The 72089-nt window shown below is 42.0% G+C and overlaps 2 protein-coding genes across 2 annotated transcripts; both read right to left on the reverse strand.

Moving 5' to 3' along the window:
* Positions 1-1558: 1558 nt before the first annotated feature.
* Positions 1559-36386, reverse strand: TXLNB (taxilin beta). The gene is made up of 10 exons (XM_015623057.3): positions 36219-36386; positions 31022-31438; positions 29016-29107; positions 25081-25251; positions 19345-19539; positions 17567-17686; positions 12396-12470; positions 7171-7263; positions 5929-6024; positions 1559-4827 (listed from the first exon to the last, which is right to left on the reverse strand). The coding sequence occupies exons 2-10, from the start codon at positions 31422-31424 to the stop codon at positions 4024-4026; spliced, it is 2049 nt and encodes a 682-aa protein (XP_015478543.1). The 5' UTR covers positions 31425-31438; positions 36219-36386; the 3' UTR covers positions 1559-4023.
* A 16577-nt stretch (positions 36387-52963) lies between these two features.
* On the reverse strand, positions 52964-55904 carry CITED2 (Cbp/p300 interacting transactivator with Glu/Asp rich carboxy-terminal domain 2). Its single transcript, XM_015621937.2, has 2 exons — positions 55626-55904; positions 52964-54985 (listed from the first exon to the last, which is right to left on the reverse strand). The coding sequence occupies exon 2, from the start codon at positions 54976-54978 to the stop codon at positions 54256-54258; it is 723 nt and encodes a 240-aa protein (XP_015477423.1). The 5' UTR covers positions 54979-54985; positions 55626-55904; the 3' UTR covers positions 52964-54255.
* Between the last annotated feature and the right edge of the window lie 16185 nt (positions 55905-72089).

Here is a 72089-nt window from a genome sequence, read left to right on the forward strand (position 1 = left end):
CACAGGGGGACAAGCTGTAACTCATGTTTCTGCCAGAGATGGCATTTTATTTTTATTTCTCTGGAAACTGGTGGGAAGCACATGGGAAGAGATGGCATGATGACTAGCAGCGCTTGACCCTTGGGACTTAAGGTTCTTTTCTGTGTGGGATTGACTGTGACACTGTGTGTTCAGTTTGCAACTTTGTTTTTCAGAACCTGAACTAGCTGGCAGTGTGCAGGCTGAAGCTTTCTGGTGTCAGCTTTCTATGTTTTATGCTTTCTATGGTGTCAGCCATAGGGCACCTGGACCACCTAAACTGAGAAATCAGAAATTCCAGAAACCAAATGAATCTCAGCAAATGCTGATTTAAAAAAAAACAAAAAAAGGGAAAAAAAAGGCAAGAAAAAAAAAAAACGCTATTGCTTCTTAATAAGGAAGAAATGGCTACCATCATCACCTCTCCTCACCCCCAAATCTGTGCCTGATTGTAAGGGAATAATTGTGTGGAAAAAAAGCAAGACTGAAGGAGGCAACCATGGAACACACCAGGACTGATGAGACTGCCAGATTAGTAGAATGATGATGATAACAATGAACACTGGGGTGGCAGGTCTCACTTACTGCCTCCAAATGAGTGTTGAAACCTACAGAAATGTGGGTTTCTGTGCCTTGAGAGCAGAGGCATCTGAGGGAAGTGCAGCAGAGCTGTTGTGCAGATGGCCATCCCAAAGGCTTTTCACAAGGATGCTATGCATAGTCAATTTTTTTACTGGGTACCAGTGGAAAAAAAGAGCAAGGGAGGCCAGGAATTAATGTTGAAGAAGAATGAGAGAATGTAGGTTAGCACACAGAAATCTGTGATGGTGATGGTTATTTAATCTTCCAATCTGATGCAGTGGATGATGAAGAGGTGCTTGGTTAAATTTTACAGATTATCCACTTCTACTGAGGGTACTCCAACTTTCCACAGTTCTACAGGCCATGAGATTACACATAAAGTATCTCCATAGTTCGACTCTAAATGCTCTATGCAGCCTGGGATCAGACAGAATTTTCCCTACAATTCTCATCTCCTGTAAACACGTCAAGCCAAATCCTGAAACTAAAAGCTATGGAGGTCACTCTCCTGTGCTTTCAGTGTTGTATGTGTGCATACACTGAAAATGAGGAGGAAATTGCTGGGATAACAGGCAGTTGGTACATGGTATTAAAGAAGAGAAGCAACAGGTGTGTGAGAGAAAATCATAGTAATAGGAGCTGCAAGTACATGAGTGCAGTGTTAGAATTTCAAGGGCAAAAATGAGGAAGGTGGAATAGAGTGGGAGTAATTTTCCCAGAAGGCTGTGTATTTATTCATGAGGAATGATGCTGTAAGAATAAATCATAACCATGTAGGAAGTTTTTATCTGCAGGATTCTTGTCTCCCTGCTTGCTGAAGTTGGAAGGTATGAGACATCAATTACATAATTAAAGATGTGACCATAGTGATTATGCAAAGTGGAACCAATCTAAAGTTGCAAGGCCATTATTATTGCATTGAATATTTGAATGTAAAAGAAAACATCAACAACTGAAGGCTATTTGAAGACAAAGAAGGGTGTATTTAAAGAAAAATAAGTTGGTATCATGCAGGTGGTTACTAAAGTGGCAACATAATAAAACAAAAATTAAAATGCCCAAAACATTAACAAGTATGTAAATAGCATTAATTTTAAAAGTCACCCTACTAACAAACAAAACTTGTAATGGAAACTATATTTCTACCAACTTAACTCAATGGAAACAAAAAAAAAGTGTATCAGGTGAGAATAACTTTTTATCTTAGGATACAGATTTGTTAAAGATTAATGTTTTCACAGGCACATAACTAGCTTGGTTTTCAGAGATGGCCATTCACTTAGGGCTTTGAATCAGAATATTTGATGGGATTCATGTTGCCTAATTTAGATACCTAACAATAGGCGCATTAAATTTGAATTAGTTATCTCGGGCTGGCTCTAGAATCTGAAGAGAAAGATCATCTTCAGAGAGAAAGTAATTCCTTCTGACTTGATGCCAGTCTTATCATGGGATAACTTATCCTCAAAAGATGTTTTTTCTTCTCCACTGCTAATAAAAGGAGCTTAAGATAACTAAAAACTCAAATTATCTACTTTCACATGATTAAAGACATGAGATAAATCCTGTAGGTCTTGTTATCTAACATAAGGCATTCACATTTGAAAACTGTTGTCATAATAGCTACAGGCCATATCCAAACACACTTGGAGTTTATGCTCTGTATACTCCAAGGGGTAGCCCTTGAAAAGGCTAGACGAAGCAGTTCACAGACATATTTACCCAGGGTACAGACCATATTGGCAGTAAGCAAAGATTCAAAGATTCATTTTTGCAGGGTGGCATGCTGGAAGGACTCTGTGGCCACTGTTTCCCACAGTGTGTCAAAGATGACATCTTCCCTCTTGGTTCACCTGTATTTCAACTTTGGCTTGAATGAGTCACTTTGTCTTCAGGGTCTTCATGGGATTTGTCTATAAACATGGGTTTCCTTGATTGTAAGATTTCCCTTTCCAACCTCTAAACATCTTGTTTAATTGGCCTTTTCAAATTCTTAAGCTATCCAGCTCAGACGCTGAATGGCCAGGATGGAATTCAGAGGAAGGAGGTGAGAAACAAGGAATGTGCCCAGAGGATTGTTTTAACCTTCTTTCAAAAAGCCTGCTTACTCTCCTTGCTTGAGACTGTAGAGCTGTGCAGGTAGGTACCCTCTCTTGCCTCCTTCCTTCTTTATCTCCGTTCTTGGCACCAGAATAACCAGTTTCTGACAAGGTGACGTTATTAAGCAATAGCTGTTGGCAGGCAGAAGGGAAGAGCCAGTTAGACAAGAAAGGGGATGAGAATGTAGCCAGTCCCTGGAGGTGTCTGTGAGAGGTATTCCTGCTTTCCTGGTTCTTCTTTGCTTCTGGCTTATTGACTTGTGCTCTGCTTCCAGAATGGGGTGACAGGCAAGTGTCCTCATCCTTCTGGGAGCATTAGCACATGCAGCAGTGCCAGGAGGAAGCTGTGGTTCATGTGGCTGTAACTGGGAGGGACAGCACCATCCAGAAGCATGATCACAGGATTGTTCTGTGTTCTTCTGGAATACATCCTGGTACCTTCCACTCTGCTTTCTGCTCCTTGCCTAGAAACTGGGATCTACAACCAACTTCTGAGCTTCTCACCTCATTTGTGAACTGGAAACAAGCATGATCCCCACTGCCAGCCTTGTGATTTCAAATAGTGTGACAATGTAGCATATTTCTGTTGGATGTAGAAAGAGACTTTCCACCCCTACCTTGGGAACTGCCATCAGTTTGGAAATTGCTCTTGTTTTCAGTTATTTTATGTGAATCTAGAAAAGATCTTTTCCCTTTCCCTCTAATTCCATTCTAGAACACTGAGCAGAAAAGACCAATGGAAGGTAAGGCTGAAAGCTTGTGGGTATTTGGGGCACAGTGCTGAGCGGTCATTTCCTTGCCCAAAAAATTCACCTCTAGTTGTTGCACCACTCCTTGGATATGGCTGACCACATTTATGGTTTCACTATTTTACTTTATAATTATAGATTCCTTCCACCTCATTTATAAAAATCACTGTTTGTCCAAGTAGGCCATCTTTTATGCAATGTCAAAATAAATAGAATTAATTACGAGTCTTTAAATATATGCATGAGAATTGCAATGGTTTTTGAAACATGGAAGTGCAACAGTAAAATTATTTTCCTGAATGAGATGATTCATCATGCCTGGGAAAAAAAAATCCTGTGATTTCATTGTATTTTCATGTCATTAAGGAAATATTATACTTCAAGGAGATGAAGGGCTGCAAAATTTGCAGACCCATTATTACTGGATAGTGGTAGCAAAGAGAAGTGCATTTCATTTGCATACATGAGTGTGTTTTAGGAACCAATTTTTTTTTCTTAAAAAAACAAACATATCCATTTAGAGGACAAAGCAGAGCTCTGGTTTGCAGAAGACAAGCCTGGACACACGGTTGTCTTCAATCCACTGCTTCCATGTCTGTGTCCCCTGTTTGCTCCGCAGACTGACCCTGGACAGATCTATCTGCTGGGTCATTGGCACATTCTGCAGCTTTTGGTGGGCACTGAATGGGTACTGGTGTATTCCCAAGGGAAATGGGTGTGTTTTGTGTGGGTGTTGGCACATTTTCGGGGCTTGCTGGCATGTTTTCAGTGGGTATTGGCATATTCCCAGTGGGTACAAGCACACTCTCGGGAGGCACTGGCACACTTTCTGTGGCTGTTGGCGCCCTGTCTGGAAGTGAGGGTGTGCTTTTGGTGGGCTTTGACACATTCTCAGTGGGCGCTGTCATACTTTCAGTGGGTGCTGGAGTGTGTTCAGTGGGTGTTGGTGTGCTCATGCTGGGCTGCTCACAGTGATTCCCAGCCTCTGAATGTGGAATGAGAGGAGTGGGGGGTTCTGGCACCAGGACAGCATTACTTGTTTGAGTGTCACAGGTCTCTGGATTGCTGCTGTTGCTTGGGAGGGACTCCTCTGCCTTGTGGGACACCCTGAAAGCTTCTGCCAGCTGCTTCAGCATCCGCTTGTCACTCTCATGCAGCTCAATGCTTGCCTGCTCAGAGGGGGAAGGAGTCATTTCAGTATCATCTTCTTCGTCTTCTTCTTCTTCTAAAATGCCATTTCCATTCACCTCTTCTGGGAACTGTGCTTGCTTTATTTTTTTGTACAATTCATTCCTCTCCTCCTGCAGAGCACGGCAAAGGTTCTCTAGTCTCTGGATTTTCAGCATGAAGCACTCATATTCCTTGGACCTCATGGCTTTCTGTGGTCAAAGACATCAGGCAAAGGTACAGGCTCAATCTGAGTGCATGCAATTCATTAGTGAAACTGGCAATTAGGAAATTACTTGAGATCTAAGCAGCCAGCAGCAGAGGATGCTGCTGGGTGGCTGACTTTCACCAACTGCTCTTCAATAACTATGGTCTTTTGGACCAAAGCTTCAAGAGGAAATTCATCCCTGTAACTACAGTGTGTTAACATTCTGGATACATATTCAGATCAATTTCACTCAAATATATATGCCAGAATACCTGCTGATGATCTGGAGAGATGGAAATGCATAGTGGATGTCCATATGGATAAGCAACCAAAAGCCTACTTGGACTTTTGGTTGGTGTGGGTGTGAATTTGGAAGAAAACAAACTGCTTTATATTTTTTGTTTATCTAGATTCTGTTCTGTGAGAGCATCCTGAATTGGAACATTTTCTACACCCAGTGAGTAAAGAAGAGCTAGAGAAATCCATAAAAACAGAAACAGCAATAGTACAGAGCTATAAAGCTGACCAGAAAGATTTGGTCCAAGTTCAGCATATGTTTGGGGTGAAACTTCAGGCAGCCTCTTATCATCTTTGAATGAGTTCCAATGTTTGAATGAACTTCCTTTGCAATGCCCCTGGGACAGTACATTTAAAAGTCTGGTGAGACACAGTACTTGCTTTTGACTCTTAGAGTTTGACTACACAGGAAGTTAATGAAAGGCATGATTTTAAAGTTCATTAGCTAGAACACATTAATTCCCTGAGTGGATGCTCTTATGCAGAAAGTAGCATGAAGTGAAGTAATGCCAATTTGCTTCTATGGGAGAGCATTAAGAATCACCCATTTTTAGAGCACTTAAAATTCAGAGTTACATAATTCAGTTTCTCATGGATGTTGTGGATGCCTGCACAATCTAAAAGCCCTACCAGCTGGGATTGTCTTTTTCTCTAAAAACATTCAATTATCAAGGTAGCTTGAAAGAAAGACCCTTAGATTCAAGAAGACATTTCTCTCTGACTTCTGGGATTTTCAGCTTATCTCGCCTCCTAGTTAAAGCTTTACATGGGAAAAAGGATGCATCTTGAGATGGGATAGACTGCTCACCTCTTCAATCATGTCCAGTAACGCTCTGTTACAGTTCTCAAACCTGGATTTCCATGTAGCAGTATCTTTTTCCAACTTCTTCATTTTCTTTGTCATCTATAGAATCAGGAAAAAAAGCTGAATCACAACAGATATTCCACACTGAAGATGAAATTAGAACAGTCCCTTTATTTGAGTCTTTGGCCCTACTCATAACCCTGCTACCATTGGCTGTAGTGCCTGTGCTGAGTAATAATTGATGCTGAGGGATGGATTTCATTTGAAGTAGCTGCTATATCACTTTCAGCCTCTAGTCTGTAGTCCCAAAAGCAGGACCAGTTGATAATAGCCAACTTCCAGCATACAAACTACCACAAAAACAAAAGGCAAAGAAATGGTGGAATCTGTTTGTCTCTTTGCCAGACTGCAGTGTTAGACTTCTGGGAAGTTAAAGCTCTTCTGAGCCCTCGAGGCCAGGGAAGTTCCCCCTGGACTAGTCACCCCTCTATACTTCATCTAGAACACACCACTAGTTAAATAGCACCATTTTTCTTGCTGGTTTTCTGCAGGCAGAACTCTCTGTGAAGAATTATAAGATGAGGGTTTTGAGTCTTGGCGGCAGAGCAGAACATTGTTTTATGAAAGCAGGTACAATATGTAGATGTGTTTGGTTTTAAACTCATTCAGGAAATAATTACAGGAAATGAGAAGGAAATTTATTTATTTTAAAATAAATTCTTTAAAATTTATTATTATTTTGTTTGTTATTTAAACAGTCTCTTAGACTGTTTCCACATGGTGCAAAGGGGTTGGTGGGCTTCAGCTCTGCCTACACACTCCAGTGGAAAGATGTGAAGCCTATGTCAAACTCTACCAGTGTCAGTCACCCAAAGGTTCTGGGCACTCCTTGGAACATGGTCTGATAAATGTGATCCCAGACTCCCTCTCTGGTATGTCTTAGGGATCTGTACCCAACCACCACATTGAATTTTAGGTGAAATATTTATTCTTCCAGGCATTTTAAGTTTTAGCTGAAATGGAGAGCTTTCTACTCTCCTTTCTGCTGTTCAGCTTGCAGAGCTGAAATCTAACCTGTTGTTGGTCATGGCTGAGTGTGTCCTAAATCTTATTTGAATGTTGATTAAATTATTTTTCAAAATGTGCAGAGATGGCCTCATCTCAGGTAGAATTATTAGAGTGAGAAATTCCAAAATCTAAAAGGAAAGTATCAACTACGGAGTTCAGGCATGAGCTCCTACTCACTTTTTCCATCTCCTGTTTGAATGTGGCAAACACTTCATTGCTTTTGGCCAATGTTTTCTGAAATTCTTCAAACCTCTCAGAGTAGAGAGTGATCTGCATTAACAGAGAAAAAGAACCTTCAGTAATTTCAGAACATCCAGGATGGTGAACTTCTCCTTTGGTAGAAGATAATAAAATAAGTATTGTGTTTGGACATGGAAATTAGCTTCTGTTTGGAGACCATGAAGCACAAACATCAGGGAAAAGAAACTCTATGGATCTTTTTCTGGTTGCAAACTATTATGATTCCTCCATTGCAGAAAGAAAACTGAGTAAGAATAGAAAGAGCCAGACATGTGATTTTAAAAATACCTGGGAGTTACGGATTCCCTATTCTCCTGAATGTTGCAGCTGTGGTGTCCTGAAGAAAAGTAATTCTGTAGATATCAAGACTTCTGAAAACATTTCCCTTGGTCTGATCCCTGGCCCATCTCCATAGGCAAGAACTAACCTGAGCTGGTTCAGCCACTGATGCTGTGCAGGACCATTCCGTGTGATCAACTCAAGGTGAGAGCCAGTGCAAACAGAGCTGTGTCTGAGCTCTAAGCCTTGCTTCACCATATAGATGTCACCAAACCCCAGCTTTGACCTGAGGTTTCAGCCCTGACAGAGCAGGTCAATACTGCCTGGCTGCCTGGCTGTTTGCCTGTCTTGTGGATTACTCAGAGTACTCCTCCAGGCAAGCTGGGACCTGGGTGCTACCCTGGCTATGATGCTTTTGATGTCCAAGTGAGCTGGGGGAGAGGTATCCCCACACCACACTGCAGTCACGGTTTCCCCTCTTCCTTCTTTCCACCTGGTGGCTCAGGCTGTGGCCAGGAGCTGCACAAAGAGTGCTTGATGTGCTTCACTGGACTCCTCTGTTGAGAGCAGGGTCACTGCTCGCTTTCTATGTTACCTGGCAGGTAAGCAAAGCCCACCCTTCACTTTCACACTGCCGTGATTCTGCACTGAATTCCTTCAAGATGCATCCCTGCACCACAGCTTGAGCAAGCTGAGAGGGCACCTTGTCAGCTCTGTTTTGGACTGCAGATGTAGGCAAGGCCAACAAAGACAGAGCAAGCCATCCCCAGCCAGCCTCTTCTACCACTTTCACTTCACTCTGTGAAGCAGAGTGGAAGAAAGTTCTGTTGCGATGTGCCAGCATTTCAGACTACCAGGGCTCTGTATTTTGTGATCAGTTTATACCCGGCAGCCATTTGAAAGTTTATCTGTGGCTGTATTTTGTCATTATTGCAGTATTTTGTATCTAAAATCAAATGGTTTTGGGGGAACAAATGTTTGGAAGATCTGAGGTTGTTTTTTCTGTAAGGTTCTGAGGTTTTGGATTTTTCTGGATGGTTTTGGTTTTGTTGTTGTTTTGTTTGTTTAATGTTGTTTGTTTGTTGTTTTTTTCCCCTTTGGAAAAGAAGAACAGCTCCAGCTTGTTCCATTCCTGCTGGTGCCAGAACATCCCCAGCAGTGTTTAGGTCATCAGACATTTCATCTGTCCAGTCTGGCAGCTCTTAGGAAAAGCAATGGTGTCACATATGGTGGCTGAGGCAGGGTGGGTGCAGAGCACAGGGAGGGTCAAGAGCAGCCTGCAGTATTCCAGTGTGTGGGATTTCTGGTTTCCCCCTCTCTCCACATCAGCAGAGAGCTGGATAAAGGATTATCTAGGAGCTTTTCTTTAGTGTGGTACCAGCCAACTTGCCCCCTCCCCTGATACTACTGTGAAGTTACTGAGGAAAAGGAGATTTAGAAGAAGTTGCTAATAGTGGGGTGGGTTTCATTCTGATTTGGAAACCAGGCACGGTTATATTATGTATCATGTTTGTTCAAGGTAGTTGTTATGGTGCCCCTTGCCACAGCCACAGATGCAGGGTTCCAGCCAAGTATGACCTGGGCTGTAAGGGCCTTGGAGGCTGAGGAGGGTACAGGCAGCAGCTCTTCCCCATGGAGCTGGATGAAGACATGGGAGGTTTACCTGTACAGAGCACTCCATGGTGCCAATATCAGAGCTAGCTGACATGAATCTTGCATGTCTGTATTCATATAAGGCTATAGCCAGAGCTGTGACCTAGGCACAAACAAAAACTCAGAGGGATTTGTTTTAGCAGGACAAGTTCCACAGCCTCGGTGGGACACTGGTACCAAGTGTGTCAATGGAACATTGGCATTTGGAAGAGATATCACAGCTCTAGGGAGAAATGCCTGAACATGCTAAAGCCAGGTGACGGAGCAGTGGTGGGAGCCAGAGAACTGAGGCTCCTAGCCCAGATCTGCTTTAAAAAAGCTCACCTTGATTCTGTCTCTGCTTTCCTTCCAAAATTGAGTATCGTTTAATTAGGTCAAAAATATTTCACATTTGAACAGGGCAAGCTCTGACCTCAGCTGGGGCCCTAAGCAGCACCATAGCACTAAGAATAGCTTCTGCAGTTTAAAATGAATAATAAATGAATGTTTTCATAGTGTCTGGGAATGGGCTGTGAGAGATGTCACTCACTTGGAGCATGCACTTGTGCTCCAAGGTCAGGGAGACAAGGATCCCCTTGCCATATCCAGCAGGACTGTGTGGGCAGTGGGGGCAGAGGCAGCACTGCTGTGAGTGCAAGGCCTTGGGGGAAGGGAACTGGGGGCTCCTCAGCATTGCCATGCTGAGAGGGTGCTACGATGGGGACACCCCTTTGGCCTTGTTATATTCTAGGTTGCTATGGCTTAGTGGTTGCACTGTGCTGGCTACCAAAAATTAAAGGTCTTGGCTGGCTTCTTAATTTTTATTTTGTTTCAATGTGTGGAGCTAAAATAGTCTGCCTAAACATCATGCCTGGGAAGCACCACCACAGTTTTGGTGTCCCTTCTCAGCTGGTGCCAGATCCTTGTCACCATTTGGAGTGCCAGATTTGTCTGTCTCTGGCACATTGTGCCATCCAGAGATAGGCTGGCATGAACATGATGTCCCCAGCTCCTTCAAGGAAGAAGTGGGTGTTCATCACCTCCTCTAAAACAGAGTGATATCTCACTGTGAAGGTTATATTATGGCTTCTCCCTATCTCACTGACCCAACATCTTCTCATAAATTTCCATGCAGCTGTTCCTCTGTTGATCATAGAAAGACTTGTGTTAGAAGAGACCCCAAAGACCATCTCTGCCATGGGCAGGTTGCTCAAAGTCCCATCCAACCTGTCTTGGAACACTTCCAGGGATGGGGCATAATATCTATTTATTGCTTTGTGTTGTTTGCATCAAGGTGCTCTTTATACTCTTTCTGTTCTGCACTTGCACAACACCTTGCATGATAGCATCTGGTCCATGAGGGACGTCCTTTGATGCTACCACACTGGAAATAATAAAAATTCACAAAAATAATATCAACAATGTTATTATCCCCAGTAATTCCGAATGAAGGCTGATATATAAGTGACAGAGCTCTCACACTTGAGCAACAGACTTAACTGCATGTTTCATTTCAGAAAGTAAATCACCTAATTTTTGTCTGCACAAGTCTGCAAGGGGCACATGTATTCTCAGTGCCTTTACAGACTTGTTTGACTGGTGTTTTCTAAAAACACCTTTTCTGTTTCAAATGTTCTAGTTTTTATCAATACCTCCAGCTTCATTAAACTGGCTATGGAGGTCTGCCTGAATAATTTTTTTTTTTCATCTGGTTAAACATAAGAGTTTCATTAAAACCACTCTGAGAAAATTAGGAGTGGGTTTGCAGCCAGGACAGACTCAGAGACTTTTGAGGTTTGATTGCAGAACCTGTGAAACTGTTGTCAGCAGCAGTTTATATGATGTTCTTCACTGGCTTATCTCAGCCTCTGAAAAAACATGTGAAAAACTAAACCCCTCTTAGCATGTTTCCAGGTTTTCAGTTTAACACTGTCTTTTCTTGATGGCTCAACAGGTAGCAATAAAATTAGACCATCTGCAAGAAAAAAGCTGAGACAACTTGCCTGTATGATTAGCTATGAGCAAGGCTAGGCACCTCCTGATGGGTGAGGAGATTGGCAGCTGCAAGAGGAGCCGACAGACTGACACCACCCCCCCCCCCAAGGTTCTTCTTGGGGACAATCTCACAGACAGATCAAAGAATCTACATAATTATTTCTTAAATCTAGAAAAATCTACTGATACTCTCTTTTTTTGATGTCATCTAGTGTTCTCACTCATTGATTCAAAGTCTCACTCGACTATTCAATGTGATTATTGCATTGCTCACAAAGTGTAGTATATTCTGCCTACTTCCTGGTTTTACTGCCTTTCCCTCCAGCTTGACTCCTGGTGTCATTTTGGTGAGTAATTTTATTTTATTGAAAGTTTCAAATTACAGTTAAGCACTGAAATCCTAGACTCCCCTCTCTGTAAGGCTTTAGCAGACAGAATTCTTGTTAGTGAAAATGCTGCCTTTGCACTCCAGTCCAGAAAAGCATATGGGGTGCAAAAGCAGCATTTTCATGAACAGGAATTCTGTCTAGAAAGGCAGCAGTTCCAGTTTGGTAAACTTGTTTCCTAATATGTATGTACTTCAGTGCTTTGCTGTATTAGAAATCTGCCTGAAGGGTAGTTACGGCAAATAATGAAGGCACACACATTGTTCTGTGGTTGAGCACTGCAAACACCCATAAATCAGCACTGTAGAATGATTAGGGTCAGAAGGGACCTTTAAAGATCATGAGTCCAATCCTCCTGCCTTAGGCAGGGACACCTTCCACTGACCAGATTGCTTCAAACCCCATCCAGCCAGTCTTGAGCACTACCAGGGATGGGGCATCCACAACTTCTCTGGGCAGCCTTTTCCAGTGTCTCACCATCTTCACAGCAAAGCATTTCTTCCTCATATGTGAAAGAAGCCCCCCCTCTTTCACTTTAAAACTGTTACCCATTATCCTATCACATTCCCTGGCAAAAAAAATCTCTCTCCATCTTTATAAACCTATTTTAAATACCAAAAATTTGGAAAAGGGCCTTCTCTTCTCATCTTTAGACTAAACAAGCCACATGCCAGAGTATGATTTGCAGTATGGGCATTACCTTACAGTTGGCTCGAAAATAACCTGCTTCATTTGCAATAGTCTATGGGATATAGAATGAGGCTAGAAGGAATACACAGAAAGTAGTTTGCATACTTTACCTGGGATGTGCCTCATGGGTTAAAAACAGGCAAACAAAGGCACACCATGCAATCACCTCTCCTACGTCACCTGTGCCTGTAGGACAGTCTCTTGCTCCTTTAACATTTTGGCCTGGAGCTTCCATTCTGCAGCTTGGTTCAGGAGCTGTGTTTTAGGCAACAGAGAGAAAATTGTTAGGTCCCTAGATTATCAGTTGGAAATCCTCATCCTCCAGCTACTTATGTTACTGTGATAAGGAGTGATCTAACTTTCACGTGAATATAGCTAGAGCAGTTAGGTAAGACAGACAATTTAGTGTTACCCTGAGACATGGGACGGGCTATTTGCTTTCCAAAGGCATATTTGGGTAGGAGTTCAAAACCTATTTGGAATTAAGTGTGCAGTACAGTGGGCTATAAATAGTGTGGTATTTAACCACATCTTCACCAGACCTTTAGAGAATGGTTATACTTTCTGGCCAATTCATTTCAGCACAGCTCCAGCCAAATTCCTGCTCTCCAGTGAATGGCAAACCCTTTTGCAGTAATGACCATGAGTTAGTGTGTGGGTACGGTCACAGTCAGATCTGCATTAAAAAAATCTGTGAGTTTTCAGAAAGCCAATGCATAGTAAATGTCATACATTTACTCCTGTGTGTTATCTTTGGGTGCTGTTTGCACTGACAAGTGGAGAATTCCAGCTCAGGGTGATAAATATCTCAGGTTCAGTAGGCAGCCCACTAGGAGCTTGACTGCAGTTTCTTTCCTGGCTTCTCCTGAGAAGGTGTGCTTCCCTGCTCCAAGTTGTTTGGCAAAATCACATTCTGACGTCCAGATCTGATGTCCAGATAAAACAGGTGGAGGATTGGTCAAGGCTGAATGAATTGTAGGAATGAGGTGTGCAGAGACCTTTCCTAGCTACAGTTCTGAGTAAGCACTTCCAAAGTACACAGTAATATTTTAGCAATTGGTTTAATCTGAAAGCAGGAAACATTTACCAGAGTGTTAAAGGAATGTCCATGTCATCTACCAAACATTTATAAAGTGTTTTATTAGTCAGGCCAAATATATTTTAGAAAAAGAATGCTAATGATAGCTTGAGAAATGAGACATAAAGAAGTTATTTTGCCACAGGATTTTGCTCTGTTGGATTAAATTGTACTTAAATTGTACTGTAAATTGTATTTAAAATAGCACAGCTGGGCTCTGAAAATATATTGAAATTAAAGGGACTGTGTACGTCAGTGGATCATATACTGGAAGTGAAACGTGAGTAGAAGCACATGCAGAAAATATATTTGATCCCCAGTAAAAATTTTTATTCTAACCATTTTATTGGAAATAAAACATGTAAACTATGCAAATACCACCTGGAAAAAGAGCTGAGGATGAACCCCAAAATGCTGACTGCCTCCAGCTGTTTGTGGCACAGAGACTATCTGAATTAGACTTTCTACATATATAAACAAACATATATTAGCTCCAGAAAAATATTTCTTCCATCAATTCAGCCTTTTGATTTGGACCTACTGAATTTTTTGCCATCTAAAGTTTCCTAGACAGGAATGTTTTACAGCTCAATTATGAAGAAATTCTGTGTTGTACTTGTTTTATACCTGCCTCTTAATATTCCTTTTGAGAATTTAATTTGTTGTTTGGTTCTATGGAATAAATCAAGTTCTTGAATTCAGATCTCGTTGATTAAAATTTCAAATAGGTTGTGTCATGGCCAGTAAAAAGAGCTGGTATAGCTTAAATGAGCATCAGTTTGTGCATTTATTTTCTCAGAAGAGGGTATGCTTAACATATGCAAAAAAGGGTTTTTTTAAAGTTTGGATGAAATCTGGATTTTTAAGTTTCACCTTTCTTTGATATCTACTCTTTTAGAGTGTTTTTTAGAATTTATAGTGTTTGAATGATTTAATTAAAAGTGCTCTGAAAGCCTTCTGAGCTACCCAGTCCCTAGGCCAGTCATTACTTCTAAGAACTGGACTTTTATCTGTAGTGCTTTAATCTCAGCTAGGGTTACCCCTATACCCAGTGTGACTGGAATAAAGAAAAGGTCCCACCTCCTGCAACATGTCTTTGGCCATAGCATAACAAATGGACAGAGAAGGCAAAGAAAAGTTGCTTCTTTTGCCTCTTAATGAAATCCCTCTTATTGACCCACATAACTTCTGCAGTGAGTAAAAATCCAAGCGTTAATAAACTCTTCTGTAATGGAAGCCACTGTGAGGCTTGCTCAAATTAGCACACATTCTTATGCAGCCTGAGGTCATCTGCAAACACCAATCTGGGAGAAAATGAATCAGAACTGATACATTTATTAATAGACTATAAAGTGGTAACAAGGAGGCTGAAGTATCAAGAAATGAATAAATATTGCATGTGGTGTTTACAGAGCAGCACTTTAGTGAAGCGTGGTGATGATACACTATTATTAGAGCTATGATAGCTGCTGGAGGCCCAGACAGTCACAGGGGCTGGCTTAATGAAAATTAAGCTTCTCTTTTTGCTGTCAGACTCTGTAAATTCCAATTATGTAGAAATGTGACCAATACCTTGCAGTCATATACTTGAAAGCCATAGATGCTTTAAACTGCAATTAATTACTCATCAAAGTTTGTATTACAAGTGCTAAAAATGTTTGGTATGGGGAGAAGAAGTACAAGTAGTGCCCACCCGTTGTGGCATGGTGGTAAAATTGCATCCTTAGATCAAGCTTAGGTCTCTTTGAGGAAGCCACATATTATGAACCATTGCTGCTTCAGTAGGGAATTGCATTCTTTGATGCATGTGTAGAGTGAACTGTGCAAGCAATGAGACAACCTCCTTCTGAGGTGTACAGACTCTGCAAGAGGGAACATCTCTCATTGTCTGAGGTAAAGAAGTTTTGCTTAGGGGCAAAAATTCCCACATGAAGAAGTGCATGGGAAAGCATCATAATGAGCCCTCAAAGAGTAATCAAATAGGTAAAAGAATACAATAATTTTCATTTAAGAACACCTGCAAAATCCTGCAGCAAAGGTCATACACAGGGATGAGAAAATTCTATGGAGAGAAAGGTTCTGAAAACTGTTCTAACTTTGCACATTAGCGAGCTGGAGAGTGTTACAGCTAAGTGAGAGAACTCCATCACAAGCACCTTGATTTAATACATACATGTATATACATTACTCCCACAGACACTATCACAATAGCTGGGTGGGTGGGAATAAGAGCACATCAATAGGACGGAGGTGGGAGCCAAGTGTAGGCCAGCTCTCTGGGTGCTGGGCTACCTGTGAGGAATTGTGACATACCTAATTATGCCTTGACTCATTGCATGGCTTTTGGCCTTAATTTCTGTAGCTAAATCTATATTGCTTTGAGGTGATGTTAACCATACATCACCAGCCTGCCTCAAGGACAGGATTTTTAAGCATTCATTTGGACAAGGGAAAAATATTCTTTGTACAAAGTACATACCATTATACACCCACTGTGTAAAGGTTTTGTAGCTTGTTTTCAAACCTGTTATTTCTTACACACAACAAAGCCCAAAAGAAAATCTTCTACTCCCAAGTGGTAACTTTCAGTGCTTTAAAAGAAATGCAAATACCAAGACTGTGCATACCAGTTCTGGAAAATACACACAAAGAAGTTTTGAGTAAAACAGGGACAAGTCATAGGTGACAAGCAGCCCCAAAACTCATGCTTTGAGAGGTGCAGCATGAGAGGTAATTGACACAAGGATCTAAATGCCAGTTTTCCACAGAGCCAATGACTGGTATTATTCATCTTCTGTTTTGTTTTGTATTTTTTTTTTTCTTCTCAGCATTTGAAATCTGGTGTTCATTATCAGAACTCCCAGTGACATCAGTAAAGTAAACACATATTTGCCATTGTAAGTGATTTCTTGGACATCTGGAGTTTTCTGGAGTTTAAATCTGCCAAGAATCAATGGTCATGAATGAAATATTGGAGTTTGGCTTTATGTAGGTTTCAGAGTGAAGGGGAATAAGTCAGCTGGACTACAAGTTTTCATGCAGTGATATGCAGATCAGCACAGAAAAGCCTCAGATCCTTTTCACCCTCACTCTTTAGCTGGGAGTAAAGCTGAGCAGGAGTGGGTGTTCCAGCTGCAAGATCATTGCAGAGAAAGAGGATAAATGCTCTCATGGGCTGTTTTTGGTAAGAGGTGTATGCTGTTTTCCCCTTGTGTTCTAACCACAAGTCTTAGAGCCCCATATTTTCATCTGTTTTGAGTTGAGTATTTTAAAATACCCGTTAGAGCCATGCCAGTGCTAATACATCTGTTTCCAGATATGCGGAAGGGATAAATGTCCTCTCTTTATAGTAATCTCTCATGCTGCTCCTGAGTTAGCTGGAGGACTGGTGAAAATGAAAGCTTTCTTCCAGCTAATGAGAGCCTGTCATGCCCTCTGAGATCTGCTGCCTCCACTGAGAAGAGGGACCACGTGCCTGCGTTGAACTCCGATCCTTTGTAGATGTGAGGATTGCTGTGAAAATACCAGGCAGTCTGGGAAAATTAATTTTAGTCTGATTGAGTCACAAAATGTGTGAGACTACAGATGGAGGAGCGTACTTCTCCCATCCCAGCTGTGCCTGCACAGGACATCCCTCCTGGAGCTGCTTTTCCTTGTCCCCCTGCTAGAGATGTCCCCTCCTCCAGAAAGGGAGGAAGAGCAGACAAAGCTGCTAAACAGACCCAGACCCTGGCTGCCTGAAAGAGGCACTGGCAACCAGTGTACAGAGTGTAATAGAGAAGGGGAGGCTTTGTAAGAGCAAGTGGCTCCTGTGGATTCCTCCACTGGCAAAAGTGGATCCATGGCAGGATGCCTGGGGAGCCTTGGAACCTGGGGGAATAGCAGCCTTCAGCCATTTCACTTCAATTCTTGATCTCCTCTCTGGTGGTTTAGATGTGTGCATTTATTATGTGGGGAGATGGAGTATCAAATACCAGAGACAACTGAAAACTAATGGCATCACCTGACCCAACATCACGATGTACCAACTGCACAGTAACAGTGAGTTAGCTGAAGCCATCTGGGCTCTAACCCACTGCTCTGCAGTGTGCTCCTAAAACTGAAAATGCCAATGAAAGCAGCCTTTCAGAGGCTGTTCCTTTGCATTGATGGTAGCTATAAAAACTTCTCTGCTACTGTACCCCAGATTGGACCTGAATATATTAGTGAAATAGCATGCAGGGGTTTTTTTTGGCCTAAAGCTAGATAAAAGACAAATTAGAAGGATAGGTACATATTCCTTTTCTTTCTGATGTCGCTCCTCAGCTTCCTTCATCATTTCCTGAGACTGTTCCAACTTGGCATCCACCAGCTTCTGTTGAAGTTCTCTGTGCTTAAATATTTTATCAAGGTGCTGTGAAAAAAAATAAATTTTGCTGAATGTGCAGGTTTAATTATCTACATAGACCTTCATGCTTGTACATGTACAGCTATTTACTGGAACACTTGAAAGACAAAATCATTGCAAAACAAGAAGACACTCAACTATTGCAATTACTAAAAAATTACAGTTCTGATAAGAACAAACTGTGCCAGAATTAGCATGGGAAGGGAAAGTGGTGTACATTATAATTTTTGATTTATTGTAAGAAAAAAAAAGCCTTAGCATCTTTGCCAGTTCTGTGGTCTACATATAAAGTAATCAATATAATCTAGTATGACTGAAGATCAAATAATTGCTCATCAATAATAAATATGCTAGGGACACACTTTTTTTTAATTGTTAAATGGCCAGTGGATCTAAGCCACAGTGTGGATGACAGTGTAGACACATTGCACCTGCAGTACTTTGGAGCACGTGCACAGCCCATGACATGCTCTGTGTAAATACAAGCCCAGTGCATCCCCTTTGGTCTGGCCACACGTGCACAACAGAGAGCCTGGGTGACAGGACATGAGTGGGGATCTGGAGACAAGACCAAACAAACTAGAGGCGTCCCCTAGCCTGTAAAATATCTGCCTCCAAGGTGACTTTCAGGAGCTGAATGTTGCTGATAGCCTTCTTCACTCTTAATTCACTTAGATAAAATTCATAGGAGCAATTATTCTGAGTGCGTCCCTCTGGTTTACATTTCCTTCTCATAGACACCACAAGAGAGGAGTGTACATTTCCTTCATTCAGTATAGGACTTCATACATGATTCAGCAGATTTGGAAAAAGCAGGTATTGTATCAGTCATTCCAGATTGTAAAGACAGATAACTTATGTTTAATTCAGTATGATAATGCTGTCTGATTGCACTGAGGCTCACCGTAAATGTATTTAGAAACTATAAAAAGACCCATTGTGATATTTGTTGATGTTTGTCATAAAATAAAAAAAAAAATAATGGTAGTCTGGGATTTTACTGGAGGATTTTTTTCTGGTCAAAATTTTCTGGCCAATTCCAATGTATACAGAAAGAATAATTTCCCATCTGTCTACTATCTGCTGGATCTCAGTGAGCATTGTGCCTGCAAAAAAAGGAATCTATTTCAATTCAAGGTGTCACCTTTATCTGCCATCCTAATTTTCTGCTTTTGGGAAAGGGTCAAATAGTTTACATCAGAGCCCTTCTCAGCAATCTACTTCTGGAGAGAACAAAATATGTTTGTTGTCACCCGCAGAACAGGCTGTCTAAAGAAATGGGAGCTGGGATGTACTCAGTGGGAGCTTAGTGGGAGGGAGGAGAGGCATGCAGGGGGAGGTCCCCAGGGATTTAGGGGAGCTGTGACAGGGTTGGGGCAGTTTAGCAGACAGCTGGCACGTCTCGCTGCTCGGGTGCCCCAGCCCCTCTCCCCAGAGCGTCAAGGCTGCCGGGGCAGGGCGCTGTCCCACGCAATTCCATACCCGCTGAGACCGGAATGTGCTGCAGGCACAGTGCTCCTCAGATGGCAAAACACGGTGGGGGCTACTCTCATTATCCCTGTGAGACACCCGAATGATGGCCAGGCTGCTGGCTGTGCTTCCTGCTTCCCCTGGGACAGCTGGGTGTGCTGCCCTGCCCAGCCAGCAGTCAGGGCACTGCTCACCTCTTCCCGCAGCTCATACTGGTCAATGATGCTCTTCAGCTTCTCTGCCAGCTCCGTGTTCTCCTGGCACAGCTTCATGTTCCTCTCACTTTGCTGCTCGATCTGAGCCTGGATTTCACTCAGTGTGCCCTGGAAGTGATTAGTTATTTCTTTCCTCTTCTCATCTTCCTCCCGTGCCCTCTGGATTGTTTCCTCCTGTTGTGGAATGGAAGAGAACACAGTAAGTGAGAGGCATAATAAACAGTTCCAGAAAAAATACTGTTTTAGAGTAGCATAAGGCTTCCCTTTGAAGGATTATATGTGCTTGCATTCCTCTTTGGAGATTTTCTTGCTTTCATCTGCTCCAGCATTAGGCGTGATTCTAAATTTACAAAGCAAATTACACAGTGGACTTGAAAAAATTAGGGAACTAAGAATTTGCATTTATAAAGATGGATGTAGAGCAGAGCTTCAGGTCAAAGCAAGCCTGAAGGAGAGGACATACATGAATGTCATGATTCATGATACTGCATCACAGCTTTTGCTTCGGAAAAAGATATTTAGTGGAAGCAGTCAAAAGCACTTTTGTCAAAATCCTCTTTGACTAAATTAAAAAATCAGCCTTTACAATGCCTCGATTTCACAAGGAATCTTCATGTCAAATTCATGGCCTTTGGGATTTAAATTTTTAAGAGAAATCCATCACTTGCTAAAGAATCCCTTCCAATTCCTCAATTTTCCTTCCCTAACTTTTAACTGACATGAACATTTGCTCTAATTTACTAGCTAGTGAGTACAAGGAAAGCTTGTATGTTGTTTCCTACAGAATCAAAGCAGACATTCAGATTTAATTTTCTTCCCATTATTGAAGTTCTGTTTTAGATTTGTTTATATAAAAGACAATGCAGAAAGAATCTGGATTCATTGCTTTGGATCCAGAAATACAGACTATTTTTTTGCCTTCCTCATTTTCTTCCAGGGCAGTTTGCCCTTCTGGGGAACGTAATCCTAATGTAGGATGGCTAGGACCATATCTGCTGTAGTTACAAATCAATCCAGGACCACGTTAAAAACTTACTCCACAGCACACAAATGGCATACTCTAATAAGGCTCCAACTAGCATAGTAATTTGCATTAAAAATCTCTGGTAACACTGCATATGGATATTTTCTAGAAATATATTTGAATAAAGCCTTAGCTGACTCTAACAAGGTATAATTTGTGTCACGAATGTGGCATAGCAGGTGTTGATTCAGGCCCTGCTCATGAAGTAAGGTGAATACCAAATGACCCAATTTCTGCTTAGCATGCACAACACGAGCCTGATCTAGGACAGCTGCTGTTCAAGGTAGGGCATGTTTGTCCTTTTGTGGTCCAGGGAGCGATAGGGATGGCAATGCCTTGGATGATGGGAGGAAAGCAATGGAGCCATTAATAATACCCTGGTGCACAGAAATCACCACAGAGCCCTGCAGTGCTCTGCAGTTCACACAAGAACCTGTGTGTGTATTCATAAACAGAGTAATACAAAGTGTGACTTTCCTCAAGGGACTCTCCCTCCTAGGAGGAAGTAAGAATTTCATGTGGAGCTGGGCAAATGACTTGGGGGTTGGGTCCTGGTTCAGTACCAGGTGTGGAAATTGGACACACAGAAAATTTGCAGCAAGATGAAAAAGAAGCTCTCCAATATTTTTTTTCTCAGCTGGTGAGAATGATTTTGAAACATTTTGCTTGACCAGCAACTGAGCTGTTCATAAGTATTTTTTGTTCAAATCCTTTTAGCAGAAGAATGCACTTTCAAAGTAGAGTTAAAAATGCTGCTCAGAAGGTGTTTTAAATCTACCGCTTTAGCATTTCCAAAAGGAAACATTTAATTTTCTTTTGAAAGGGCATATTTACAAACAATGTCATCCTTTGTATTTTTATTTTAAACGTTTTCCAAATTTGACTTGAATTCCTAGGTAGTTTTGATTACGAATTCCACTTTATCTCTAAGAACTGATTAAAAAACCCCTCATTCCTCTTAGTTCTCCATTCCATATGTGCAGCCCTGAGCAGGCAAAAGAGTGAACAAGTGCTTCACTTGGAGAAGTCAATGATAAACTTGCACATCTGAAGTCCTCTTTCTATGGCTTCAAAATATCCTTCCTCAAAAACATTTTATTGTTATAACACAGGTAGCATTATAATGTTGCTACCATGATTTAAATATCTCCAGAGTAATAAGTCCATATGACTATAAAGCAAAAAAGGTGGACTGTGCATATGTCACACCAAACAGTTCTGTTACAAGGTGAAACAAGACATCCTGAGACTACCAATCATGCAAATTTTAAAAACCCAACCCTCTGTATTTGTGTTACTCAGAGGATCTTATTTCCTGCTCTTCTGAGGTAGAAAATTGATACAATACAGAGCACAGAGACAATACAAAGATTTGTGGTTAAAGACATTGAGCCAGCAAGCATTTATTTGAAGGATGCTCTGTATCTGTTCTGCTTTACAGAAAAATATACTTGAGAAGGATATTTTCTTGGGGGCTGGTATGTGTCCTGGGGAGCTCCTCAGAAGCTTTCATTTGTTAAATCCTTGAGATCCCAGTCACAGATTAAGGATGGGTGGGGGTGAGGGGAACTGGCTGAGCAGGACAACAGTGTGGCTACAGCACTGAGCAGAGACTAGCCATAAACTATTCTCTTTTCTCTGCCCTTTGGGAACCTTTGCATTCCATGTTTACCCTTTCAAACATATGTTTTTGTCCTAGTGCAATATTGCTTTTGCTCTCATGTTTTGCTGCCAAGAATGTAGGAATGCATTGAGTAAAACCTTGTTAAAATTAAGACAGGATATTTTACAGTTTGGGATTTAGCACAGGAATGCGAGATCATTTGTGAACAGAAGAGTGTGATTGATACTGGAATTTTTCTCGTGCATCTCTGGGACAGTTCCAGAAGACTATTGGTCTGCTGAAGCCATATCAGCTAAGATAATATGAACAAGGAATCCTTTTTTCAATGAACTGTGCTCTTCATTCCCAGGCACCACAATCTGAGCCAGTTTGGAGCTGAGCCCATAACTGAGGCTGTTGACTTTTGTGACATTTGTATGAAAGTCATTGCTTAATGCCTGGTGGCAGGAAGGATGAGGGACCTGAGATGTTCGTGTCATTACAAGATGCTAAGTAGCTACCAGACTGTCAGATAATTGGCAGAACATGAACTCCATGCAGAGAAATGAGTTGCTGTTGCTCTGAGCAGAGCTGCTCTCTATTGCTGTGGGAACACATTTCACTATTTCACCAACCTTTATTCTGCTTTTCTTGGAGGGAGAATGAAACATCTGTGTAACTGCAAGGAAATCATCAGAATAGCTGGACTGCACGTGAGAATTTGAGGCTGGTATCCAATAATAACCAGAAATTTTTCTTCTCTGACCTGCCCTGTGGATTTTCAATGCAGCTCTGCATTGCATATTCATCACCACTTGGCTACATGGATCTGCAGTTAATGGGAATTCCACACACCAGATGAGTGAAGATGACATTTACATGATGTGATGTGCATATAATGTACCACATGGTAAGTCAGAGGGGGTTTCTGATCTGGGCAGGCCAGGTTTCTCCTTTGCTATTGAAATGACACAATCTCCTGGCCTCTATTTTCCATGTTTTGAAACATAATAAGAACCGTTCATTCCAAGTATTAAAAAATTATTAATCTCTGTCCTGCTAAAACCAAAATAAAAATGTTTAAGCATAAGATTTTAAAAATAACGTTTGATGGATTTTCTGGTTTTGAGCCCTCTCAGTACAGTCATAAGTGAAAGAAAATTGCACTCATTTAAATAAATAGAACATGAGTTTCTGGACATTCACAGATTTCCAGGAGCTAAAGCACAAAGGCAAGTATTCTAGGAACTATACTTAAATTCTTAGAGAAACAAAACTGGATAAAGATCATGAATGTCTTTATTTATTACTTTATTTCTCATGCATTCTGCAAGTGTACTTTGTCTTACTGTCTCATTTAATTTTGGGGTTTTTTTCTGCGCTGATAGCATGGGAACCAGAGGAAAGATAGTATTCTGGGTGTTTTAAAAGGTTTCCGAATTTCTAGAAAGAAGTGATGAAAATTTGAACACTTCTTCCTAATACCAGATCATCTCAGGTATCTTCCCTGGCTCACCTGGCAAAGATACAGGATAAAAATAAGAACTAAGTCTGAAATTTTTAGGTTTATTTGGAGAATCTAGTCACAAAGTAAAGCAGTCCAACAGGTGTTGGAAAGAGACTTTCCTAATTGTGAAGATGAAATGTGTAAGGAAATATTTATATACAAAGAGAATGGGAAAATCATGCTCTCTAGCAGTAAGATTAATAAGCATAAAGTAGCTGGGAAACTGTGTGAGGAATTCAACAACATTTGTTCCAAATATGTTTTCCAAATATTTTCCAAAAGAATTAGCTTTTCTAAATGCCCTAGTCTTCACTGATTTTTTCCACTGATATGATTTAGGAATATCAGTTAAGGCTATGCAAAGCACTGTACACTGTATCTTTAATTCACTTTAAAACTGGCTTGTATTTCTTTTGAAATATTTTACCCACAGATGGCCTGGTAAATCACTGTGGATCAATATTAAGAGTAACCCAGGTCTAATACAAATGACAGGCACAAAATTTAATTTTCACTACCAGTTCTGTGAAACTATAACTGAACATAGAGAGATTTTCTTCTAGCTTCCCTATCTGTTAAATGCTTTTATCTTTCTAGTAGGAAGGATTGTAGTTTGAGTGTATGTGTGACTATTCCCTCTCCCAGCTGTATTATTACCAGCACACAATGAAAGTCAGAGCAAGACCCTGAAGGCCTACTCCTGAGCTGGTGGAAATGAATGAAAATGCATTACCAGTATAGAGCTTGTATCAGATGGAATTCTTGCTGCTGACAATTCCTATGTGTAATTCTATACATAACTATACCCCCATAAAGAAAGGGTTTGAATAGATCAAAGCAGAGGTCTTTTGTATACTGATACCAACACCATCACTAACATGCGCTCAGAAAATAAAGGACGATCACAGCAGAAATATTCTTCTTGAACATACTTTTTTTCAAGGAGCATAATCATATTATAAATTTCACATTTAAATGGCGCGATGCACCAAGCAATTGGCAGACATGGTGTATGGATCCTAGCCTTTTGACACTCCTGAAAATTTTCTCTTTTAACTGATTCTCATAATCTAAACAACTTCCACAGATAATGTTGGCATTACTCCTGTCTTGACTTTTGGTGTCTTCAGGCAAATGTCCTGATTGACTGACCCTCAAAAATCACTTGAAAAAGTCTAAGTGCTCAAATTACATGAAAACACCCACCAGCCTCTTGTGAGTCCGCTGGAGCAAAGCTGGTGTTCCTGTGGTTCTGTCCACGCACGTGCCATTTGCATCTGCACTCTGAGGGACCTGGTCTGTTAGCACTGCTGCTCTGCTCTGCACTGAGCTCCCTAATAATGGGAGGAGGGAGTAGAACTAGTGTGGGCAAATCCAGTGTCCAAAAGTGCTGGGATATTTCCGAATGAGAAATAAAGGCATCTTGCTAAATGGACCTCAAGATTAGAGCGTATATATAATTATTATATATTGCATGTGCAGATGCAAAAGTCCCTTTGATTTGGTACTGGAGGGAGATGGGAAGGTGTCAACGTCATCTTTCCCCCCACTGCTGGGTACCGTGATAAGGCTCCCACTCACCTTGAGGTTCTTGTTGTGCCTCTGGAGCTCTCGGCACAGGCTCTCAAGCTTGCTGCGGGCGAGGATGGCTCGGCTGTGCTCACTCTGCAGCTGGTCCTTCTCCTTAGTGATCTGGGCCTGTCTCTTCTGTAGATACTTCAGCTTTTTCTGCTCGGCACGATGTTCTTCAAACTGGGCAAAACAGGGATTAAAACAGGGAAACATTGATTAAAATGAAACAAAGAGGGATAGAAAAGAAAAAAAAAAGAAAATTATCTCTTTTGGTTTGGGGAAAGTCTTCATACTGTCTTAACCTCTTAAGAAATATTTTATATTTACCAGCACTAATGTGAGAGGAGAAAGGAACCTAGAGATTGCCAAGCCTGCCTGCTGCAACAGTCCCAAGTGTGCTGTACTGTGGGTGGGTGAACATAATTTTTAACATTCTTGTCACACCATTTTAGCTCTTCTTTCTTTGGTTTGAATTTCTTTGAGAGACATCTGTGAGGTTTTTATTTTTGTTTCAACATTTGGAACTAGAGCAGTCAGTAGTGCTTTATGTGGTGAGATTTCTCCAGATCATGAGGTAATACAGTAGTTGCTCATTCTATTTTACAGTTTCCTGAAAAAGGAGCAGTTTCCTAAATATCCAGGAACCTGTTGGAAAAAACAGCAGAGAAGGTGCTGGATACCAGGAATGCTGTTTATGTGGGGGAGAATTCTTTTCAGAGAAGTTTCCCAAAATGACATGTGGCACCTCCTCTTGTCAGGCTCCTCTGGCTCACAGGACCACATGAGAGCATCTGTCATTTGTGTTTCTGGAGGTCCTGTCACCAATGGGGGTCAGTCATGGTGAATCAAACCTCTTTTGGGCTCTTTGTCTCAGTATAATTCCTGGAGGAAACACGGACAGTCCCTGATGTTCCCTTTGGGCGTCTGCTGTTCTGTGGGTGCATGGATCCTGCCTTCCCTAGAAGGCTGGTAGGGAGAGGGGTGTATTTGGAAGAGGCAAAGAGGACCAGCAACAAAATTGCTAATAGTAATCCCTGCACAATCTGGTAATTTCTTTTGACACGTGTCTATCACTGAATTTTTGGAAAAAAATTCCTGTACTGTAAATTAACACCTTTGACCTTCTGGTTAAAGAAGCTTTTCAGCTCTGAAGCTTTTAATAATTTCATGTCCTGTTCCAACACAATAACCCTCCTCACTGTATCACAGATGTGCATACATTGTAAGGTATTTCTGAAGTCCAGATGTTTTCTGATTGAAAAACAGTAGCACATGAGCTTAAACATGCAAACTTTAATAATAACAGTTGCTCTTAAGACTACATTATCTAATAATATGGTACCACTTGTACTAATTAACCTCAGCATAACTGGGAAAGTAGGTGAGCACTGGGGAATAAGGTGCAGCTCAAACAAGACAGTCAACAGCATCATATTTTACATTTTTATCTGTTTTCTGCAGATGTTTGGTAATTTATGCTTACAGTAGGGAGCTCTGCATACTATTAACCAAATCACAGCTAACTGTACAAATTGCACAAAACAATGCTCTCACCAGCTTGGAGTATATTTACAGTTTATGTCCAACTTTTAATACATGCACTGTCTATTTTTGCTCCTGCAGGTCACAGGACTTTTGCATCTAATCAAGCTGCACTAGCTGAAATAATTTTTCTAGTATTGTAGGAAAAGAAATTTATTTTCTTTAATTGAGGCTGAGATACTTTTCCTTCACAAGCTTGTTTTTGTCTCTTTCCCCTTTCTGCTGAAAAACATAAAAAGTGTTCTTTTTGCTTCACATTTAGCATGCACAGCCTGTGCTCAGTGGATAATGATTTATCCAAATTTCACAATTCACTCAAGCTGTGCTTGAGATAGAGGGCTCAGAATAAAGTCAGTCTTAATCATGATATGAAAAGTCTTCCAAGCATTTTTTCGCTTTTTCCCCCCCATTGCACTAGGAACTTATATCTCAAAGTTCTTAGGAATATCTAAGACATGGTGTTACCTTTTCAATGAAAAAGGCAATTCACTGATAAATGAGAATTCAAAAAGGGTTCCAAATGATAATTTTGAAAGAATAATTAACGAAATAGAAGCTAAAATTAACTGCAAATGGAAGGAATTTTGATTTTTGAAAGCTGACCTAGAGAAATAAGCAGTCAATTTAGGAAAAAAGTTTTATCTTGGTTATCTTGAGTTTTATCTCATTGTCTTCAGATAATGAGAGGGCTCATATTTATTTATTGGCATATTGTTCTTGCACCCAGAACTTGTGAGACTCTCAGGATCTCTGAAAATAATTCAGTTATAAACAATTCTACACAGCTGTTTGTAAGCAAAAGCAGCCATAAACCACAGTCTGCTTTACTAACCCCGTACCCCGGATTTAGTGAATGAAATGTTCTCTGTTGGTGAGTAGTGTGGCAGATTTGTGCCCAAATGGCTGCACCGTGCCACTTCCCCATCCCTGCTGGGATGGCTTCTGCCTTCACCAGCCCATGCTCCAGCCCGCTGTGTACCCACAGTTGTACAGACTGTGCCAGGGCATGGGCTGGCAGGGAAATAACATTGCTGGGTGGCCTCTTCAGCCAGCCCCAACACTACTTGAAGCAGGGGAAGCCACTGCCAGCACCCAGCTCCATCTGTCACATGGCTACACCTTCTCCTGAGCTGTGCTGCAACAAGTGTTTGTGTCACCACATGGCTCACCAGACCAGAGAGCTGATCTGGCTGGAAAACAACTCAGCAAAAGCAAGATGTGATCTGAAGTGTGTGTTGGGGATGGACAAGAGGGAGCAGAGTGACAGCTACAGCCAACTGCTGACAAGCCATTAATCACCATACGCCCCTCAGCCGCTCTGAGTGAGCAGGGTAAGGCTGTATCCAACAAGGTTTTTGTTGTATTTACCGAATGATTTGTTTTAGTGGCATTGCACAGTATGTCACATGAAGCAAGTGTTCAGTATTTTTGTTTTAGCACCTTTCTCCTCCATGGGCTACTGGAAATATGGCCCCTGTTTTATAGAGTGCTGCAATGCCATTTGAATGCACTGGAGGGTACTTTACAGAGGAAGAAGACCTATTTCAGTTGATCCGAAAGCATGAAGTCCCTTTAAGCGTGAGATAAACTATGAATAGCCTGAGTCCAATTTATGAAATCAGAGGATTTTACATGAAAAAAGGGAAAGCTAAATTTCACTTCACATTATGATGAGACATGGACACATCTGTGCATAAAACCAATTACAAAGGCAATGTTCTGCTTCACACATTTTTCAGCACTCCACAAAACATAAAATGCTGCAGCCTTGTAATTTGCAAGATTTCCACAGCTTATGGTCATACAGTTGTTTGATACACAGAAAAAAAATATCCCTTCATCTGAAAATAACACATCTTAAGTGTGGGAAGAACAGTCAGGTAGGTGGCACTCATTTTTACCGGGGTGACATTGTGGTGGCAGGGCCTTTAACTCTTCATTTCACTGTGCTGTGGCTTCTCTTACAATTAGTCTCAGTTGTCTATTATCTGCTTCCTAACACAGGAAGTTTTATACTAAGCCCTGTATTATTTTCATTTTGATGAAATCCCCAATACATAACTTAAAGCAATACCCACAACAGAGGCATGCAGAACTCCTTGCAAAAGGCAAGAGCCAAGACACCGCTCTCCAGTGTGGGTCCATTTGGTAGATTTGCCTTTAAGTACAAATATTCTTCCTCATCAACTTTTTGACCCAAATCTTGTTTTCCTCACTTTTAACTTTTTTTCTCTTTTTCACCCATAATTATCTGACCATGACAATTGTATTGGGATTCACTTATCAGGACAGACACTACTGGTATGTGAGGTTTGACTATGTTACAAAAAATACATGTCATGTATTTTTTATACCTTCTTGTATAGGCAGTTTGTACAGAAAAGAGCCAACATTGCACTCACCAGCTCAGCATACTTCTTAAACAACAGGTCCAGCTTCTCTTCTGGAGTGTTCAGCTTATTCAAATTTTGCATCAGTAGGGTGGCTTCTTTTCCTTAGAAAAAGAGGAAGCAGAGATTTGATGCTAGAAGTAGTTTGTTGATATACAACATGTTATGAAATTGGTTGCTTGATGCATGGGCCTGTAAAAACACAGGGTGAAACAAGGCATTTTGGAAGGAAAAGACTAATTTTTGCTATAAATTTCTGGGTTTTTCTTTGCCCCATAAAAACAAACATGCTAGGACTTTCCCCCATTTCAGACCTCAGTAATGCGCTTTTTTCTAACAAAGCATTGTCTGTGAATTGCTTTTGTCCCGTGTAATCTGATTTTCATTCAATGTTTTTGCAACACAATTAGGTCAGACACATGGCACATTTGACTGAAATAGAACAGAAAGGGCCTGGACCCCAAAGGCTTAGGAACAGATCTCTTTGCAAGTGAAAGTGGATCAAATCTGGTGTACTCAGCTCCTTTGCTGATCAACCCACACCTGACATCAGGAACATTAAGTCAGATATAGAGATCATGGTATGGAAGTAAACAATCAGAGAGAGGCAGGTGGTGCCAGCCAGGTCTGGACTACGTGATACTTGTGTAAATGAGTTCCCTGACTTGCTGAAGAAAGCTTGTATACCAGAGATAGCCTAAAAACTCCCTGGGCATGCAGAGCTAAATCACTGCACAGCCATTTAAGTATTGCTTCTCCTCTGATACCTCTTGGTTTTCATTTCAGCCCCAGGTATGAGCTGGAACTTGAACACTGCTTGTTCATCAAATACAAAATATCCCTGACATCCCTGGAGATATGGTCCCAGGGGCTTGGACATGCTTTTCCACAGCACTTTCCTGAGGCTGTGGGACAAAATCTGCTCTCTGCTTTGGGCTGGGCATTTTCTACTTCAAGTCTAATGTTGTCCAGGAGTACTGTCTCTGAAGAAAATCCTTTATTTCACACTAAGTTCTCCCTACAGCATCAGCATAAATAAATGGAAGTGACCTAAAATCAAATCCTGGTGTGGACTGTCACAAGGGCAGATGGAGAACAGTGTGTTTTCATTGGGCTTTCTGAGGAACCAGTTGTTTTTTAGTTTTTTGTTGCATCAAAGCTAAGGCAGTAGAAACTGAGGAATTTTCTTTTGGACATTCAAAGAATTTTTGAGGAAAAAGAAATCCATGCTGTGTCCTATGCTTAGTCCCTTGTCCGTAAGACAAAGTGATTTCTTTACAGGCTTAGTCTGCATTTGGGTTCAGGTTCTTATGCAAAGGAGAGGCTTGAAGATTGGCTGGAGTTAAATGTAGGAAGGGAATTAATTTACATCTGTATTAGATTGGAATGTAACTACATTGCTCTCTAGTGGCTGCTCAGCAGAAAGTACACGTATACAAAAACTTGCTGAGACTTCTTTCTAGCTCAGTTGACAGCTCCTCCAGGGCTGAGGTGTTAGAGAACAAATGTATTTGCTTATTTAATGTATATTATATGATGGGTCCGGGGGTTTACTAAATGAAAAATAACCTGGGCATGACAGTAAATTTATTCTGCAGGTCCCCATGCCACATAGTAGCACCATTATTACTGTTGTGACCAGTGAGTAGTCATACCTGAGCAGACAGGAGAAGAAAACATTCACTAAGGTACAAACGAGAGGCTAGGTTTTCCTTCATCTGAGTGACTTTGTGCAGTGTGCCATTGGACTGACAGCTCTGGCTAACCAATGTGGGCGGCCCAGTAGTACATCAGTGTTGTGTGATACAACTTTTCATTTTTAAAGAACTAATATATGATACAGACTACATGTTGGGTAGTGCCAAAAAGAATTATCAGTTATAGAAAAGTTGTAATGGTCACTGTCATTTTCAGTGGTAGCTGGAGGTTTCTATCATCCATACCAGAAACTTAACATGGTAAAGAGCAACGACCAGGGAGTGTTTGCAGAAGGGCTGTGTGAGTATGTAAATACTTGCCTAGTCCCTTCAGGATTTTCTTCTCCAGCTTCTGCTCCTTGTTGCTGCTGGGCTCCTTTGCTTTGGAAGCATCCCCAGGAGCCGGCTTCTCTTTCTCACTCTCTTCATTTCCATCTTCATACTCTGCATCCTCCAAGTTGCCTGGCTCTCCCTTCTCAGGCTTGTCAATTTCTGTAGCAGTGCTTTCCTTCTCCATCAGGCTCGTGGCAGACCCGTAGGTTTTAATGATGTCCTCCAGTTGCCGGCTCAGCTCCTCTGAGATGTCACACACGGCTGCTTCGGGCCAGGTACTTGGCTGCTCTGTGGGGGCTGGTGCAGGGGATGGCAGGCCAGGGGCAGGTTTGTCTCCACTCTGCCCATGGATGTCCTGCCCAGGTGAGGCAGAAGACTGGTCATTCTCCATGCTTGGTGCAGCACCTGACAGAAAAACAAATGGAGGGTTAATTTAAAGGCATAGAATTAGCCGTATAAAGAATTAGCCATCAAGCTAATGCATATGAGTGATTTTGTGTGAAATTTGGGATGGCATTTTATCCATTGGCTCTGGCTTGACAAATATGTCACACTTAGATAAATAACCAAGGTGATTTGCCTGCAAGGAGAAAAGCAAATTATATACTTCCCAAGAGACAAGCCTACCCAAATCTAGCACTTAAAAATGAGAACCTCTTATTCCCACGGCCAGCAATGACACATGAAATGACACCCCAGTCACTTATACCATTTTCCTTCTTGAATAAAATATTTGCCACATGTTTACTTTTCTTGATCTGTTTACCTGCAACACTGGCTACCAATATGGGCAGTTTCACTTCAGAGATGCATTAGCTTCATTTCCTGTTTCTCTCCTGTTGTCACATCTTAAGTCAATAATTCTGAAAAATATTTTAAATGAAACTGGTGCACTGAAAATTGCACTGTGCCCTTGGAAAGCCCAGCATGGTGCTTGGTCTACAAGAGACGTGGTTTGGTACCGTCACAATAACGGCAAAGAATAAGATTAATAGCTCTAAAGCACCCTTCTCTTGTACTTGCTGCATGCTGCTGACAGCTTCTTTGACAAAGTACAAACTACAGAATAAATCACAGCGAAATAAACCAAACCACACATAACATAATTTGATAGTCCATGGTGTTTTGTGGGGTGAATTTCAGCTAATTTATTCCCAGTTTGCAAAGGGAAGCTTTTGTTTTCTCACATTTTTGAGCAGCTGCAATCAGCCAGGCAAATACAGAGCCCCCAAATGTATCTGTGTTCCTGTTCTGGCTTAGCCGGGACCTGGTAATGAGGTTGTCAGCAAGAGCATCCTGGGCACCAGGAAAACTCAGAGTAATGAAGAGTCCTTGCCTCTGAGAGGGACAGGCTGCTGGCACCTCTGTGTTGCCCTTATGAAGTAGTGTAGAGGTGTGGGGTGCACAGCTGGACCTTGAGCAGCAACTAACCTCCACTGCTGCTTGACTGCAGACTCTGTACTCTTGCCAGCTATGAGTCCTTTCTCTCTCTTTTCCAGACTGATTTTTGTTTCTTTCCTTAATGATATGATTTACAATAGTGCCACTGGGGAAGGAAGAGGGGAAGAAGCTTGCCTGACTGGCTCTTTCCAGCATCTGAAGAGGTTGCTTTCTCATTTTTTAAAAGACTTTGAAAATGTGGAGCTAACCAGGAAACATTTTCTTCCCTATTCAAACAGGCTGTAACATATATTTTCTATAGTGTCTAAATTTCTACAGCTTTCAAAATTGTAAACTAACATGACCAAAGGCATTATGTGATAAGAGAGATGTAATTTACTGTAATAAATGACTCAGTGTTCTTAAAACTCTCCCCAGTCAAAGTGATGTTAGGAAGTGCAGTGATGGCCATCACTAAGGCAACATTTTTCAAGATTTGATTTTCTAGCTATATGACTTGTCCTGCAGATAAGGTAGTCAAATTAGTTACCATCTCTCAAGCAAACAATTGATAACATTAAGTGCGCTCAGGAATGCATCTGGACCTGGTCTCACAGACCTGTCACACAATCATATCCCATTCTTTATTTACTCCTTGTGGCACAGTCATTATATCACTGCAAAATGATTGTAAAATTATATTGATCTGATTTGATGTCATATCAAGTTTAATTTACATTGAAAAATTAGACCCTATATGTGAAATATAAGTGAATAATTCCAGTTAGCACAAAGGTTAGCATCCTGTTTGTGATCTTTTTTAACTAGAGTTAATTGACTGCCAACTAATTCAAGGTCAGTAAGAGTATTGTAAAGGCTAAGCTAGACACTCCACAAAATACATGTTTATCTCTGACATGTTCAGGCTAGTGTTTACTGTTGCAATCATTAATTTGAGCTAATTGGCAGTTGGCAATCAATCAGCTAGAAAATCCGGGACTACCAGCTTTGCTTAGGCAGAATAAAACTCTCAGAAAATATATCTCAATTTAAAATACCTATTTTTTAATATGTTCATCACAGAGGGAGAGCAGGACTGCAAAATGCTCCATTTCCAAATATTAATTTCTTTTCTGACTATCTCCCCCTCTTTGTAAGAAGGCTCCAAGTCTATGTTCTCTTTGTACCCCAACCCTCTCCCTTGGCTGCCTCCCAACTTCGTCACTCATGTGGTGGCACTGTCTAGCTAAAGGTTTCCTCTAATGTGAATCACAGAGCATGTCTACAAGTACTGTAGGCTTTAAATCCACAGTGGCAATTGATCTGTGCATGATGTGTCTCAGTGACAAGGGAAAAGCATGGGTGAATGAAAGAGAAACTGGATGATTAGAATCAAGGACACAAGATGTTTACAAGCTGGCCTTGCAGGAAATCTTCCCTAACATACATTCCTGGCTAGAAAGGGATTAGTTATAATCAGTCTGAAACCACGGCAATTCACATCTGCTGAGTTTCCATCCACCAGCCCAGAATGGTGAGCAGGCAGGAACCCCAGAAATACATAGCAAGACACTTCTAGCCCAAAGGTGCCCACCTGCTGGGTCATACTGGGGACTGTGTTTGCACACACAAATAAATATCCTAATGTTTCATTTTGTTCTTCCTCAGGCTAAACCAGAGGTCTGATTTCCAGCACAAACACAATGCCTATGAAGATTTCTGTACCTTGTTTTGCATAATAGCTTCCACAGCGCTTCAGTTTATGTTCAGGGAGTCACAGCGTCTGAGAGTTGCCTGCTTACAGCCTTTGATGTTGGGAGTTTTTACTGCAGCTGGCCCCAGTTCCCCCTTGTACTCTAGACTGCTTAACCTGGATGTACACAAGGAATTCTCTCTTATCAGGCCATAAAAGACTTTCGGTGCCAATTTCAGCAAGGCTTTTATAATGTGAAGTGTTTACATTATACTCTATCTTAAACACAGTAATCCCTAAAAATTAAGTGACTGTCCAGAAGAGGAATTCCTTGGTTTTTCAGACTTGCCCAATTTTAGACTAGCCACCTCTTCAGTTTTACAACTCCTACTACCTGTTACTGTTGCCTCCAGGCACCTGAATTTCCAACACAGCTCTATCCTGTTCTGTGTCAAGGGGGAGGACTGACCAGGCTCACTGAGTCTGAGCATTGCATCTTGTTTACTCTTTTCCTCCTGCCTTCTCAAGTCCTGGACCCGTTCCACAGTTGCTGTGAAATCAGTAACTTTCTTGGCCCTGGTGTCTCAGATGGAAACTTGACACTTGTGGTTGCTGCCTACAAATGCTCACTGTGGTCCTCCTCTCCTTCAGTGGGAAACACCCCCAAGAACCTGAGGATGCTGCTGCCTCCCCACTGTGAGAAAGAATCTTCTCCATTCTCCTTCTTCCTCTGTTAAGAACGTGGGATAACTCAGAACAGAAATGGTGCTTACAGCACAGATGAGCACACAGCATAGCCACAGCTGCACCCAGAGGCAACAGCAAAAGGTGTGAGCCTCAGATCAGTCTGGTTACATGCTGAGTTTGTTTTTCTGCAACTATATCCATTAATATTTCACATTTACAGCACAATTTGCCTTCACTGTGCTTTGAACACAGCCAGTATTTCCAAAGTAAAAGGTCAGTAGGCAAGGGACAATGACTGATTTAGCAGAACTGCAATAGCCATCCCACTGCTGCTGGGAAAACTGTTCCTGTGCTGGGGTATTCCAGCCCACCTCTTGCGCTGCTGGGAGCTGACACTGTTGCCCAGGCACCCTCCTGGCATGAACAAAACACAAATTAAATGTCTTCTTCTTAGCTTGTCTTGCAGGCTGCCTTGAAGACTGTCACAGAGTTTTGTTTATCTTTTACAAACAGTGTGCTTCCCCTTCCTTCCTATGGGATTTGCTTCCTGATTTTCTTCTTGCAGTTTGAACTTCTAGAAGGTTTACACACTGGTCTATATTTAGCTTTTGCATCCTCATGTATTCAGCAGAAGGACACATGGCACCTGCTCTGCAGCCGGGAGCTATTTTAAGCTCTTCTAAAATGGGTGATGGTATTTAGCACTTCATGCTCAAAGTTCACATACACACACATTTCTCTAAAACAAAGCTTTACATATATTTGCACCAGCCAACACATGCTGATAAAATCTGATTTTTTATCTTTATATAAAACTGGTCTGCAGTCAAAGCAGCAAACATTAAACTCTGGAATTGTCCCTGCTACTGTAACTCCGATCATCCTTCAGAAAAATACAAGTACCTTCTTACAGTCTAGGTAGACACTGCCTTATGTGTTACTTTAGAAAGCAGAGATAAAACCAGCTGTATCAGCTACCCACTGTATTTGAATAGCTTTATGATTTATGTGCAATTTCCTAGTACAAAACTGAACAAAAGTTTGGAGTTTTCGTGACATTTTTCCATACAGACTCAGAACCAGACTTGGAGGATTTCTGAGGCCTCCTGCCTCACCTCTCATGTAGCACCTGAATCTTGACCAGTGTCTGCTGTAGCAGACCACCCATGGCCCCCAGTTTCAATTCAACACAAGCACCACCAAAGTAATCTTAAATTTCTCTGATCACTCTTTAAAGAATTCCTTACTTTCACCAACAACCTTGGATAACTCCCTGTTTTTCTCAGATGCCACATGGTGCCCAGACTTTCCTAGGGCTGTTCCTAGAAAATGCGGGTTGACGCTCCCAAAGGGAATTACTTACACTGAAGCCCTTGTGCCATGTCACCAAGCAGTGACAGCAAGGAAGCTGTTCATCAGACTTACCGGAGCAAAGAGAAGAGCTGAGCAGAGGAAAAAAGTTGGGCAGAAAGCTCAGACAAGGGCACGCCAGCAACAGGACACTGGTTCTGTAATCCTGCCACTGAGGGAAGAGGGACGAGAAGACCAAGCGAGGAGGGAAGGACAGAATGACACAGGAGGAGCAAACAGTGCAGGGACTGAGTGCGCACTGTGCAGGGACCGTCTCTGATAGGCGCAGGGGAAGCTGCCTGCTGGCTGGCAGCATGAGCCAGCTATGTTGGCTATTCCCTGCTCTGACAGAGATAGCACAAGAGATTAGAGACTTGGGCCCTCAGAAAGAGAAAATAAAGGAAGGATACTTATACAGCTGCTACCCTTCAAATTTAAGTCTTAATCCCTCAATGAATTGAGTCATAGTGCTGTGTGAAATTTGTCTGTATTGACTATGGATTGGTCAAACTTGGTTGAATTTTTCTGTGTCTACCACAAAGACTGGGACGGATTTCCATAATGTGAACTCCGAGCTGTGACTGCCCTTTGCAGCCTGGGATTTGGGCAGAATTTGTTAAAAACAGACTGATTCTTAATCATAGTCTCACTGGCTGGAGGAGACCACAGGACTTCTTTAGTTCAAGCTCTTGCTTGAAGGAAGCTCAGCTGTGATCTCAGACTAGGTCTCTCAGGGCTTTAAATTAGACTTTAAAACCTCTGTGGATGGAGACTGCATGACCTCCCTGGGAAGCCTGTTATCTGGCTTAACTGTCATGGCACTGGAAAAGTTTCTCTTTCTAGCCTTAACTTTCCTTTGTTCCAGTTTGTGCCTATTGCCTTTTGTCTTCCTGTTTTACACTCCTATAAAGACCCTTTCACTATCTTCTTGATAATCTCCAAAGCCATCCCTCTTTCAGGCTGAATATCCAACTTCTCCTCACAGGACAAGAGTTCCAGTGCCAGCCACCACGGTGCTCCTCTGTTGAAAAGACCAACTTTTCCATTCAGGTAGTAATGCTAAAAGAGGTGAGTGATGTAGCTGCCCCCCTGATCCCAGCAGCTCCCAAACAAATATTACAGCCAAGATCACCTGCCTGACCTATTTCCAGAATGTGACCGTGCTGCCTCATGTTGGCCCAAAGTTGTTGATACAAACAAGCAGAGTGCTCCCCAGAGAGCTCAGCTGCATGCTGCTTGTGCAGCAACCAACCAGAATTTCCCACTTCCACTCAAGCACCATCTTGAGATGCCATATCACCTAAGCACCATCTGCTACCCACTCCCTAGAAGGAGATGTAGGTCAGTTTAATGCACAAATATGCAAACAATAGAGAAATGATAGGCTGGTACTGAAAGTGGCAGCCAGGGCTATGAGAAGAGAAACAGGCCTTGGTCTCCAGCAAAAAAACAAAGAGGCTCAGAAGAAAATATGGCAAAACAAATGTATACTATAATGATTTGGGGTAAGCCTTCGAACCAATGCATGGCAACAGAAGAACCAGAAATGCTTTGTGCCTGATTTACAAGAGATGTCAGAGAAAGCAGTACTGGGTAGCTCAGTATCAAGGAGTGCCAGTTCAGAAATCCATATGTTAGCAGCATCTCAGACTTTTACTGGAGAGGACTAAAGGTCTTGCTATACTTGTGGAGATGGAGATTGGCAAAAAGTTCACACTTGGGGTGGTTTCTCATTAGTCTTATTTCTCTACTTGGAAAAGGCAGTTTCTATAATCTGGGGATGCACGGGCATTGTGGCTTCAGGAAACATCAGTTCTTCCAATTTTCTTCAGACACTGTTGGTGGCTTGATAGTATTCCTAAGAAAGTTACTGATTTAGGGGTAATGAAAAGGAGTGAACTTTCAAGGTCAGGGGCTTCTGTAGAATTTTTTTTGGAGAGGATTGGAAACTGCCTGGATGTGTTTTGAGAGAAGATAAAACTCTGGGGATGTTTGTGACAGGGCAGTGTGAGAGATCAGAATACCAGTGAAGAGTGTATGGGCTCTTTGTGCTCCTCCTGATTTGACTGAAGAATCCAGTCCCTGTTCATTTTTCTTTTGAAATTAAATCAGATCTGAGATCCAAATGCACAACTCAGCTGTCAAGGAACTAAGTGACAGCTGACCTGCAGAAACTTACTCTGGCATATTCTCACTCCTTGGCAAACACAAGGAAAGACAGGTTCAGCTTTGCTCTCTTCCACTGGGGTTAAAGCTATTACGTGTCAGCTCGTTTTTGCAACAGCCTGAAAGCATGCATGGGAACTCTTATCACAGCTCAAATGATATGATGGGATTCACTGGGCACTGGGAACTTGGTCATATTCCTGGGACATAAAAAGTGTACTGATAACAGGAAATTAGTGTACTGATAACAGGAAATTAGTCGGGGTCATCATTATAAAAATCAGCTACTAGTAGTACAAAGCTACATATTCTGTCTTGTTCCTAAATAAGAAAGTAAATAAAACAGTCTGTGGTAGAGTCAGGAAATAGAAATCAGATAAAATCAGTATTACTAAGTTTGTGGGGAGTATGTGGGTGTAGTTTCAGAAGACTAAAAGGGATCTGCTGGATTTTGGGCTATGAATTGAAATAACTGTCAGGAATGGAAAGGGAAACTCAGACAGAGAAATTTAGAGGAGTGTGTTGAAACTGCCATGCAGGCAGTTTACATGCTGAGGACAACCAGCTGACTGGCACTTGGACCCTGCATGCTGGGATGGTTACATCTGACCAGCTCAGGAGTGAGTGGACTGAAAACACTTTCTGTGAAACCTGCACAGTGTCTGAGATTTCAGCTTTTGCAATGTTTTAGGCTCCCTGTTTTGAGGAAAAGAAAGAAATCATTCCCTAATACATGAGAAGAAGGAGAAATGTACCTTCCTTACATTAAAGCTAGATAACTCCTTGAGAATTTTCAGGAATAAAACTGTGTTTATTTTATAGGTGTGTTTAGTTATGAGCTGGATTACATATCAGTAACCCTACGCTCTCTTTGTTGCACAGTGACATTTCCATGGAGGTCATAGGGAACATCACAAACAAACTATTTCTGGATTAAACATAATCATCATCAACATAAATCTATTGAAGGATAGACTTGCCAGGGGACGAAAAAAATTTCCACCTGTATTTGTCATTTTCTCTATATAATATTAAATGTGTTCAGCCTTACCAAACGGAAGGACAAATTCATCATCAAGTCCATGCTATTGAAGCTTTTGGGTTTTCTTCCTTTCTTCCTCTGACATACCTTTTCCCTTCTTTGCCTAGGCCATTTTCCACAGCTGCAGCATTCAGCTCTCACCTGCTGATGCTCCCTGCTCTCCTCACTCCCTCCAGTGCTAATGCTGCTTTTGGGAGTTTTATGTGTTCTTTCTGTGACCCATGGGATAGTTTAGGTGAAAGACCAACAGTTCTTGTTTAGAATCTCTCTCAAATGCTCAAGGACTTGAAATAATGACGACTCTGAAGGCAATACTGTGTTGGTTAAAACCACTTGAAAAAGTTTTGAGGGTTTCTTTTTCACCACAAGCAATGACAAGCCTTAGTTCTTCTTCCACCTAAATGAACACTCAGTTTCTGCAGAAGCCCTAATATCCCCTGGAAGCCATACAGGCCAGTTGTCCCACAGGCCAGTCTTTTGACAGAAGGCAAAGAGTCTGCAGGGGTTTTCTTGCCTTCTGCACTGGGAAGGAAAGAGCTGTCTGCACCTTTTTGCAACTTGTAGCTGCTCTATTCCATGAGACCTTGCTTGCCAGCAGCAGAAGAAACTTTAGAGACTAGCATTCCCAGCTGTGTCACACACAGGAATGCAGACTTCAGTGGACTGCCATGGTCTGCTACTTCAATGCCAGATCTGTATCAGTGAGAGTATAATTTTTTATTCTTGTGCAGGAACTTCTCTAAGAATCTGAATGAGTTTTTCATGGCTTTCCTCCTGAATGGTTTTTGGTTTATTTTTTGACAGATACAGGTTTTTCAAATTACAGTGTGCAGGACAGAACCACTTGCTGTAATACCACTATTTCAGTCAATTATAATATAAACATCATTGTAAGGCCAAACACGTCCTGGGCTGCATCAAAAGCAGCATGGCCAGCAGGTCAAGGAAGATGACTCTCCTCCTCTATTCTGCCCTTGTGAGACCCCACCTGCCCATCTCAGCACAAAAAAGGTGTGGACCTGTTGGAGCAAGTCCAGAGCAGGGCCACAAAAATGTGGGAGGACCTCTCCTATGAAAAATACTGAGAGAGTTGGGGTTGTTCAGCTTGAAGAAGGGAAGATTTGGGGAAACCTAATAGCAACCTTCCAGTACTCAAAGGGATCTTATAAAAATGAGAAAGAGCGACCTTTTACATGAACAAATAGTGATAGGACAAGGGGCAATTGCTTCAAACTGAGAGATGGTGGATTAGATATGAGGAAGAAATTCTTTACTGTGAGGCTGCTGAGGCAATGGAACAAGTTGCCCAGAGAAGTTATAAATGTCCCATTCCTGGAAGTGTTTGAGGCCAGTCTGGATGGGTTTTTCAGGAACTTAGCCTAGTGGAAGGTGTCCCTGCCTGTGGCAGGGAGATTGGAACTAGATGGTCCCTTCCAACCTGAACCATTATATGATTTTATGATTCTGTGATTCTATGAAATAACATTGATCTGTTCTGTTTAAATATGACCATAAAATACTTATGTCATTATATAATAATATACTTATAACATGATAATATATGGTAACAAGCAGGCATGTAAAATATATAATGAAAGTATAGTGTTGATGAAGAATTTAGAAATGCCTATAAACATAAAACATATAATTCAAATTTAGAAAGCGCCCTCATAACAGGCCTTGAGATACAGAAGCATAGTGGCATGTGAAGAATGGTCTAGAAGTCAGAAGAATGCTGAGTCTGGCAGTGTTTTTCTGCCATTGGCACCTACAACTAAACTAGTGTTGGAAGAGTCCTATGGTTTTCCAATGAAAAGTTTATCAAGACCAATCTCCACTGGGTTTAATTTACTTTGAAAGAAATGTAAACACTGGGACCAACAGGACATTTTCCAGGGTGGTCTCTTGGGAATAATTTCTCTCCTGTTTAGCCCTGTGTTAATGTGAAAAAAAGGAGTGGAGGGGGAGCAATATATTTGCATTCCACACTGTATCAATTTTCTACAGATTTCCTAGCTCCACATCAATCTCAAAAGGGTTGGGAGGTTGTGATTTGCCTTCTAATAAGATTTTATGGCCTGAAGGGTTTGTCATATACCTAATGTTTGCCACGTTTTTTCCTTCCAGAGCTCAAAGATCCTGGCTACCAATGACACTTAATAATGCAGCCAAATTAGCTGACACAGAAAACCCCAACAGGCAACAGATTTAACTACTTTGAGCAAATAATTTAATTCTTAATCTACATCACTAAGAATATAATTTCTGCATTGTAGCAAGGAAACCACTCTAAGAATCTGGAGGGAATCCCCATGGTCTGCTACTGAACAGTTTTTGATTTATTCTTGGAAAGATTCAAGTCTTTTGAAACTTTAACAGCTAGCAAAATCAATTATCAGGGTTTCAATTTTCTCCGGGCAATTTCCACCGTTTCAGCTTGCCCAAGAGACAGACTCTACATAAATACATTATGCTGTGTGCTACTTGGAGAATTTGGCAGAGTCAAGAATAGCTCCACTTGAAAAATCACACAAAAGGTAAAGAAAACCCTCAGGTGAGGCATGCAGTCACACCTGAATGCATATCAGCAGTTTGAAAATAACTCTTCTCCAATATATAAAGGTAATTTATTGGGAAGAGAAAGAGCAGTATTAGCTGTGTTTCTAGTTATTCTGGAACTGCAGTGAAATTACTGCTGATTTACACCATTATAAGCGGACACAAATCTAGCGTGAAACTTCAAAAAGGTACTGAATCCTGAAACAATCTATTTTTGTCATGTAATTTCATTTTAAAATTATACTCCTCTAGCTTGAAATGAACTTCTATCAACACACGGTGGGAACAGAGTTGGGCCAAGTCAACCATCAACCCCAGACATTTTCTGATTGCCAGGGGAAATCTCTGGGCCCAATTCAAATATGATCATGTTGTAAATCACATATCAAATGTAACTGGGAAGTCTTAAATGCCAGTGCTATGTCGGTCAAGGGTGAGTTATAGAGAAGAAATTATCTATTCTGGCATGATAATGTAGACTGAATTACTTTATAAAAGGTACTTGTCTTTGTCTTTCCCTCCCTTTTCTAAATCCTTCCATTTGCTAGTAACATTCACTTGCATCAGTTTCATTATCAATATGTATCATTTATTTTAGATTGCTTCTAGAACTGGCTTATAAAAATCAGAAATGGAAAAGAAAATTAAAGGCTCAGTCCTGCAGCTGCTTCATGTGTGAAGCTGTCATTGATTTCCCAAGCAGCACCTGCTTGTGAGCAGCAGAGAGAATAAAGCAAATTAGAAATTGAAGGCTTGAATCTTTCAGCTGTATGTATGTCAGTGTATGTACATGGTCAGGAAAGCATCTCATAATTGGAGCCAAGCATCTTTCCCCGGAAAGGTCCAAATTCTGCTAATAATCTTAAGGAAGCTGAGGGGGCAGGAGGCTGAGCAACACTGAGGTTATGACTAACTTGTCTAGGGAAGATTAGGGGCTGACACAATTAAAATGACAGATTGAGATAAATGACACTTGGAAATCGGGGGAACATTTGTGGTGAAAGATAAAGAGCTGTAGAAAGAAGTGGGAAAATAAGAGATAGCGATAGTGAAATAAGTCCTAATGAGGATCTTATTTTATAGGATAATGACAGGGTGGACAAAGAACTGTTAGCTCAGAAGGAATGATCCTGTGATCAGCAGAACTGGCAGCACTACTCTGTGATGTCTAAAACTGCTGCTGATGTAAACACCAATGACCTATTTTAAGGCATGCATGGAAGGAGAATCACTACATGGAAAATGCAAAAGGATGTAAGGGGTATATTGGCACTGGCAGATCAGAACTGTAAATTTGTGTCAATCGCATTTTTCATATGGGTTTTCTAGCTATGCAGAAGCACCTTATTAAACATAACATTTGTGGGACCAAATTAATAAAGAAGAAAAGAGAACCCAAGAGATGAAAGGATGAATAAAGAAAAGATCAGGTGAGAGTGAGCTTCATATTTTGCTAAGCTGAAAGACAAATACAAGAGGTGGCACCAATGTCCCAGACTTGTTAGAATATAGTAAATCTTCATTCTGTGTACATAAAAAGCCTATGTAAGTCATATTTATTGAGAAAGGCAATTTGGTCTCTAATTTAGATCCTGGACTTGAATAGGAGTATACAGAAAGATACATACATAATATTTAGCCTTAGGTATCTTCAGATGTATCTCCAAAACTAAACTATTAATTGAAAGAGTGTTTTTCCTCTAACAGCATTCTAAAGGAGAGGATGGGTCAGATCTCAGTGCTTTTCAATAGCCTCAGAGCAGTTATGTAATTTGACACTCTCAAACTATTTCAAGTATGGGGAATTGCTGAACAAAGGGAAGTAAATTAACTATTTAGTCCCCAACTTGGAATCAGAGAGAACAATTCTAGTTCACTTGGAAACTCATCATCAGGCAATCTGTAATATTGTCTGTGTTTCTATGGCATTGCAAGTCACTGGTTACTGTTTGCTTCTGTGGCTTCCAGGGTTTTCCAGTTGTGTAGTAGCTTGCATGCAAGATTGTAATATAACCTATTAAGCAACTTCAACGTCAAGCAGCAGTGAACTGCAAAAAGCACATCGTACTCATTATTTGAAAGGGTAAACTGAGACATAAAATGTTACATGTTAATGCACAATAAATAAGGACTCGCCCAAGGTCATGCAGATGGGAACAAGATGTGCATCAGTTTCTTTTCTCTACTTTAATTGTGGCATGCTCGCTTAATACAGGGCAACCAGGTAGTTAAAGGGAAGTCCACCTCACAAAAATGTTCTGTGCCTTTGTGTGCTTCATGCCTTCACTTTCTGCAAAGGGTTTACATGGGTTGACAAATTCATGCGACCTGTCCAGTCAGCTGGAGCAAAGATGGTCTAAAACCCACACTGCTTTTAACAAAGGAGGGCTAAGTTAAGTAAATATAGGACAGGAGGGCCTAAATGTTAACCAATCTATTTCTGTACAAAGGAACTGTAGTCCACATGACCGGGGAAATGTGTAATTCTGATTTTCATTAAATTCAGAAAATATCTGTGAGATATCTGAGACATTTCAGAGGTTGTGCCTATGACAACCCACACAGGAGAATGCAAATTAAATCACAGGACTGTAATATCATTATTCTAATGACTAATAAATATTACCTTTTCTCCATTTGTTTTCCTTCCCACCTCTGCACCCCCCCCCCACCTTCATTTGGTCTCTCATCTGTCTTACCTGTCTTGTAAGATAGACAGTAAGTCACCCAGAGCCACCATTCCGTTATATGATTGTGCTTTCCTGGTGCAACAGGCTCCCACTGCCTGGTTACACCTTCAGGCTTTTCAGTGTTGGCTTCTGTGCCATAATCTTTTCTCTAGAGCAGAACAGCTAGCAGACTAGATAAGAAGGATAATCACAATTCATAAGACTGTGGACTGTTTTACCAACCACAAAATAGAAAAAAAAAAACCAAAAAACTTCAAACCAGTCTTTAGTCCTATCCTTTCTCACTTTTTTGCCAGTCGCAAAGAGGAAACTGTTTTTGGAGGGCACACCAGTCAGTAAGGCCCCCAGAAACCTCCTATGTGCCAGCCAACAGCAACCAAGGAGGAAATAAATACAGTTCTTTTAAGTCTGGTTTTCCCTGTATTCTCTTTGCATTTATGTCACCAACTAACATTTGACTAGCTGCGCCCTTGTGAAGCTAAATCAATTTCAAAGTCCTGTTCCATGATCCAGTTCCTTCATAGACTGTCAGGTGTCAAGGATACTCACAGGTCATCAATCTTCCACATAACCTTCATCAACAAAGTGGAAGAAAAAAGTTGTGCAGCCTTTCAGCATGATCACCCATCTCAGGCAACAAACACTAAGGAGTCATAAATCCAGTAACTCTTGGCACAAGCAGGTGTAAGCTGGCAACTTGCTTTTCTAAAGGAAAGTACAAAATCTCCTTGATAAAAATGGATGCTTTACTGGCAGTGTGAATTGGTTTGGATGTTAAATATTATATACACTTATGTTTTTACTATTTTAGCAAAACAACCAGAAAACAAAAGTGTCTATATCCCAAAGATGTGCCATACATGAAAGTGATTCATGAATGTACTTAAGCTTCCTTAAAAAGCAACATGCAATTTTCCTCACAATGAAAGAGGCTGACCAAAGCCACTGACAAAGCACTTTGGAGCTGCTCATTTTTGTGGAGGAGGGAAAGAATTTAGGAAAATGTTAGTCAATCACATTTCCATCTACTTTCCTTTCCTTCTCAGTAGTTAAAGGCCACCTGCTATCAGGATGATACAAAACCCACAAAACTAAAAAAGTTCACTTTAGGCTGAGGAAAAAAGGCAATCAGAAGATCACAGTAGTTATTTATCAGAATGATTTTAACAGTAATAAACTGCAATAAGTTAATGTCAGAGCAAAATATGGATCAGAACGTACTCTAATCCATTCTTGGCCTAAACACCACTTTAAGATTATAGTCAAATATGTGACACTATATTTGAATTAAGTCAATGAGAACATCAGATAGACTCTCAATCATCATAGTGATTGCAAATTCTGATGAAATCCAATCTGAAATTACCACTGTTACATGAGGTGTTGGAGTTAGAGAGGATGGTTCATGTCTGCATCTGCAACACTTGATCCAGCAGTGTCTCCAGCAACACCACTCCAGAATCTCAAGGACTTAAAAGACCCAAGACTAATTTACACCACTATGGTATAACCTGACCAAGCAACATATAGTCCTCCTAAAATGAATAATGTGTTCTCAGCACATTTAGGCCCACAGATTCTGGTGGGGTGACTTCGGGGGAGCTGAAGTAACTGCATTAGATTCAGAATATGTTACACAGTTTTGGCATAAAGTACTGTCTGCACTCCAAAAAGGATCCCAAGGCTATGACTATACTTGATAAGCCATCAATCAGGACTTGATTTTTGACTTGGACTTCACTGAACAAGCAGTTACCTAGGTCAGAACTGGACACAAAGATCACAGATCTACATTTTGGTTATAAAGCATATCTGGGAAAAAATCACAGGAGAATAATAAAGTTAAGTCCTGTTAATATTTACAATTCAAGACCACTGTCTTTTGAAAGCTAACCATAAAAACCCAAAACCCTCAAACTAAAACCAACCACAACAAACAAAAAACCCCCCCCAAAAAAATAAAAACACAAAAAACCACAAAGAGGTAGAATAGACTGTACCTCCTGAACTTTGCCTTATCTTCAATCACAGTTATGAGAACGCCATTCAGGGAAAAGCTGTTGTGTACAGTAAGAGCTGGAGAGATCTGAAAGAGAGGCAAGGATGAAAAGCAGTCTCCTTTCCTTTCTTAGGCCAAAATACTGAGAGCTCAGCTTTGAAATTTAGAAGTGCTCTGCTTCACTGATTCTTGTAGAGCCAGTCTTGCCCTTTAAATACAGACCTTGGTAACAAAGCTTGGGGAAAAACAACATAGTCCTCTAATAAAGGAATTCATTGCTTGCAATATTTATGTGTAAAACAAACCATGTCAAAAAGACTCCTGGTCTAAGAGCTTTGGGCTAAAGGAGTCAGTCTAGTAAAGTTGCTGTGTGTATTAATGTAATTTTTGTGAAGGCATTGTGGAGTTGAAGAATTGCCAAGGAGCAATTCTTGCATTAGGTAAAGGTTCTACTCCATAAGCATCCATCACTATTCATTCTGACTACATTCATTCAGTTAAAATGTATACGATAAATCAAATTAAAAGGCTGCTCTTTTAAATACTTTAATCAATAAGAAAGGCAGGGCTTCAGCTACACCTAGCTACAATCTCCCAGTACTGCAGCCTCTCCACAGCACTGACAGTGAGGCTTTATCTGTCATGGTAAATAACTACTGCTCTGCTTCAGTACAGAAACTGTGAATTGAAACTAAGCACCTCCAAGTAAGTATCAACAATTTAAACAGCTCCTTGTAAAAATCTGTGTGATTATCTGTGCATTGGCATCTTTCATGTAAAGTGCTTAATTAAAATGTCAGTCAAGGTCTCAAAAGGTGAAAGGTCAGATGGAGACCAAGAAGTAAGGTGATGGGATGGCGGCCTGCCCTGCAGCAGGCCCCTCTCTGCCAGGGGCAGGGCAAGATGCCTGTCAGAGATTGCTCTTCTCCTTATAGGCCAAAGTCACATGGTGACTTGTGACAGCCCAGTTGTCACCCTACCATCCCAGGACACAGCTGTGATTATGCACCGTGCATCCCAAAGCAAACATGCTGCTGCCCTAAATACTTCCAGTGGTTACATTTGCCCTGATTAACACGGAGTGAGGACATGAGGAAGCACAAGTCCTGTGGTGCTTCCTGGCCACTGAAGGAGTCCCACCAGACAAAGCTGAGATAGTGTATTACAAGGGATTTATGATGAGAGAAGGTGGTTTATAGAAGCAGCACTGATCCCAGGCTTCAAGCCCATGTTTTGGCTACAGTGGTTTCCAGTGTGACAACTGATGGAAATGGGACTGCTCCCCACTTGCAGCCCAAAAGCAGGGACATGCATCCTGTGTCCACCCTCAAGAGCAGAGAAGCTGGTGCTCAAAACTGTAGGCTTCATTGGCTCCATCCAGCAGCAGCTTTGCTCATTTACATTCACCTAAGAAAATTCAGTTTTTCTTGTAAATAATAGTCTGTGAAGAAGGCTAACACTTCAACCTGATGTTGATGTGAGTTCACCTGATGTTTTCTTGAGTTCTCCACTTCTCTGGCATACAGTGTTGTGCCCTAACAGACAGGATGAGCAAAACCAACTTGTCCTGACCACTCCACTGACAGGCACCCATTCACAGCATGTGGTTAAGGATTTACTGATCTTCAGACCTTTTCCCTAAAACTTTCTCTGTGATGGTCACTAATTTTTTTCTGCCTGCTACTTAGAAAGACTTTGTATTCATCCCCATACCTGTATTTAAACCTTGCCCTTCATCTCCTTGTTGGATCACACACTACCCTTAGTGCAGCTTGCTGACAAGCAACCCAAAATATAACTATAAAACCCTTACAATCCTATAAGGAACCTAAAAGATAACGATTTAGTTTCTGTACAAAGCAGATGTGTGCAGAAGCTTGGTGTCCTTCCCCATCATTGGGAAATCCTAGGAATTCATTTCTGCCTTCAAATACATACTCTACTTCATATAAATTTGATGGAGGGCATATAATGTATGAGATTTGTAGACGGAATTAATATCACTTATTAGACCAAATAATGTAACTAGAACTAAATAGAAAAGATTTTGAGTATCAGGCCTTTAAATACATATCCTGACAGAGAGTGAAATCTGAAATACTCTGTGTTACTTGAGTTTGAGTATCAGCAGATAAGTAATTTTATATACTTTCAGAAATGCCCCCCTCTCCTTCACAGTCCACTAGTGCTAGCAAAGCAGCCTGCAGCAGAAAACTCACAGGGCAGTTCTTAGGAAGCTCTTGGTCAAAATTGCCCTCGGCATCTTATTGCTATGAACATCTGCTGAATAATTAGCTTTTCAGCTTAATAAATGCTGTGTAGTCACACTAATAACTTCAGCCAGAGTTTTAGGAACTTGACAGTTCTAAAAGTTTATTTTACTTTATTGCTTATAAAATAGGTAATATGCTGCGAAGTGAACACTCAAATAAAGAGAGATAACAAAATGGCCCAGTGAAAGAAAAAGGTGTGAAAAGTGGTTAGCATTTCACGAAGACTGATAAGGTGGAAAATGTTCTGCTTGGTTTTAATATGGTAAGTAAGTCTTTCAAAATCTGTTTCAGGCCTGTGATCAAATTGGCCCTCTGTAATGTTTAAGAGGGGGAAAGGCACAGCAGATGGAGAGGGACTGAACCAACTCTATTAAAAACCTGGTGTTGCAAATTTTTTCTAAAATGAGGCAAAGAGTATAACAGAAAACCTACCATAACAGCAGCTCATCTGTTCAGTCATTTGATGTATCTCTTTATTGTTGCAGTTACTGAGACTCAGCTTTATCTTGCGCGTGAGCACAATAGTGACACCATATTGAAATGTGTAAATATATTTTCATAAACTATGTAAAACACCTCCTCTTTACTGACAAAATGATGCACTTAGAATACATGAAATCCTGAGAAAATGCTGCTGCCTTGGGTTCCAAATTCCTCTGATTCCTCATCTGAGTTTTATTGCACATGCACTGTTATCTGACAGATATATCTGCCAGACTATTTAAAAAATACTTTGTCTTACCATTTAACAGCTCCTGTCAATGTTACCTAGTCCTTGTTCACACTGCTATCCCTATGAGTGATGATACAGAAATAGATCAGGTTAAGGTCGGTGTGTGTAGCCCAGATCACACATTGGCATTTCTTATTCCTGTCTGCAGTAAACTCAAAGTATTTCTGAAGAAATTAAAGCTTCAAAAAGGACACCTGAAGGGTCAGGGACAAGAACTGCTTTTTCTGACTTAATTTCCCTCCGCTCAAAGCTTGTGACCCACGATTTTGCTGGGGTTTCTGATACAAGGGTGTATTGTCCCCTTGGGTACCAGCTCACATGTTAAGCCCTGGTGTGCCACGCAGTCAGGAGGAAGCAGAGAGCAGGAGGAAGAAGGCAGGAACAAGGTGGGAAAATCCTATAGCCAGATGTTGATGCAGAAGTCACCTATGCCCTGATGAGCTACTTCTGTGGGGCTCCACAGACACATGCCTTTGGCTGAACACCAGCGATCCACAGGCCTTCATATCCAACTGAGTGTGGAAAACATCTCCCTGGGGGAAAAGTTAAAAAAAAAAAAAAAAAGAAGAGTGACTGAAAAATGAAACAAATGAAAGGAACTCCGCAAATCCAGATGTTGGAATTTTCCAATCCCCCTAGCAAGACAAGATAAGCAGGGGATAATCCTTGTTTATATAACTTTTTCTCTTTTTTTTTAACCTTTTTTTTTTTTTTTTTTTTAATAAAACCTGAGACCAGCAGGCGTATTTTCACCAGGTTTGTGTGCTTCTTTTCCAAATCCACGCCGAGAAATTTCGGGAGGCCCCGTACCCCGCTCGGGCCGGGTGCTGGGCGGGGTCGCCGTCGGCGGGCAGGTCTCGCCCTCCACCGGCTCTGCAGGGGTCCCTCGGGCAGGGCAGTGACGGGCACTCGGCCGGCTGCCCTGGCTGAGTGCCGTGCCCCTCCTGAGCCCCGGCACGCCTCGTCTGGGTCCTTGGCCTCGCACAATCCCTGGCCGCGGTGCGGACGGAGGCTCCCGGCCCGGGCCCGGCTCTCGGCCCCGCGGCCCCCGCCCCTCAGCGGGCCGGCGGCAGGGCGCGCGGCCGCCGCCCGGGGGCGCGCTGACGCCGCGGCCGCCGCGCGCAGGTGGCTGAGGGGCCGGGCCGGGCCGGGGCTCCCGCGGCGCTCAGGGCCCCGGCGGGCAGCGCCGAGCCCCTCGGTGAGCGGGCAGCTCTCCCTCCTGCGGCCTCCAGCCCAGCGCCCAGCCGTCAGTTCTTGACTCCCGGGAAACAAGGACGAGGACGGCGTTAATCGGTGCCTAATTTCCCACCGAGAGGGCGTTGCGTGGCGGGCCGGCTTTGGGCTGATCTCCCTTCCAAATAAAGCAGCGCGTCTATTTATGGCCGTGGCTTAAAGAGGAGCAGATCTCATGTACCGTGTTGGAAGTTCTTGAAAAACAGCCAAAGTACAGAGGTCAAGTTTCCTGTACTGACAGCAACTTAGCAAGACGGCAGTGTCCTTCGTGAGGAGCTGGAGAACTGGGTCACTGTGCATCCTTCACTAATCGCTGGGTTCCAATAATAAATGACTTCAGTCTATTTCGAAGCAGTGTGGAGGACAGAGAGAATCTGCTTGAAAGCCTGTTACTGCCTCAGCCATGGGAGCCAGAGGGAGCATTGCCAAGGGGTTCATGTTGGCAAGATGAGGGTCAGGCCCCCAATATTGCTCAGTAGATGATATAATGAATAAAAAAAAAATACACACTTGTGCTATCTACTGGGATCTGACTCTTCATTAGAAATTAAGGGACAAGGCAGACAATATGATTGTTTGGCAAATTTCCCCAGGGTCTACTTTTAAGAAATCATAAAACCCCTCGGTGGTGTCTTGCCCAAAGCCAGTGGTTTCAGTAGCTGCTGTTACTCAGAGTCAGCAGCTCTCGTGGAGTTGTACACAAATAGACTCTACCAGTGTGCCCATGGAACTGCCTACTCTTGGAAAGGCTTGCATGGAAGGATTTAATATTGACAGACTTAAGTAGTGATGTCTCAACTGTGAAGAATCTGTTGTTTAACCAACTTTATGAAGCAAAAGTGCCTATCATTAAAGTGAGAGTATTCCCTTTGGTTTTAGAAGATCATCGAGGCTTTAAACATCTATGCAATTTGGTATGCACATAATTTGATAGTCTGTTTTACAAGAAGTTGATTAGAATCAGAAAAATCACCCTCCTGAACTCCCGCAGAAGAGGGCAATGAAACGTGTGCAGATCAAACAGCCTTAAAATGGAAAAAGGATTTATATAGTGGCAAATTGGGCAATAGCTCTTAAAACTACAGCTGTATTCTTCTAAATACTCATTTACATTATTGGTGAGTTGGTAAGTTGTGATTTAGTGTATGTTAGAGTTGATGTAATATTTACTGTCACAAAACATTAGCAATCACTGGCTGGAACCAGAAGGCTGCTTTTTTTAAATTCTTGGTATTGAGTTTTCTAGGAATGGACTGTCACTGCCTGCAGAGTGCAGTTTTGTCATCTCAGTTTTTCCCACCATACACTTCCTTCTTTTTACCTTTGCTAATACTTTAAGATTTACTTTTTTTTTTTTTTTTTACATTCATAAACGTGTTAGCTGCTTCATGTCTAAGGCAAAGAAGGACAAGTATCACTTTTCTCACCAGCTGGGGCAATCTTAGAAATAGTAATCAGTTTAATTTCCCAGCTTGATTCAAAACACTGCTATTTACACTCCCATTGTGTGGTGATATCCTCCTGTTTACGTGACCAGGTTTAAAATTTAACTGCATCCACCATGCTGTTTTTCTTCCTAATTCAGAGGACATGGATTAAAAAGTAAGCAAAAAGAAAGCTCAGTGGTACTGCTCCTCTATCGAACTTGGGAAGCATGGCTAAACAGGATTACATGTATTATTAGGGTCCTGATCCCACAGCTCTCACCGAACTAATAACTTGAGCAGGAGCTTTGCCAAAGGCCGAGTGAGGGCAGAAGGCAGCAACAGTTGGCACTAAATGTCAGCTGCCCTAAAATAATGGCCATTTTTCTCCGAAATATTTTAAGTAGACCTGTATGGACTTGTGTCAGTGGCAGCGATTTATGGGGGAGAGGGGTCAGAGATGTCCCACTGTGGAATACTTCAATGATATATTCCCCTTCTCCTAAGTCACTGGAAATGAAATGAAACTGGTTCCAGTGTCACGCAGATGTGGATTGATACAGCAATCTCCTGTGTTACCCTGTGAGAGGTGAGAGAGGCAGAGGGTGACACCCACCACCCTCCCTTCCCACTTACAGACACCTTTTACATAGCCCTTCCAGGTGACATAATGAATATACAAAAGAACAAAGTCTACTATATAAATGAAAGCAGATTTATAAAATTACAAGTTTAATAGATAAATATAATAAATACTTTATGCATCATAACTCTGGACAACTACATTTAAAGCAAGTATGTTGGCAAGTCACAAAAAAAGTTGCGCCCTCAGCAACTTTATTTTTCAGAAAACCACACTGACAGGCATATTACAATGTAACGCATGAGGCTTTATGCTGTAAGTATGTTCAAATCCCGCTCACCTACCGAGTTCACCATGACATATATATAGGTGTAGTGTACTTTCTATCTTGGAATGTCTTTTTGCACACCAACACGGTTGTACAGATAGATGTTCTACTTACCAGGGACAGTGGGGAAGAGTTTTGAAGAAAAATACTGGTAAAATGACTTCTAGAAAAACTAAAGCATTTCTTAACTTTTTATTGACATTGGCAAATTAAAATAGAATAAATTAACAATATTTTCTCAAAAAAATGTTTTGTACAAAAATACTGTCAAAATTTCCTGAAAAGCTTTCAACACAGTAGTATCTTTTCATGTACTGAATAAACTATATTAGCACAGTGTCAAAACGCTGAAGACAGAAACAAAATTTAAAAGGAAAAGAAAAAAAATCTGTGAAATGTTTGCCACTAGTCAACATTCCATCCACACCATATTATTGTCTGTACATATGGGGGAGGGGGAATGGGTAGCAGACTTTTTAAGTAACAGTATTACTTTTCCTGATCTGGAAAGGTTTGGCCCACATCTGTTAAGCTTCCAGTTTAGCGTATTCAGGAAAAAAAAAAAAATTAGTCTGCACTGCAATGCATAGTTAAAAATTAAGCAAGATGGCAGCTTTTGTGCAGTAGTATCTGCCCTTCAAAGTTCATGCAACCAACTAATGCAATTTTTTTTTCCCTGTTCACTCAGAATTTGAATGCAGTTCAAGTCATTGGAAATCATAGTTTACAAAATCCACAAGATTAAGCAATTTGCCAAGATTAATACCTAACAGTCCGGCACTGTGGGAATTATGGGCACGTTACTGCAAGGAAATCAAGAGAGGGAGGTCGGGAGGGGGGCAACAAACATAAAAAGGCAGAGTTCACTAGATATTACTACAGGAGGGGAGGTGAGTGACAAAGCTACAAAAAGGAAAAAAAAAAAAAGTGGCAACGATTTTAAAAAAAATAAAATTATACAAGCGCATAGTTGACTCTGCTTTCCAGATTCTCACCTTTTCAAGCCCTGAAAAGTGAGACACCGTGTCTAGGGGAATGTTTTCATTCGCACCGATAAAAGTCCTTTGTTTGTTTTAAATGAATCAGCAGCTCACCCTGCTGGGCTGCTGTTTGCAAACGAAGTCTGTCATGAAGTCAAACTCGTTCTGTCCCAACCACAGCTCAGGAAGCTCCTTGATGCGATCCAGCCCCATTTCGATGACTAAGGACATGAGGACCTCCTCGTCGATGAAGTCCGTGTCTATGACATTGGGCGGCAGCATTGCCGCGGGGACGTGGGGGACGGCGGGCGGCAAGCCGCTGCCGCCGCCGCCGCCGTGCTTGGGGTTGCAGTCCCTGAAATGCTGCTGGCTGCCGCCGTTCAGCTGGTGGCTACCGGGGTGCAAGTCCGGCATGTAGTGGCTGTGCGGGTAAGGGTGGTGGCTGAAGTACTGGTTGTTCAGCTTCTGGAGCTGCATGCTGGCGCTCAGCTGCCCTCCCGGGCTGGCGACGGGGGGGGCCATGAACTGGGAGCCGCTGAAGCGGGCGGGGGGCGGCATGCTGCCGGCCGGGTGCCCTCCGCTCACGCTGCCCGGCCCCATGGCGTGCCTCACCCCGCTGCTCGCGTTCATACTCCCAGCTCCATAATGTATATGGTCGCCCATCAGGGCGCTGAAGGCGTGCTGCTGCGGCGGCTGCTGCTGCTGGTGGTGGTGATGGGGGGTGGGAAACTGCCCCATGCCCATCCGATGCGCAGGGTGGTGGTGGAGCCCGCCGGATCCGTCGGGGAATCGCCCGTGGTTCATGGCCATCATGTGGTCTGCCATGGCTCACCTGGAAAGTTAGCGTGTAAATACATTAGGAAAATACACCCTCCTCGGACATCCAGCCGCCCTCTCCCGGACCAGCTCCATCTGCCTGGCCCTGGCAGAAATTACTTCGCTGATCCTACAGTCCCCTCTCGTTCCCGGTGGAGGGAATTAAAAAAAAAATCTAAAAATCCTAAAAATCTACAGTGTCTCCATCATGTAGTACAAAAGAAAAAAATAAAAGGGGAGCCCGCGGAACGAAAATCCCGGTCCCCTCCGCTAATCCGGCGGGCAGCACGCCTTCCCACTCCAAGTCGCGCATACCTATCGGCGGGGAGCGTCGCATTCGGCCGCCGCCGCCGCCTCCCCGCACGCTCCGGAGCCGCCCAAGCCCCCCGGCTTCGCCCGCGTAGGCAGCGGATTCCCACGGCACTCTCGCTAACTTGCGGGGAACAAGCAAAGAATTGCCAAGTCCCACCTAGCCGCTGTCAGCAACTTTTGGAATTAAGTCCCAATTATTTTGGTGAAAATACGGTAATGCACAGATAAGGACATGAAGCCAGGCAGCTGAGAAACACCTTTCCTCGCATGTTTATACAGTCACGTTTTTCCTGTTGCACACAAAAGGGATACCCGGCACCAGCCACGAGAACCGCCGCACTCACCTCCCGGCTTCTTTCTTCCTCTCCTTCAAAGGTGGCGGTGGAATCAGTCAGCGAGAGTCACCCAGCATAGAAAGGGCTTCTCCGGCTCCCTCTCCCCGGCGCTGACGTGACCGGCGCCGCGATCGCTGCCGCAGCCCCGGAGCTGGTTCTCGCCCCTCCGCGAGGCGCATCGGCACTTGCCAACAATGAGCTGTGTTCCTTACACGGCTTTGGCCGCGGCTAATATAGGATTTCAGAAGGGAGGAGCAAAACCCTTACAGGCAACCAGAAGTAAAACCTGGAGCAAGCGGGGCGGGGGGGCGGGGGGGGGGGAGGAGGGAAAAGAGGGGGAAGAAAAGGGAAAAAAAAACCGAACCCAAACCCCCAAGACCCAGCGCGCGCGCGCAGGCAGCGGGACACACGCGTGTTCGGAGACACGCGGGAAGGGGCCAGGCGGCTCGGGAAGGCACCGCGCACCCCGGGCACACAGCCTCCCCCGGGAACAAAGCGGGGCTCCGCGGCGGGGCGGCAGGAGCGGCACCCCGCGCACCCCGCGGCCGCCCTCCCACCGCCCCGGCCGGCCCCGTGCCCGGGCATCGCCGCTGCCCCTTGCGCCCCGTCCGCTCGTGTCGCTGCAGCGCGGCGGCCGCCGACACGAGTGGGGCTGAGCGCTCCGGCAGCGCTGCCCGGGCAGGGCGAGGTCCGTCCCTCCGGCGCCGCCGCTGTGCAGGTGCCCGGATCCGCCGGCGTGAGGCCCCAGAACCCGCGTGGGCGTCCTTGGGGCCGGCCCCTCTCCCGGAGGCGAGATCCGAAATCCGCCTTTTTCCACGAACACGAGCGCCGTATGCGGGAGGTGTATGTGGGGATACCGGCACGCTCCCCACTTCCCACGTCCCTCCCTCTCCTGTGTTTTCCCCGCTGCCACCCGGGTTGTGCAGGGCGAATGCCCACCCACTCTTGCCCTTGGCCGGTGTGGCGGGGTTTATTACTGTTATTTACGATTGTTTTCACTGGAATGGCAAAGAAAGCAGAACATGCGGGCTGTGGGTGGGCACACGCTCTGCACGGGCAATCGCCCTGGCTGGGCACGTCCCCTGTCGCCCCCCCTGCCCGGCAGAGCCCTTCCTGGCTGCACAGCCCCGGCAAGAGCCACGCGTATCCAGGCCGCCCCCCGAGGCCGGCGCTCCTGCCTTTCTGGAGCTAGTGCTCCAGATCCACCAGCTCCCCTCTGAAGGGCAGCCATGCTGAAGTAGCAGGGAAGAACTGAGGGGCTGGAGGAGGTATGCCACAGGGAAGTGCTGGATGCTGGCCCAGTTTTCCACAGTGCCTTTGCCTGGCTTTCTGATTCCGTGTTTCTTTCTCTTCTTGGAGCCGTCTACAGGCACATAGAGAGGACACTCCTCCCGGCCCAAGGAATTGTGAATATGAGACCAAGACGGCCATCATGTAGGCTGAGATGGGGTTTCTGCACCTCCACGTGCTTTGCAAGGATGTACTACAGTGCAGGAGGGCCTCCCTGGGAGGGCACAGGTGAGGCAAACGGGATGCTTCAAGAGGCTCTCCATGTGGCAGCGTCTTCCCCCTCTTGGGTGGGCCAGGTTCTTATTTGGTTGCAGTGACTTACGAAACCTAAAGAATGGTTAGCTCTGCCTTGTCTCTCCTTGAGATGGAGGCGGAGCTGGGCTCCTGGATGCACTGAGGTGTGATGGATGAGTGTCTCTGTGTGGCTGGTGCAATCCTTTGGCAAAGCCACGTGGGCAGGTGGCAGTGGTTGGGCACACATGGGATACCAGGAAAATACCTGGCTGATGTCCCAGCTGTGAGGGACAAAAGGGGTGAAATCAAAGCGTTGTGAGGACAGGAAGCTTTAAAACTTCAAGGAAGTTACCTTATCCTGGCGCTCCCTTTCCTGCAGCAGTTATGTAGGGTGCTCACCATGATTTCACCTTTTGGTCTTCAAATGCACATGAGCAGATAGATGTGGGAATTGCCACTGAACAAGGATCTCCAGTACAGCCAGGGATGGTCAGAAAAAGTGACAGTATCTTTCTGGAGTTTTTTCTTCTTGTTGGTGTATAGGTTTAGCAGGACAAAACAATAAATAATAATAAGATCCTGTTCCATTTGGCAAGTAGTCCGCTGTGTATCATGACAAGTGGTTTGTTTAATGTCACATATCCATGGTGATACTGGTATGCCTTTTTGCTCTCTGCTGCTTTAAGTTTGTGATCCTTTTTAAAGCCAAGCACATGTCGTATCACCACCCTGCAAATGCCCTTTCCTATTTTCAGCTTTCAGGTGCTGGAAGCTGCCAGCTTGCCGAAGTGAGTTATGGACAATTGGTGTGAGTCTGCCAGAAGTAATAGTAGGGAAGTCACAGCCCCCATGACACTTCACTTACACAAAACCTATCTTCAGGTATTTACAGCCCACGTACAAAGAATTAGGTGGGACGGTGTTTCTCCATCAGGAGCTGCAATGGGATCCAGATAAGGCTCAGCAGAGCGATGCCAGACAAGGCAAGTCTGTCATTGTTCATGGCCATAGCAAAGTGGGAACACACTCAATTGGTTGCTTTCTAGGAAATGGCTGGAAGACTTGTGACTGGCAGCTAAAGGAACACAGGACAAAGCATGAGCCCATCACCACTGGGCTCTCAGGAAACCCTGAATCTTATTTGTTTGCCACTCTTGATCCAACCCATGGTTATTTAAAGAAATATTTTCACTCATATTCTTCAAAGTCTTTTGCATATGAGTTGGTTCCTCAGTCAGACAGCAAGAAAGCAGAGCACTGCATATCAGGAGAAAGCCAGAGATGGCCAAGGGTGGGAATGAAAACAGCATGATTCACAGAGCTGCTTCTCAAGTGAAGAACTGGAGTAGAGCTTAAAGCAGAATGAGACTGAAAGGCCTGTCTAGGACAAATCACTGAGAAATATCAAACACAACAATGGAAAAGAAAGACAAAGATGGATTCTCAGATGAATATTAACATTTTGGATTGGAAGGCTGGCTTGCAGATGCGGCCCTGTTCACTCCTTCCAGAGTGGAATGTCTGCTGAGTGTGGTGAAAGGAAGGAAAGAAAAATCACAAAGAAGAATCCCAGATGGTGTGTTTACTGGAAATGTTTAAGCTTGCTGAATATTGGGGGTATATCCCTGGAGCAAGACACTCAGGGCAGTGAATTTCAGGAGGACTTGGATCTTCAAGTCCTTTTTTTGCAACTTTGAAAATGTAATTCCTAACTTCTATATTCTATATTCTATAACTTGTCTGTCCCAGATGATTGTGAAGGTGAGTTTCTGTGTATTCCCTCCCACACTGACACAAAGCAGTCAGGAAAATCCAGGTCAGGATAGCTGCTAGGGTTATCTGATAGGAAATTTTATATTATAATGATATCCTGGAAGAAATGTCCTTTCTGTTGAAATGACACCCTGCTACTGAGAAGACAAGCCATGGTTTTCTGGCTGCTCTTGCATCTGACCTCTTCAAAGCTACCTTCAATCCCACCCTTCCCAGAGGCACCTGACAGTTGGGGTGGAGGAAGGAACTGTGGTGCAGGAGGTCTCCAGTTCTTTGCTGGATGGCTGTCCCTAGTTTTGCTGCCTACCCTGAGGAAAAATGACAACTTTGTTCCAAGTGGGCACCCAAGAAGCAGAGAAATAAATTTTGGTCTCTCAACATGCCTGTTTCTTACCCCCTGGAATTCCCTTTGTGAGAAGAACAGATAGTTGTTTTTTTTTTTGCTGTTGGGGTTTTGATTAACAGGGAACTCTGTTTTCTGTGTTACTGAGAGATGACCTGTTATTCTTATGGGATTGAGGGGAAAGACTGGACAGAAGATTAACCATGGGTCTAGTCATGAGATCCTCTGTGTATCCAGGTGGGAAAGAATTACCATGGAAAGTTTGACTGTTCGAACAGCCCCAAAGTCCAGACTGTGGCAGAAAACAGGATTAACTCAATTTACTTAGTTCAATATCAGACACAAACTTCTAAACCCATCACAGATCCCCTCTGTTGGTCCAGACACTAGCCAGGCATTCCCCAGAGCTGAGCATCAAGCCTCCCATTTCAACAATCTGCTATCCCAGGGAAGGCCACTGTTCAGAGAGGTACTGCACCTGACATACAGGTGGGCAGCCCAAGTGTGGATGAGAAGACCCACTGGGGATTTCTTTCAGTGGTGGCCTATGTTACCAGGAGTTACAAAACCTGTAATGTATTATTTACATTATTGATGTAATGTATTATATTAATCTGTATTGTATTCCTAAGAGTTGGCTAGTGGGAGAAAGTCAGTGGAAATGCAGAAAGAGTCATAGAATGTGCTATCTCAATTTGTCTGTATGGGATTAATTTTTTCTTTGACAGGTTTCACAGGATAAACTATCTCTGTGGTGGTTGCAGGTGGTTACTGTGCTGAGAATTGGGGTTACAGGAGTGCTTTATTAGCAGCAAATCATTCTGAAAGGAGTTACCCAGGGCAAGGAACTTCCTTGAAGCATTAGGGGATATGTTAGAGGGTTTCATATACTTGAATCTCTTGTTGGTATGTCAGGAACCAAAAATGTACACATAAAATTGCTGGTCAAAACTAAGGAACACAGGCTATGCAAATTGTGCTACTCTCTTCCCACCCACATTTTTTTTTGTTTTGTTAGATGGATCGAGTAATGTGCCAGTAAATTTTATTTTGATAATAATGAATGTGATTTTGCACCCTTTATCTGCATGATCTTATTCATGTGAGAATGTCTTGGGAGGCATGGAAAACTCCATTTTTTTTACCCTTATATGCCCTCCTTGTGCAGTCTTTCAAACTTGTGTAATCACAACTGAGAGTATTCCTTAAGTATAATTTCACTTTGAGGTATCTTTTTTGAAAAAGTAACTCTGCAAAAATGGAAAAACTTATTAAGAATATTATTTCTTAATACATATATAGGCACAAGAGGATGTAAATACACTAAGATAAACACACAGATAAGGAAATAATGGATCAAGCATCATTCCATTTGTACTTTGTCACACAGAACTCCAGCACAGACCATTTCACTACTTTTATGTTTTGGTATCAGTGGGAACCAGGAATAACAAAAGGAAACATTCAGGTGCTTTTGACAAAGCAGTGGCAGCTTCTGTAGTAAACTGAATAACACAAGCTTCAAATAGAGCACAGGGGTGGAAAGCGGTCACCAGGGCTCGGCTGTGTGAACAAATATTTTTTTTCATTTGGAGACCAAGCCACGTACTAATACTACTTGTTTGGGTCAAGGAAAACTTTCAGGGTTTTTTTTAAGTAGAATGAGATGCTTTATTTAATTAAAAATTATTAGAAAGCAGTGTGCATACATCTAAGCATGTATTAGACCTGGATGAGTACACCTAAAGCATATATTGTTGCATATATTCTGTAATTAATTGAATGGGTAGTTGAAAAGTAATTTATTTAAAGTCCACTGAATAATTGAAACTTATTATTAGAATGAACTGGAATGCTAAAATAATTATTACAAATATAGGGCTCAATACAGGTACATTTATACACATGACTAACAATCACGTTTTTTGGGCAGATCACTTTACACAGTACCCTATTCTCTTGTATCTGCATTTCTATTTTAACTGGGTGAGGCTATGCAGGAGGTAAGATTCTTCTCAGTATGAGTAAGGTTGACAAAATCTTATCTTTTCAGACCTCCAACCGATTGAATTGACACAACTTAGATCCAGCAACTGTCAGTACTTGGGACTGGATTTTCAGGTGATCACATCTTTAGAGCACAACAGTCCACTTGAGACACTGATCAGTGTGAGTGTCTGGCCTGGAATTTAATAATATCCAATTAAAAATATAATTATATTATTCCATTGATTAAGTCCAGATTGAGTCTTTGCAATTTCAGTATTTCTGACTTGAAGAAAATGTTAGTAAAATTAACATAATGGTTATTATATAAGAGAAATATTCTGTTGTAATGCTGAACACCAATTTAGATATGGATAAGCACGTACTTTGGATATGCTTATTGGACCTAATGGTATCATATGCAGCAGAATCTCTCTAAATCACATGAGAAATACTTTCAGGGGACTGCAAGAGTTCCATGTAGAGCAGATAAATGTGTGCAAAAATGGTGTTGTATTATGTAGGAAAGTAGTTGTTCCATATAATCACTATAGTCGTTAAGGCTTCTCCAGTAACTTTTCCACTTCAAATTTTTATTTAAAGAAATAGTGGAGTAGTTTAGTCCTCCTTCTGATGATACAGGGTTACAAGCAGCTCTGGTGTTGGTGTCACGTCTCATACATTGTCAGCAGACAGTTGCAGTTTCAGTTACATTTTTCTCCTTTGATTTGATTATGTTCTTCTCCTAAATTAAATAATTATAATGTGTGTACTGTGTGGTAATGGCAGCACCATCCATTCCAGGCCTTTAGAAATATGCTGTGGGTTCAGGAGAATTTGTAAGCAATAAACCTTCTCATCTTGTTTGTCATTTTAGGCAACTTACTTTGCGTACACCTTCTCCAGTGGTTCATTTTTTTACACCGATGAAGAATCTGGGAATCATTCCAGTCTAACCTGTCATATCAGTGGACTTTCACTGCCTTTCTTTAGTTGAGAACTTTTTTACTGCAGAACTGTATTTTGAGGCTTTATATTTCAGATTTGGCCTCATCTCAATCCAGCACTTCACATTGTCTGTTCTCTGGAACACTGATAGGCTATCTTTGTTTTCTGTGGCAAGGGTTAATCTCGCTCAGACAAGCCATTCTCAGTGTAGAAGATGCCTATCTGTGCTTCTCCCTTCCTGAGTGCTTGCTGCAGAGGAGTCTTGCTGCTGTCCCTCTCAAGATTAGTTACACACTTTCTGTGTGGATTACTTCCTGCTTTCCTTCAGCCTTTCATTTTGGTTGGCACCAGCAAATGTTGTTTCCATTTGTGTAAGTAGCTGTTTCGTGGGCCCTAGAATTTGGAAACGACAGACTCGATTCTCGTATATTTTAAGTTTTGCTCTGAAATATGTACAGTAAGTCAGTCAAACCCCTGAAAAATAATGAAATGCAAACAAAGAATTGTAAATATTCAATATATTTTATATTTCCTAAAACTACTCAAAACTCAAGTTTGGTAGCCCCTTATCTGAAAACACATACCCTGTTTTCTGATCAGACATACCTTGATGAGATATGTCTTGCAAACTACACCATCAGGTTTTTTTTCAATTGATTATTTTTGGTTTCAGTTGTTTTTAGGAAGGCACAGCAGATGAATGTAATTTTTCACACTTTGCTGTTCTTATGCATCAGCCTGATGATATCATACTCAAGCACTAATAATACTACCACTCGCCTTTTACATAAATTAGCACTTCACAGCTTCAGAGCATAATACCAACATTACCTAATTACTCCAGAATTGAGCATGCACTCTTTTCCTTTTAGAGTAGAAGCTTAAATGGATTTAAATGGTCAAATGTAATCAGAAAGGAAAACAAGTCCTTTAATAGCTGTGCAGTGGTCTCATCAAAAGGCCAGGAGCCAGGGTATTTGTTCTCTCCTCTCTCCCAGCTCCAGCAGTGTAATTAAAATCAGACTTAAGCACCCAAATTCCTTTCTCCTTCTGAAAGTCCTACATAGACCTGAGTTTATCTCTCTGTAAAGTGGAAAAAAATAATACCTTTCTCATTGAAAATGCCTAGCAGAGATCTTTTTGGGTTAATGCCTAAGAATCACTACTGTGGCCATAGATATTTGACATCAAAGCATTTTACAGCTATCCTAGTTTTCTGCATTTATTTCAGATCATGAGAGGGGCTCAGGCCACCTTAAATGTCAGTAGAAGTAGTCATTACCATCACTGATTTCAGTGTAGGCAGGATCCACTCTGGCATTTGCAATCTTATCCATAAGGTAACCCTTCCAATAACCTTGTGTTCAGTCCCACCCAAGCAACAGGACAGAATTCTCCCCTCTCTTCTCTGCCTTCCCTGTGTCCTAAATATTCCACTCCCAGTGCCTCTTACTAATTACCTCTGCAAGACTCTTTGGAGGCTCTTGCTTCCTTTCTGCTCCAGGATGAATTATCCCTGCAAACTTTCAATCCTCATAGTTCTAGTCCAGGAAGATCACTGCAATTTTCCTTCCAAATAGCCCATTTCCTGCAGCTACGTGCAACACCCCCCACCAAATCTCTCACAGGGTGAATGGCAGCAGTCCAGCAACATACTATCAATCACAGCCAAGTTCTTCGACAACTTCTTTGCATAGCCACATCCACTGCCTCTTTCTTCCATCCAGACTCTGACACCCCAATAACCAATTTCCATTCATTTAGAAAATGTTAAATCCAGCAACTTCCCTCGCTATCATGCTCATACACGATAAACCAAACTTCATATAATTTGCTCTGGTATGGAAGATAACATGCTCTGGTATGGAAGATGTTCAGCAAAAGCATGAATATGTGTTAGGGCTCTTGCATCCATCTAAAGTTGTCTCCAAGATCTTAAGAAAAATATTTATCCAAGGGTGAAGGCTGACCTACACTTGTACTTCAGTGTACTTCCAATATTCCTCCACCCACCATTCCCATGCCAGGTTAGGAAACAGATTATTACTACAACTACTACTATTACTACTAATGGACATGTGCATATTGCTTTTACTCCTCCAAGAGTTTGAGAAATATCCACCACTCTGTATTTTCATTTACAGATTTTCTGTAAGTCTTCCCATTTAAGGGCAAAACTCCTGACAGTTTGCAATATTTTAAACATTTCATTCATTGTCTTTCATGTATAAATTCTCCAGGCTAGTTGACTGCTCAAGATGATGATGATGATGATGATGATTATTACTATTATTATATTAGGTCTTGCATAATAAAATGTTTTGTGACAAATACTGACTTAAATTCAATCTATAGCTCTGATTAATGCTATTTTAAACTGTCATATTGCTTCTCATGTAATATGGCTAGCAATCCCTTTGCTCAATTTTTTTTTTTTTTTTGGCACAGCTCAAGGGAGCTTGATTTCAGAAAGAACAAATAGCTAAAAGGACATCTGAACTTCAGTCAGATTTTGCCTGAAGACAGGTATTCGTAGCACAGGAAAAGCTGCAGGTACACTAAGTTCAGTATCTGCCTAACTAGCAATGCCAACATTAATGTCTTCTAGAGAAATTGTGATGTACCTGGCATTCAACAATACCTGAAGGATTCCCTCATGACTGTACAACTGAGAGGACAAAACTTGAATATAAAGCAACTCTCCAGCTATATCATCACTGGTGGAGACATAAATCTGAGGGATTTGTATCTTAACCCTGTCGACTGTTGAACACTGGAAATTGAAGGCTCTTGTCATTTTTATTTTCTGTACAACTGATAAAATAATACCTCTGTGGCTTGTATAATCAGTTTGACTGATTACAACAGTTAATGGACTGACTCTATTTACATGAGCAGAGAGGCTGTGTTTTCTTTCCTTTTTTATGTATGTTTAAGTCTGCTTGGTTTTGGTGGTAAAAAAAGCTATTTACCGCAGTAACAGTTTATGACCAGTTTTCTACAGATTAGTTACAGGCTGCATTGAGAGACTATGTCTTTTTACATTTTTCCTCATTATGAACTAGGTACGTAAGTATGCCATGTGCCACATCAATTCCGTCCTTCATTGAACAAACTTTCATGTACTCTTTCTTTAAAAGTCATCAATCTGCTCAGTTGAGGTGCTGAGATTCTAGGATGTACTGCAGTCAGTAACTCGGGATATAAGCAGCACTTGGCATGACTGACCTCTACAAGTTCATTTGGACTTTTCTCTAGGCAGGTTTCTCTTCTACATCCCTCTGAGGCTGGATAACTGAAATTTTCTATGAATGTTTTTTATATAATCATGTTACAATATCTTCTGTCATCCATTTTTTTTTTTATTACAGCTTATTTTCTGGGTTTGACCACTTCAGCACACTGAGCAGACATCTTCATTAAGCTGTCCATGCTGATGCCTCAATCTTATTGTTGAAAGGTTACAATTAATTCAGAGCCCATCCGTGTATATGAGTAGTTTTAAATCGTGCCTTCCAAGGTGCATTACTGCACACTCATCTACACTGCATTCCCTTTGCTGCTGCGTTTCTCAGTTACTTAGTGTTGTCAAGGCTTACCAAGATGCCTCACCAGCCTTGTCTTGCCCACTGCTCTTAGGGATCCAGCTTTTCTAGCAGGACCTCAATAAGTACATTAAACAATGCCATTGTTTGTATTGATCCTAGAGGCACCCCACTACTTAAATGCTGTGAAGAGAACCAAGCAATTATTCCTGCTCTGCCCCTGTGTGCTATCCCCTAACTGGATTTGTATCCATGACTGGCAGGGTGTTACCCACTCTTCTCCTCCTGACAACTGACTTTCCTTAGTAGCCTTTTGTGAACACTCTTTATTCAAAGCCTTTGCACTGTTTAAGTAACATCCCCTGGTTCCCTATTGCCACTTCACAAAATTGCTCAAAATCCAAAGAACTGACATCAAAGCCTTCTTTCTTTTCTCAAACTTTTGTTTGTTGACCCAGAAGATTTTGTTGCTATGAATGTTGTTTTTTTCAGTGTTCTGTACAGGTGACTTTCAGGTCTGTACTATTGCACTGCTGCTGGGATGGGGAGCTACTTTATAAACTAAATCTGTTTCAGTAGAATGTTGTGTTTTGTACAAGTCACAGTCTCTGCAGAAGCACTTCTCTCAGCCACTCAGGAGTTGAAGAAAAAAAGATAGAGAAATGAAGTTTCCTCAGCAATGATGCATCTACATACCCACACCCCAGTTTGGGGCTTGCTGAGGTTTCACTTTTAACCCCATGATCCCATGCTTGTGTGACTAAATTTGGTACTGATTGATCAGTAGCTGCCACCTTGTCCCTCAGGAAAATTCCTCAGGTTTCTGTTTTGCCTGCAGGAGAGCTCAGACACCAGATCTATCAGGTGTATGAGCCTGGGCTTCCCTTCCCCTCCAGAGCTCCTCTCTGCCTGACACTCCAGGGCCTTCCAGCTGCCTCACCCCAGCCTTGCCCATCCTTGGTGCCTCTTCTCAGGCCACACGAAACAACCTCCACAACTCCTCAATCCTCAGAGTGCATTGCCCTCCTCTCTTTGGACAGCACCTCAGCTAGCAGCACTGCCCAAGTGCCCTTTGCTGCTGTGCCTGTTGGGACAGGCGGCTGTGCACATTTTGCAATTTGGAGCAGGCTTGTCTTGTCCCCAGGAGCTGGGAAATGTCAGCCTGGAGGAGAGTTGTGGTCCTACATGGTGAGTCCCTTGGCTGGGCCCAGGGAACGAGCCAAAACTCTGCACAGAGATCACCTAGCTTTAAGTGATTCACCTTTACTAAACTCTTCTTCATAGGTGTGAGGAATGGAAAGTGACTTAGAAAAAAGAAAGTATTTGAGATCACCTGGTGCCAGAAAGAAATGGCACCAAGTACTAGAGACTTGTGACAGTGTGTGGGAAGTGGTGCAGCACCCAAGAACAGAGATTCTTTGAAATTGAGGTCTTTCACAGGAAGGGACACACTTTCTTCCTTAAGGGGATTTGGTGTGGGTGTTTGTTTCTTTTTTTCCTTTTAATTTTTTTTTTTTTTTTTTTTTTTTTAATTCACTGGCTGTGAAGCACTGGTAATGGGTGGGGCACAGCTCCTGTTTAACCTTTGGCAATGTGGATGGAGTTGAATCAGTCATTGTCTAGGGACCTCCATCTGCAGCTGTGCACTGAGCATCCCTGATACTGATGGGGTTAGACCAGCCTTGTCAGTCCTCAGAGACTACAGAAAAAATCTCTGGTGCAGACAAGGCCACTGCGTCCCAAAGAGCACACACTGCAATTTTTGAAGGTTGCCTTGCTTACTACTTGTTGGCTTTTTGCTAGTGAAAAATAACAGGTTTAAATGTGGCAAGATGAGCTGTGATTCTGGCCAACATATGACCATCAGGCCAGCTTGGGGCAGGAGGCAAAGATGGGAGCTCAGTATTGTGGGGGAAAGACTGAACCACCTATTTTGCCAGTTTATACAACACAGAGTAACTGTATGGCAGAACTGCAGATTCCTTTAAGAAATGTGGATGCCTTTGTCACTATTCCATGTGGCAGAAGGAGAAGCAGCAACTCTTACCCTGAACAACTTGCATCCCAATTCAGTTCCCTCAACAGAATATACTTTAGGGCATTATACTTACTATATGGCTGGTACTGTAGATACCACCATGGTTTCCTAAAGTTTTCATTTCATGGTATTCTAGTTTGGCAAATAAGAAGCTTAAAATATTTTTACATTCACATTAACCTCAGAGCAGACCTTCCAAATTTGACATGCTTAAAATAAGTGACACTCATTTTGGATTAATTTTAAGGCACTCTTAAAAAGTATTACCTTCCCCCCTTCTGATAAAAGAATTTTGCAGTTAGTTTCAATGATCCATTTAAAATCTCATTCTGCTTTTGAGGTTCTTTTTGTAATCTAATTTAAATTTCTACTGCTTGGAAGACCTGCTAAGAATTCTTAATTGGTGTATGGAACAGTAAATATAAAAACAAATGGCAAAGAATAGTGGAAGAGAACAAAACAGCTGGAATGCAATAGAAACAAGGAGTGACTTTGTTGCCACTATTCTAGCAATGCAGAGTTTTAACAGCATGCTAAATGTCAATTCTTTGCCCTAACTTTGTACCCTCCTCTTCCACAGGATTTTTCCTTTCTGAATTATTTTTGGAATCATTTGGCTCTGCAAAATTCGATTTCCTCTCTATACCCCTCTATTCCTCTACCAACTTCCTTGAAACCAAGAAATTAATTTCTTTCTCTAATAATTGCAATGTGGAATGGAGATTATATCATAGAAATTAGAGATGCAAATGGGCAAGTTAGGTCATTCAGCAGTGCATCTGCACTGTGTATGCATGATGACTCCCTATACTGTAACATGTTCTCTAGTGTTTTGTCCAATCCAATTTTGTAAATTGGGTTGACTTCTATTTAAATTGTGAGGCTGTTCTATAATACAGAGAGATTACCAAGAGAAATGTCCTACATATGACCCAATTTAGGGATTTTATTTTTTTTTTTTAATCAAGCTTTTGCCATATAACTTTTTAAAACTTCTTGCAAAAACCAAATGGGAAAATACAGAAACCATCTAAGATCACTGAGATGGTGATGCAGCTTGAAATCACTTTGAAGGAAAACTAAGGATTAATCTTGTCAATAAGTGCATTATGGGGACTGCTTCCACAGCAGTTCTTCCCACACAAGCACCCATTGCCCCAAATAGGAGCTGCTCAAGTGCAATAGCTGCAAAATCAATCTCTCTTTGTGTAACATCCCTTGAATAACAAACTAAAAGTGCAGTGTATTATTAGTTTATCTACAGTCTGAAAATCTCTCAGTTGTTTTTGCATTTGAAGTGAAGTGTAAAATTATTATATAACTGTCTGAGCAAAGATCTATTAATCTAACCCCAGAAATCTAAAGATTATTTGCCCTAGTTTATTTGGTGGAGAAGGAGACAGGAGGCACAATGTTATTTAGGCACCTCACTGTGTTTGAGTTATTTCAATGTGAGCTGGCCATCTACACAGCTGCTTGGTGCCTTAGACCTTTGTAGCTTTTGGCCTGAATATTTGGCTTCCCATTCCCTGTTCTAAACACCGCTTAGCAGCTCTAATTCAGTAATTTATCATACGAGACATTAGAAAGAATAGATGAGACTTCAATATTTTTTTATTGTGTATAGCTTAAAAGAAATAATAATTAATTGGCCATTGTTATGTATCTTAATGTTCTGTTTTTGTTTTGTAAGGTAAACAGTAAGTGGGTACTCTTGACACTTGACTGCTTTAAGAAAATCAAGATGTTTTCTTCAGGTGCCTGAGGCTGTGCATGGTATTTCAGGTTGGAGCAGCAATGCGATTTTGAAGTTATTTCCCCAATTGTCTCTACTTACAGAGCTCTGGTTTAGTCTGCAAAATGTTTTTGGTATGAGTTAACTAAATTTTGTTTCGTTTCAGAGAAACTAAATCAGAAGCTTTGCTCTGCTTGCACACCAAAACCACTTTGGCAGCTGGTGAGGGTCCAAGCCTGTAATGCAGCACTTGAACAACTTGGAAATGCCTGGGGCAAGACACGTTCAGTTCAGGGGATCGGACTAAATCTGAATTTTCCCCAAACTGCTTGAATTGGAAATAAAGGGGCCTCAATACCAAGACTTTCGATGGACTTATTTGTGCTTATAATGTCAAATCAGTGGCTAACGATAAACTTAGCCTGAGATTTTAGGAATATAGTGTTAGCTTCTCTGTCTGGCAGTTTAGACCCATGAGTGCATTAGTGAATCCCTCCATGCCTTTTCTAATTCCACTGGAAAAATAAATCATCTTTCTCTCTGGCTTAATCACTTGGAAACTACATCATCTTGAATTAAAATTGCTTTTTCCTATTTACAAAACCAGGAATGGTTTCTAAGAGCTCTGCCCCTCCCACATCACTTTCTTTGCCTCTTTCCCAGCTGGGTCCAGCATGATTCCAATGCTGAGATAACAAAGCACCATCCACAGGGTGATGTGGGTGGAGGCACACTGAGAGGGTGTAACTACCCACCACACATTTAGATATCTTTTCACTGAATCAGGTGAAAAAGATAGTACTTAATGCCTTTAAGAAAAGGCTGCCTGTGTGACAAGTACAAATTATACTTCATGTTCCTGTAATTTGACCAGTCAACACCTGGTCTAAAACAAGTGATATACTGTTAAAAGGGAATTCCAAAGCCACATCTAACAACAGACATATCATTTTCCAGATGAAATAAACAGGGAGTTAAACCCCCATCTGCACTCACCCCTCCCTAGAAACCAGAACAGCTAACACTCAAAACTTAGCAAATAACATTTTAAAAAAATGAAGAAAATGTAGGTAATATCACACTAGTTTATATTTACAGTCTTTTTATCATGATTATTAATGGCTGCAAAACTAAATGTTCAGGTTTTGAATCATTATAAAAACTGAAATATTTTAAGATAAAACCTGGAAAATAAAGTTTCAGCAGATATGATCTCTATCAAAATATATTTTATCTTGATTAGAAAATATAAGTGCTTTAGTTTTGTGTATATAAATAAGAAAACTGAAGTACTTAGGTGACATTGGTTTAATAACTTCTGGTGGGAATTATTCTTTAAATTCTGTTCACTGACAGAACTGACTGTAGGTGCTCAGTAGAAACAAAACCAGTAAATAATTGTTCAAGAAAGTACTTTTGAATTGTGGCACTTAGAGAAATAATGGCTTGGCTCTCTATAATAATATATAATTGAACCAACTTGGAGGGGAAGCCAAACCAAACCAAAACTTGCTGAGAAAGAAGGATGTCTCCTTGCATCAGAAGCATGTGGATAGAAAATAATTCAAGCGAGAATGAGAGCTTAAAACCACAGCAAAGAAGGAAGGAGTCTGCAAGATTCAGTGGCTACCGAGGAATAAAGGAGTTTGGGGGTTGGTATTGAGGGAAGTGCAGCCTCATCTATTTCAGGCAGTCAGCTGAAGCCCCTTTCTTTGCTGCTTGGCCAAAGTCAGCAAAGCTTGAACAAGTTTGAGACTAGCTCCTATGGATCCCCCAGTTCTGTGGGGGCAGGCATGTCTGTCAGAACAGTGAATATTTAGTTGAGAGCATCCATTTACATCACTAACTTTTTAAAAAGTACCTGGGACTGTGCTTTACATCCTGTTAGGTATATATTCTGAGGGTGTCTCGTGGCTGGAGCCGTTGACTGAGGAATGTCTTACACTGTGTTGCTTAAGAAGTGTCTGTCCCAAGAGCTGCTGGGCAGGGGCCATTCCTTCCTGATCTCGTTAGCGCTCCTGCTGTGAATGAGGGCTTGTTGACAGAGCTATTTCTGAGCGGTGCCGCATGTGAATGCAGTGGTCACACCTGACATTAATCAAGAACAATTAATCAGGAACAACTCCATGTGTATACAAGCCCAAATTTAAGGTGAGGGTGGTCACAAGATGATGTTCTCCATGAAAGTGACCTTAGAGCAGATGTCACTTCTATGTGAATTACAATACTCTTGGCAGGGAAAGAACAGACATTTGAGAATGACTTAATTTCTATGACCAGGTACACACGTGTACACTACTGTTAACAATCCCCAGTCCCATGAACACTGGAATATGGATCATGAAGACGAGCATGTCTCACTGTTGCTGCCTGGTACATACAGCATAAAACTTCCCGTGTGTTAGGAGACACTCTTGAACTGGCACTGGGCCATGTTGGCCAAAGGTTTGAGTGCATTTATTCCTTTATCTTAGGATGGGTTAAGTGCAGAGAACCTAAGCCTTTGTCACTAAATTGTTTGTGTCACTCAGGCCAAGCTTGGATTAAATTTTTGTGTCTACAACCAAATTACTGCTAGTGG

This window comes from Parus major, chromosome 3, assembly GCF_001522545.3.
Source record: "Parus major isolate Abel chromosome 3, Parus_major1.1, whole genome shotgun sequence".
In the NCBI taxonomy this organism is placed as follows: Eukaryota; Metazoa; Chordata; class Aves; order Passeriformes; family Paridae; genus Parus; species Parus major.

What these genes read in the sequence shown, in the direction of transcription:
- TXLNB (XM_015623057.3), bottom strand. Translation starts at nt 31,424, where the DNA reads ATGGAGAATGACCAGTCTTCTGCCTCACCTGGGCAGGACATCCATGGG. An exon ending in GAAAATCCTGAAGGGACTAG is followed by an intron (nt 29,108 to 31,021) that starts GCAAGTATTTAC and finishes TCTTTTTCTAAG; the next exon opens with GAAAAGAAGCCACCCTACTG. An exon ending in GGCACAACAAGAACCTCAAG is followed by an intron (nt 19,540 to 25,080) that starts GTGAGTGGGAGC and finishes ATTCCACAACAG; the next exon opens with GAGGAAACAATCCAGAGGGC.
- CITED2 (XM_015621937.2), bottom strand. Translation starts at nt 54,978, where the DNA reads ATGGCAGACCACATGATGGCCATGAACCACGGGCGATTCCCCGACGGA.